The following is a 60948-nucleotide window of genomic DNA, read 5'->3' as shown; positions in this document are numbered from 1 at the left end:
TCAGTCGGTGGTTTTGGCTCTTTTAGAAACTAGTGAACCTTGGGCACAGCACTGGAGAAATAAATTGAGATGTGCTATATTTTAGATTATTTCAGAATCCAGACTTGATTCCTTGAGTGTGTTTTGGAAGGGAAGAACTTCGCACATGGAAAAACAAATGTGAAATTTAAAAAGGTTTCATCTTATGTGAGGCAGCTAAGGAACTCCAAATTCCCCCACCCTGCTGCCACCACCAAAGAAAAAAAGGCAGTCACATGTTTTGATTTGTTTTCTAGCGATGACCCTTGTCTTTGGAAGCCAAGACTTTCCAGCAAACAACAGTGTACCAGACTCTCCAAGGACACAAACCGACCAAAAAGCACCCAGCTATTCCAGCACAGCATAAGCAACCGTCTTCTGGGTCTGGAGAGAGAAGATGGAGGCTATGGTAAACTGACGCTGAGCCCGGAGGTATGACGGAAACAATGGAACCTCATCTGCTGGTCACAGGACACGCTCACTGACCCCCAAAGGGAGAAGGGTAACCAACATTTGTTTGCTTCTCAGAAGAGCATTCTCTGATGGAAGATTTATAGCTCTCCCTTCTTGCCCAAATACTTGGGAAAAAAAGGAGAGTAGCCTTTTGGGGGTAGAAAGACAGAGAACATCTTTCCTGACCCATATTGAGAAAACTCTGTTAATTCTGTCCTCTTGTATTGTTTTAAAATATTCATTAATCAAAAAAGAGAAAGGGAGCTAGATCGTCTTCCCCTTTCTCCACGGCACCCAGATGGTGCCTTGCACACAACAGGTGCTCAATGAATGTTTAAAAGGATTTTAAATAGGAAGCAAACTTGACAATAGTGATACTTTTATCCTCAGAGTGCTTTCCCAGACATTAACGACTTTATCCTCACAACACCCCTGTGAGGTAAGTAAGTAATACTCTTCTCATTTTACAGAAAGAGAGTTTGGCCCCAAGAGTGACTTCACTTAGGTCTGCAGAAGGATAGAGTCCTGGGTTTTTACTTCCAATGACATGATCTGTTCATGAGAGCATGCCTTTCCTTCCCATAGATGCTTTCTCTGACCCTTTACTGAAACAATAATGCTTAAATACGTCACTCCGTAAAATCAATTTCCTCCTTTTGAAAAGAATATGCCTTGGTATTTCTGCCCCAGAGTGCGTAGGAAGTAGCGATTAGATGGTGGCCGCCGTTTTCTTTCCACATACTTCTGGGAACCCTCTTCTTCTTTATCACTCTTCCTGCACATCTACTGAGTCATTTTGTTCTCTGTGGCTCCATGTGGCCGACTTCGAAGTCCTTGTTCATAAATGCCATACAGTTCGTCCGCCATCCATCCCGGTCAAAAGAGGAGTGCCGATGAGAATGGACGTCTCATTTATTCCTTCCTCTGGCTACCATCAGAAATGCTTGTGGAAAGAAATAATCCCAGCACGATTTGGCCTATCCACAGAACGATCAGATACAAAATCAAACAGAAGTCATTATTGAATTCCAAACTATGATCTGGTCCCTTGTGCTGTCAAAACAATAATATTAACTTTGGAGAGCAGAGTCAGAGCAGGTGGGAAAGGAGCTCTCGTCAGAGCTGCACAAAGAGCAGAGGAGGATTTGCAGCAGTACCTGGACCTTTAGGACAGGCTCAGGAGGTGCCTTTTTTTGTTTTCTGTTTTTTTTCGGGTGAGAATTTTTACATGAGAATACACCTGAACTCCCAGGAAAGGACCAGAGCCAGAGCCAGACTGACTGAGCTACAACTGGTGAAGCTTCTAGAATTTTCCTCTCCAAGAAGGTTCTCAGAGCCAACAGAAAATCAGTGTTACAGCTGGCCCTCCCAGGGTGCTGGTGTCGTTCTCCACTGCTCCCACCTGCCCTCACTCTGGTTTAGACCCTAAGAAGTATCATACATGGAGGTCCTTAGGATAGGTCTGCTTTCTTGCTCAAATGGTATCTTGATAGTTGAATTGATAATAGCCACCCCATAGTAAAAAGGAAAAAAAAAGAAAAAAAGGAAAGAAAAACTCAACTGAACGTTTCCAATTCAAATGATGAGGGAAAAAAATACCCGGATTTGGATAAAAACCATTAGTGATATATCCAGCAACCCCTGTTTGTCTCTGAATCTTTGCCTGCAGGCTCCACTCAAAGCACACCAGGGAATGATTAAAACCCAACATTGGGACCCACATTTTGCCTGAAGGGATTTAAAGAAACAACAACAATGAAGTTTTGTTTCTGTATTCTGCAGAGAGGCAAAGAGAAGGCCAGTCCGTTTGATGAGAGGAGCCTCAATGTTGAAAAAGATTGTAAGGAAGAACAAAAGCGAGAGCTATTTCCTAAAGAGCTTTCAACCACCTTAAAAACGATCTCCAAATACTCTCCAAATTCACCCATCCTCTTGTCTGCCCAAAGCTTAATGAATCTCAGTTTTCAAACTGATCCGTCCCTATATTCTCCAATACTTAGGAAAAATTAACATCAGGACATTTGGTTTTAGAACTACGAGGGGCCGGCTTGAGCCAGGGGACTGCCGGTTGCCTAACCGGAGTCCCACTGTGCTGGGTTCACAGTGCTGTGCAGTATCTACGAACTACGGGTATGTGAGACTTTTCCCTGTCCAGCCGTGCTGCTTGTCCTGGGAGCTTCCAGGTGGCCCTGCACCCAGAACACACACTACCTTTCTGTGGTTCCACTTCCCAAGTAACGAGGCCACCACTATTCCTTATATGATGCCTCCGCTACAGGCAATAATGACTGAATCCTCACAGCATCCCTGAGCAGGAAAGAAGCTGGCCTTCTTTCTCTCCACTTTACAGATGGAGAAACCAAGGCACCGAGAGGTGAAGTGAGTTATCCACGATCACAGTGGGGACCCTGAATCAGCCTGTGATATTTCCTGATCTTTCTGGGTCTAAAGATGAGCTTCTAGGAGGTCTACAGCTGACACAAATCTCCCAGCCCCACTCTAGCCCGAGGACCCCTGAGCTATGGTGAGGATGGAGAAATCGACCAAGGGAGTTCATCTACTAGGTGACCAGGTGTCTGTACCCACCATGTCAAATGGCCAAAGGCCGCTTCTAGAGAGATGTTTGCTGGGTGACCACTTGGCACTATATCCAAAGGAAATTATTCCTTTGTTCTCCTTGGTCTGAGGATGTATTTTAGGAGTAGACCCTCCTGGACGAGCATGAGTGAGCTGACTGACTTCAGTTTCCCGTGTGGAGTCTTGCGATTCGTGTTAGGGGTTGGCAAGGGCAGGCAGCTCCCATTGGGGCGTGCGTACTGTTCTGCATGGGATGGGGCACACCAGGGCAGGAGCCCCTGAGGTCCTGCCTGCTCATTTCCCATTTGGTCTATTCTTAGCCCTTGACACAAAGTGTTGGCTGTGTGCAGGGGGAACTCCCACGGCGTCCGTCTGCTGCCCTCAGGAGCTGCCATGAATAGGACTCCCAACCTTTGGCTCCAACACATACCAGCCTTGTCCTGCCAGCCACTACGCGGAAAGGTACAGAGGATAAGAAGGCACAGCTCCTTCCCAGGAGGAGGGGAAGAAGCAGATGGTGCCCGGGAGAGTCAAGTAAGGCAGACAGAAAGAGGCAGGCAGAGGAATAAAGCTGCAGGTAGATCAAGGCAGTGCCTTTGTCTTTTGATATTTGGCCAATAGCATAAGATGCAGTGTTTCAAGCAAGAAATGAAACCTTTAAAATAGCTCAGGATAGGTGAGAAAGAGGCTTAGGTTGCCACTGCAGGAAATGAGACTAAGCATCATCTTTTTCCCCCAGGGAGGCGCTTCGAAAAAGATCTCTGAGAAGGCAGGATGGCCTTTTCACAGGCTTTGCAACTGGGACAGGGAAACACTGATTTCAGATCCTCTGGGACAGTCCTCTTACGAGCTTATGGTTTTGTAGCCTGCGATAGGCTGACCACTGCAATTTCCATGTCCAGGAGGTCAAGCTGTGGATGAGAACGGAATGTGGCTTATCTGGATGGAACGTTTGTTTCTGTGCCGTGTGTATGACTGTAATGTTCGTACAGCAGTGGCCGGTGTTGGATGAAGGGATTTCATGCACGTCTGGGCTTTAAGAAAAGGAGCGGATGTTGACTTAGATTCACTTCCTATAGGACACCTGTGTGTGCTTCACGAGGAAGGCTGCCAGACAGAATCTAGTACTCGATCAATGTCTGAGAACGAAATGAGCAGAGCTGCTACGTCTAAGGCAGATGCAGGCCCTGGGGATGAGTCTGCCCTGTGCGTCCTCCCCTTTCCCCTCATGCGGAGGCTCTTCCCGGTCTCCCCTGAGCTCTTCGAGATTTCCCTGGCCATTTTCTGGTCTATACTGGGAATATCACTGGAATCAGGGGAAAGTCATTGCAATAAGCCATCTTCTCTTCCCACTCTCCAGATACAGACCCCCTTCCCCATGCCAAACCTGGTAGTGTTATTTTAATATTTTTGGTGAAGAAATAACAGATTTTAGTTTTTTGATGAAAAAATCAAATGAATGTGCACAAGGAGTGTGCCCTTCACGAAGACACCCCCCAGCCGCTGTCATCATACCTCAGAGGCCTCAAAAGGGCTCACTTTGAGTAAGAAGCCACTTTCCTTGGCAAAGACAAGGCCATCATGTGGGCCAAGCGAATGCTAGGGAACCGACCCCTCCTCCCCAGCTGAGAGCCAGCAGCGGGAGGGTGTGGAAGCTGTGTGTAGAAGACGCCCCAGCCCCCTTCAATTTAGGGCCTGACACCCTCTCCTCCAGCCCAAAGGCTCTGAGCGGGCACACTGTTGTTCTCCTCTTCCCTCTGTTCCTAGGTAACGGAGAAACAAAATTTTGCTACGGTCTGGGGCCATTAGGGCCTGGGGCTCCTTAGAGCTCTCCCAACCCCCAGGACCAAGGAGCAGAACAGAAGGGGAAAGAGGAAGTATGCCTCCAGCAGAGGGCCTGTCAACACCGTGAGGGGAGTCTCGGTGCATACAGTGAGGCCATGCCTGTTCAGAGGGCCTCTGGACAAGATCGGCACCGGAAACCCCTTCTTCTGCCCCTGTGACCGTATGGGAGGGGATAAAAGGAGAGGGAGAATGGGGGAAATGATGTCATTCGATGCTTTTTAAGAACCTATAGATTTTTCTTCCTGAGAATAAGGCTCCTATCGGGACAGGGTCTGATGTCTGTGGTCCACCCTCAGGACCACGGTCCAGACAGGTGTTTGTACTCTTTTAAACCACCCTGGGACTCAAAGGGGCTGTGGTTATTGAGGGGATGGGTTAGGCCTCTGGGTGTCTGGGGTGACTTTGTGCCTGGGGAGGTGGGGTTTGGGGGATCTGGGAGGGATGAAGGGGCCCCCCCGGGCCGTAAGAAAGTATTGTCTTTCTTGACTGAAGAGGGACATGCCGGCAGCATGTACCACCAACAGAGATGGAGCCTGCCCTCCACAGCACTCCCGGCCCCCTGCCTGCTGGGACAAGTCTGACCCCGCAGAACAAGGGGAAACTTCTGGAGACAGAGTGGAGGAATGTGTTGGAGAAATGAGAAACTCTGGGGGTGGGTAAGGTCATTGGGGCTCATCTGCTGAATTTAAGTCCTCTTAGCTCTGGTGTGGGATGTCACAGGCCTGTGACAGTGAGCTCAGGGGACACCGCCTTGATGCCGTCTGAGGGGACTGAGGTTTCACGCAGGGGCCCAGAGAAGAGGCAGACCTACTGAGCAAGGGAGGAAAAGAGCTTACAGAAACGATGCTAACAAAATCAGCCTGATTTTAGAGATGCCACCATCTTTGTTCTTCATTCTTTTCTGAGAATGAAAAGAAGGGCCAGATTTTCTGTGGGGGATTGTGGGCATATCTGATGGGGATGCAATAAGGAAAGTTAGTTTCCTATTTTATTCTCTAGCTCCTGGTACAGTATGCTTATCTCCTACCAGAACTAAATTTTGGAGCTTGTTAATTAGTTTTCATCAGGAATTTCTGGGCAAGAAGTGGGCCCAGAGAGTTGTTTTTTTTAAACATCTTAAGCATTCCCTTGGGGAGCAGCTGGGGCAGCATGAGCTGGTGCCTCAACGCCCTTAAGGGTTTGTCAGGGGTCAGGCAAATGCTGATTAACATGGGATTCCTGGGGTGGGCTGAGGCCACCACCTCTCATCGGGTAAGAGGACAGATGAAAACTTTAAGTTTCCCTCCTCCCTCCCACCCTCCCATGTTCTTTCCTTCTTTCTTGACTTTTGTTCCTTTTCCTGTCTCTTTGCAGAACCGGACTTCCCTGCTGCTGCTCATAGATGCGTATTTTCATCCTTAGGAAAGGCTGCGGCACGATGAAGGGAGTGGGGAATAGCATGTCAGGGGAGCAGGGCACCCTCCTGCCTGAGTCCTGTGGAGCCCAGTCCAATGCAGGTGGAAAGAAAGGCTTCCTGAAACATCCTGTGGTCTTCAACTCTGTTCCCAGTGGCTAAGGCTCCAGAGAGCCCTCCCTGAGTCACCCCGACTTTTGGCGCTCCAGGTCAACGGACGTCAGCAGTTTTCTCAGTTGCGTGTAAACACACGCATGCACACGCGTGCACACTGAATGTGTATTAGTAAAACAGAGGTGGCAAATTAAAGTCCGTGACTGCGTCGAAATGAAAAAGAGAAAGGAACTAAATCTAAGAACAAACAAGTCTGAGTGGCCGAGGTCCCAGAGGGATGCACAGGATGGACCCCACTCAAACGGCCTCACCTTCTCCAGCCTCTGCAGAGTAAGCCATGAGCTAATAAGCCCTTGGTAGGGAAGCAGAATAAAAAGGAAAAGCACCTCTGACCAGATTGGAACTCCCAATTAATCGCCAAGGGGCCCCAGCCCTCAGAGGGGTGGGGACAGGCCAGCAGGGCTGGTCCTCAGCAGGCCTGGGTGTGCTCTGTGCGGAGTGCTTCCTGGACATGCCCTCCTGCCCTCTGCCCTCCGTCCCGCTGCCAGGGAGAACCCGAGGGGACAGCCACGTCGGGGAGGGAGGGGGCAGGACGGCACTGCAAATTTAGTAATAATCAAGGAAATCAAAGGGGTCTGAACAGAGAAAGGAGAATCCAGTTTTACAACCCAACTGAAATTTAAAATTTGTGGGGTTTTCTGTTTTGCTTTGTTTGTTTTTTACAGGTTTAGATAAACGATGAAGGGAGGAAAGGAGAAACCTCTTTGAATAATATATATTTTTAAAAGAACCCCACAAACATAAAAAAAAAATTCCTCAGTTTTTGAACTTCTCTTAAGAGTAGCTCAAAGTGAGGTCTTGCACCCTAAACAGTTATATCTGGAATTAAGAAAAAAAATCGCCGCTACACACAACAAAGACTAACAGTATTTTTACTTAAAAATATTGTGTGTATATATAGAGACTTATATATATATACCTTTTTTGTGGAGATTTTTTTTCTTTTTGTGATTTTTTTCTTTTCCTTTTTTTTTTTTTTTTTTTTGTGCCCAAGTAGAGATAAGATGGGATTGAAACGATGCCCTAGAACAGAACATTCCTTACAAGGGCAATACTTTGAAAAATAACATTTAAAAAATGGTTGAACATACTCGCAACACCTCCAGAAATTCAACTTGGTACAATGAGGAAATAAATAATTGAATCAAATCTTCACCCCAATGACACGGTCTCTAAGACCCAGAGTATGCTGCTGGTGTGACTCTTGCCATCATAAAGGGGCTCAGGGTAAAGCAACATCCCCTCCCCCTGCTCCCCACTTCCCAGCCCCTTACACTCCACCTCAGCAATACCCAGAGTCTGTCATATATTGTTTTTTCTACATTTCTGGCAAGACCTTGCAGCAGACACACACACACACACACACACACACACACACACACACACATGTGTGCTCTGGGAGCACACACACACACACACACACACACACACACACACACGACACACACAGAATTTCCCACTCAACCCAGATGCACCGAGTGAGCTGAAGAACTTTCAGCCAACCACAATGGTGAAAGACAGAAGCACCAAACAGTCTTTGAAATGGGTCAGTTATTACAATTGAACTTATTTTTTATGTTCTAATTTTCCTCTTTGTGTTACTATTTTTAAAAAGCACAAACGAAAAATGAAGAATTCTTTCCAGATCAATTTAAGGCTTCCCACCAAATGGAAACAGAAGAGGCCTTACACAATATCACATGGGATAAATGTATACCTTTCACGGCCTTAAAATGACAGAACAAATCATTTTTGCCAGTCACTGATTAAGTATTGTGCCTTTAAATTGATGTCATTCTTTTTGCTACTATGCTGAGTTTTATTATTACTGATTCTCTTTGATTACATATATGGAAATCTCCTTTAATTTGCTTTAGAATTTCCTTTTCTCATCGAATTATTAGGGTGGTTTTTGTTTTGTTCTGTTTTGCTTTTTCACCAGGAAACAAATGTGATTCTTAATAGGTGAACGCTAAAATGGCACCTAATCAGCCTTCGAGGAGCTTTTCCAACCATCTGAATTTCAAATGGCCCTTTGGCTCCAAGAAGGGGCTGAGAAGTTGGGGGCAGGGACGGGAGAAGGGGGAGAGAAACCAAAAAGAGGGAGGGGTTTCTATGCTTTTGCTTTTGGTCAATTTGTTTTCTTCAATACAAATCATCAGATAGGAAGAATGATTGCTTTGTGTTTTATTGGTTGGTTGGTTTTTGTTCCGTTTCTAGATTGGTTTCATTTGATTGTTTAATTTTCCCTCTCCCAGTGCAAAAATCACCAGAGAGTTTTGCATGAGAAAACGTGACAGTACTTAATGAAACTCAGCACCTAAGGGCATAAGGCAGTTGAAGGTTTTGTTTGTTTGTTTGTTTGTGTTTGTTTTGTTTTGTTCTTTCAATCAGCACCAATCCCGTAAATGACCTACACTTGGTGTAAAGGTATAAAACTTTGTTTTTCTTTTGGAGTGGAGACAACTCCTTCTTCTCCACCGTATGAACCATAGTGTGGGATTTTTTTTTCAATACTGTTACTTATGTGTAAAAAACAAAAGAAAGGTTTTCTTTTTGTTTTTACTTACAAAACATAGAGAATATCTTTGTATACATACAGCGACTGGAAAGAAAGCTTATCTGAAGGGGTTGTGACTTATTTTCTTTTTGTTTTTTGTAGCATTGGTGGTGGTGGTGGTAGTGGTGGTGGTAGTTCTGTGTATTGAAGGAAGGGAGGAGTTATATTTCTTGCAAGCGGCGTTTACCGCAAACCAAACTTAAGGTCCCCTTCTCAACTTGGGTCAAGATGCTCTTAGAGTGAAGACTCATACTGTAGCAACTCGTAAAGGAGCGGTCCATCTCGATACCGAATGCCTACCGCGGCGGGGGTGACATACTGCAGAATGTTAATAGTCCTTCTCAATCTCCTGTCTACAAAATGAGCATCCCAAGCTGGGTATCTCTTTCTTGGCATGTCAATCTTAATGAGGGGCCCTTCTGGGAGGTAAGGACGCCCCAACGGGGTAGCGGGCCCCATGGGTCTCACTTGGAAAACGGGCAAGCAAGTGTCAGCCGTGAGATCCTCCTGTTGTTCCGTTACGGCTCTGGTAGGCGTGACCTGGGTCCCCCGGTACCCAGGGGTCTGAGGCGCCATGGGCTCAACATCGGGGGGCAAAGGGATGCCCCAGAGCAGCTCGGCACAACAGGAGCTGGCCAAGACCTTAACTCGCGGCCCCGTGGGATGCAGCACACCATAGTATAAGAGCATCAGTGCAATCCCAGCCACAAAGCTAATAAAGACACAACACAGTGCTGGCACCGCAAAGGAGTCAGTGGTCTCCGGGTCTCTGTAAAAATACCAAAGGAACGTCAAGGCAGCATTCTCGGTCAAGACTATCGTATAATATGCAAACATTCGATATCGAGTCCGCCCTTCCTTGACGTTAAACCAGCAGAAAATGTACACGATCCCTACCACCATGTTGAAGAGGATCTCCTCCCACTTGGACATGCAGAAGTCTGTTCCGCCATGGATAATCCAGAAGGCCATGGCACACCAGTGAACCACCACGAAGATCCCGAAGTAGAGCTGGAAGATGGAAGCAAAGAGGGCAAAAGAGAGAACTCTGGATGAGATGGTGAAGAGGCGCCAGAAGAGGTGGATGAGGGCCCCTCTGTAGCTCATACTCTTCTTGTCGTCCCTGGAGTCCCGCAGCAGCTTGTGATAGGAGGCTAGCACCCAAGCCAGGGACATCAGGGAAGTCACAGAGGAGACACCTGCCGGAAAGACACAAACCCACACAGTCAAAACCGTGGACCTCAACCGCCGGGCACAGCAGGGCTGCCAGCCGAGGAGACGCCCACACACACCACGATCTAAAGGAGGAGGGAGAAAGAAACACAAAATCAGGACCCGAACTTGGAGGCCATGGCTGCCCCCTAAGCTGACAGCTTGTGAAATCTAGCTTCAGTGTCAACGACCCAGTCCAGAACTTCTGGAGACCCGCGGCTCAAGAGTGAAGCTGAGGTTGGCGTGCCCTGCCAAGGGGCTGGAGAGCCAGGACCGCTGTGCTGGCTCATCACCTCTGCTGTGGGAGGGACCCCACGTGTTCTATTGTAAGAGATCATAAGCTCACGGCGGGGTCGGCGTCCTTGTCACTACCAGGCTGTGCTCTCAGAGCAGCCAGCAGACGGGATCACCGATTGTGAAGACCGAGAGCTTGCTAACGCCCCAAGTTGCACAACTGTTCTACTTTGAGAAGGCTTTGGAGTCACCCTTCCCCTTCTCGCCAGCTCGCTCAAGGCCAAGGAGCCCTTAAGGGGATCTTCTTCTATCTGGCATTTCCCCATCCACTCCCTAAGGCCACCCTGATCAAGGACCCGGGGATAGCCTGTGTTTCTCTGACTGCTTTCGCATTCGCTCTTGTCTCTCGTGGTCTCCCCACATTCCTTGTTGCCTTCTCCAATCAGCCACTGCTCAAGGTTCCCTGAGGCCTTGACTGGTGAGGCCCTGTCCTTCTCTGCTTCTGTCCTGCAATGAGCAGTGTAACTTGGGCTTTGGGGATGCCTTTCCCCTCCCTAGCCCGGTGAGCTCTCCAAGGCCTCTGCACATCATTACCTACATGTCTCCTCAACGAGCAAGTGAATGTGTCTGATCCCAACGGACGGTCGAGCAATTTTATTTATGACGCTGCCTATGTGATATTTGTAACTCAGTCAATCTAAACACAATAAACAGTGGCTGGAGTCTCTCCAAATCCACCCATGAGCAGGCAATCATGAAGTCAGGCATCGTCATACCATCTCCTCTGGAGCAAGACCCCCTTGCCCCTCTGCTCCTTCAAGCATTATCTCCACTCAGTCCGTCTAGTGCCTCTTTTGTTTTTCTTCTCTCCCCAGATTTCAGAATTAAATGCAGCTAAATTCAGCTGGAGCCCTGAATACTACCCCATGGGCCACCATCTCCTAATCAAAGTCCCCACCTTCACCCCAGAGCACGATTCCCCTACGGCGTTCTTCCAGGCTGACATCAAAGTGACCTGGTCGTTTTCTCTCCTAAGGCCAAAGGTCAGATCCAGGAGCCTCGTTCATCAAGAGACCCATGAAGCTGGCCCAGAGCTCCAGCCTTCTGTTGGTCTTTCCCCGGCCCCTCCTCACCTCTCCACTTGACCCTCAGTGAAGGATCAAAGTCCTCTGTCGCTCCCTCCCCCCCGCCCCATGCATTTGTCCTTCCCCACCCAGCCCACGCGGCACCTCCCTTCCGACATTTCAGGGAGATGCACCGGTTTGCAGCTTGCAGAACATTAGAGTCTGATGCCAAAAACCAGTGTGCTGGCAGTGCACAGAAAAAGCCTGGAAGGTTAACTGTGACAATGAGTATGTGTTGCGTTTGCAAGAATCACAGCCAATGTGGAAAATAAACAGGGAAGAAACAATCCCAATTTCTCCATAGAAGCCAATCTTGAAAACACCTGATGATTTTCCTCTCACGTTTCTGGAAAGTTCTGAACACAATACTTATGTGTGTGCTGCTTTGCCCTTTGTACACACAGGGCATTTCCACCAGCCTCTGCTGAAGCCATGTGGTCTCTTGCGACCATGTCACAGTGGCTATGCTAACCTTTCAGAGCCCCCTGTGTTCGTGTTCTTTTGAGGCTGGGGCAGGGAGGGGAATGGGTTCCCTTGGGAGTCACGCGATTTAGGCTGTAGGTTTCTGGACGGCAGGGAGCGTGCAGTCATCTTGATCGTCTGGGCCAGGCTTATTGCCAACACTGGAGCATCGTCGGAAAGCTTCTTTGCGGCATTACCCCTCTCCTGGTGAACCCAGTTCTTGATGCTGAAAGTGATACATCTCAGAGGTGCTACCGACCCTCAGTGATCAGGGGGATCTCTACAGCAGCTGAATGGAAAGAAGGCTTGATTTTTCTGTTTCTTCTAATAAAGCAAAAGGTATTACTTCCCCTGTTTGCAGAAAAGCACAAGCTCATGAAGTAAGAAGTTAGCTTTTGCCGAAGCGCGGTCTAATCCAGTCTAACTCTGAGTGTGCTCTTGAACAAACTTGGGGTGCAGAAGCAGGACAGCCCCTCTGCTGTCACCGTCCTGATTTCATTGTTCGGTGTGCTGTGATGGTAGCCCCATCCATGCCCAAAATGAGCAAAGAGGAATTCAAACGTCCACTGACCACATTGGTGAAGCGAAATTCAATCCTTCATCGTCAATCTATCTTCTGGGTCACCTACGCCACTTCCAGATCCATGCCTGTGGTTTCAGGGTATTGCAGAAATCACTCCCCTCTAAGCCGACGCACACACGGTCCACGGTCAGCACTTCTGGAAGTTCTCTCTAGGATGTGGCGTGAATGTTCCGCAAACGTCATAAGACATCACTGCTAAATTACAAGGGGGGCTCGGGAGACAGTCACATGGAGGACCGAGAGCTGACACTTGGCCGGGGGCCTGTGGGCTGGCTGATGTCCAGCCCCCGTCTTACCTCTCTGCCTCATCTGCTCCCGACATGGTGAAGTTGTAGATCGCCAAACGTTATATCCTCTGGAGCTTCACAGACCACCCACTTCAAACCCACATATCCAACAGGAAACAGAGGCTACCCCAGAGAAACTACACACCATGATTCACTGAGCATGTATCTTATTTAGAAGAACCCTGTGATGTAGGTACTTGTTATGGGCAATGTCCCCACCTCTCCCACCCCCAAATTCTTATGTTGAAGCCCTAACCCCCAGGACCTTACTATGTGACTGCATTTGGAGATAGGGCCTTTAAAGAGGCAATTAAGGTAACATGAGATCATTAGGGTGGCCCTAATCCACCCTAATGACTATTGTCCTTATGAGAAGAGATCATTTGGGCCCACAGAGATGCCTGGGATGTGCTCACAGAGGAAAGACCACGTGAGGACACAGCAAGAAGACGGCCGTTTGCAAGTCAAGGAGAGAAGCCTCAGGAGAAATCAACCCTGCCGACACGTGATCTTGGACTTCTAGCCTCCAGAGCTGTGACACAATAAATTTCTGGGTTTTTAGCCACCTAGTCTGTGATATTGGATACAGTGTTCCAATTCCATTTTTTTGATGAACAAGATATTTTTCAAAAATCATACTTCTATCAAGAAGTAGAATTGGAATTGAAACTCAGACTCCATGGCCTTGAAAGTAGCCCCTGTACTAAATGGACCCTCCAGATTTGGTCTTAGAAGGGATTGGGCCCTCTGGGTGTAAAGGGTTTGAATCTTTTGCCAAGAGTGGATGGGAGGTGTAGTACCTACAGGTATCTGAGAGAGGGCCCTGAGTATGGAGCTAAAAACCAAATCTGAATTCTCTTCCACTTTCCTCAGGAAAGTAACATTCAAGCCACAAAGAAAGAGATGACTCCAGCAGAATTAACTGAGATCACTTTCCCTCTGTTAAGTGATTAATCTTCAAAGGCCTGCAGCGTATATTATTACAGAGGGAGGAAGTGCAGGGTTTTCCTCCTGCAGTGGCTCACTTGGAAGATTTCTGTCTGGCCCGAGGTCAACCCAAAAGTCAATGCATTATCCTGGCCAAGACCCCAAGACCACAGCAACCGGCTGTGGAAGCAGCCTCGTGGCCCCCAGTGAAATTCTCAGACAGGCCTGGGCACATTTATGATTCCTCTCACTTACAGCTCCATCATTTTCTGCATTGCAAAGATCAGACTGGAAATTGTAAAACACTCCACGTTCGGCTGTGACGAGTTCTGGGCAGTGACCTTCACGGCTTGCTCTCTTTTCCTGCTGCAGACCAGGAAGGGGGGATTGCAGCTGGCCCACTGGGTGAACCAAGTTCAGCCCCACCATCTGGGAGGTCACTAAGCCAGAGCCTCGTGGGGCCCACTCCCTGAGAAAGGCTTGGGACAGGGGCGTTGGGGCTCTGATCACCAGACCCAGGGGCTAAGGTTTCCGGAAACAGGATGTCCACACCTTATGACCAACGGAGCAAGAGCATGAGGGGCTGCAGCCTGCAGTTGGAGGCCCTTGACCAAGGAGGGCCAGTCCTCTGGGAAGTCACCGTCACCACCAATTTGGTGGTGTCCCTGCAATACCCAAGGGTCACTGTCAGTTGAACTGTTGCCAGTTGGGGAGCAAAGCAAAAAATGAGTGTGGATGTCCCACCACGTGAGAAGCAGACAGAGTGACAGGGTGTCAGGGGGAAGGTCGGGACCCTAAAATCAGAGAGGGGTGGGGAGCAGATGAAGTGGAGGAACCAGGAGGAAAGGTGTGATGCCGTGGAAGGGACCAGGGTGGCAGGAGGGCCGTCATCAGGGTGAGGTAGGGAGGCTGCAGTCTGGCAAGAAGAAGCAGGGCCATGACCCGGATGGACCAGAGCAGAGCGGCACTGGGGGCCAGTGAATGGGAGCCAGAAAGGGGACTTGAGGAGAAACCAAATCGCGAGACAGTCTCGCCGGGGGAACGCTGCACGCGGGTTCAAGGAGCCTCTGAGAAGCTGCAGGAGCACCTGGATTGGCCCCAAGGCTGTTTGTGAGCCTGGGCGAGTGGGGTCCACTGCTGGACTTTGTTTCCCAGAGCAGGGGCGGTGAATGCCCGGCCCTGTCACCAGCTGCCCTGTTCTCCCTTCTGCCACAAAGAGCTCCCTTCTGGTCCCACTGCTAAATCACACACTGGAAAACACTCGAGGAGGAGGGACTGGATGGGGCGCTGAGCAGAGCAGAGCAGGCGCAGAAGAGTCAGCCGTGCAGACTCCTAGCTCCCAGCTCCCTCCTATCAGCGTGTCTCCGTGGGCAAGCGCCGCCAGCTTACAAAGAACAGCCCCCTGGACCCTGCACCCTCTGCCGTGAGATCACACCTCTCCCGTCTCTTCTGCAACCTTCTCGAGGATCACCTCCTTGCTCCCTTAACTCTCCCACCTCCCTTCACTCCTGACCCCCGAGTCACAACCGAGAGCTCTCGGTGAGGTTGACGACCAATTCCTAAGGGTGGCATTCAGAGGACTGGGTCCATGCATCTCCCCCTGACTCTGCCATCTGTCATTTGGATTTACTCTGCCTTTCACACTTGACCATTAGCTAGTCCCCAGTTATGGCATCCTTTCCCTGCTGGGCTGTTATCCTCGTTTTACAGGTGAGGAGACTGAATCTGAATTTAAGAGATGTGGATGTGGCCACACTCCCGTTGTGACTCACCTGATTTATATGGCATTGTACCCCCATGGGCGGGTCCCCCAGAGATTCCCCAAACCAAGAAACAGGCTCAAGTTGCTATTTGTCTATCCACACGTCAAGGTCAACATCTGCCTCTCTCAGCCCTCACCTCCTCCCTCCTTTTACCACTGAAGCTAAGGTTTGGGGGAACTCCACCACCTGCTCGTCTAATTTCCACTGTCTATTTTCTCCAGATTGAGCTCCTATTAGACGGGCAATTCTTCTCTTTCCACCCATCAAACTTCACTCATCTTCCTACATTTTAAAAAAGCCCAGTCTGTGCTTAGAAATGCTCTCAGAAAAAAGATAAGGCATTTGTGGGCACAGCTCTCTAAGCATCACTGCCTGTCTCCTGTACTAACCTCCACCCAGGAGACACAGCAAGGGAGTGATGATACAAAGGTACTTTCCTACCCGGGCCACCAGGGAAAGGAAACCAGCCTCAAGGATGCCATCTGTGAACCAGGCTCAGAGACATCAAGTAACTTGGCCAAGGTTACACAGGAGTAAGCAAGAGTGCGACCACCGACCCCTGGGATTATCTCACTCCTCACTCACGGTCTGTGTGCTGGGGCCAGTCATCCTGGCTTCCGAGATCCAGTTGTCAAGTTGGCAGGAATTTTGTGGGCTGGCTGATGTCATGTGAGAGGCCTGAAATAGGTGTGGTGGGAATATTTACACCACAGAAATTGGCAAATGCTACAAATTAGGGTTCCTTCCAACCCTGCTAAGAACTGGTTGTTAAGCATTTACCAGCACACCCCTTACACTTGCTGAACATTGTTGCCGATTAGAGGAGCCTCATAATGTTCTCCTCCACATTCCTACTCCACACTTCTAAGCAAGTCAGACGCACTGCCTGGCGATCAGTCAGAATTATATTCTGTGAGTCTGATGTGGCAGCAACAAAGAAATCAATCTCTTTTTTCAACTTACACTGAAAATACATCCACAGTAAATAATTTAAGGTCTAACAGTTTTCTTTGAGCTATAGACTTTTGCAAGCACTGACATATTCATTTTAGTCCCATTTGGAGAGAGTGTGATCCCCACGTGAGGTTACCACATGGGGTCACCTTAAGACACTCCTGACATTTCCAGACTGACCTTTAGGAAGGGTCATAATAAAAGATAGCATCCATCCCTGTGGATGTAACCCTCAGGACAGACACACCGGTGGCTGAGGCAACCTGAAAAAGCCCAAGGCCAGTCAGGGTGGCGTGGTGTAAACATAGGAAGGAAGGGAGGATTGGAATAATTCAGGAGAGCTGACATCTGAGAAATTATACCTTAACATGCTCCTTAACGTCAGGGAGATGGTCCACGGGGGACAGAATTCAAATCGGGCCACCACAGCAGTAGTCTCCGTTACAGAGCATTGTCTTACCATGGTTTCTGTGACAGATCTCTTCATTGACTCTGAATTCAGGCTCATTATGTCACCTGCTAATCTCTAATAAGTTTCCATAACAATAAAAGCCCCTCTACTGAACAGCTACCTTGGCCCAGACTCTATGCCGTGACACCCATTAACCGGATCATTCTTCCCTATAAATGTATCTGAGGCTGATTTTAAGATGCAGAAATGAAGGCTCACAGTCTAAGCCGCTTTTCCAGATCAAGTAGTTAAGAAATCACAGAACTGGGATTTGAACACAGGCTACCTAACTCCCAAACTCAGATTCTCTTTTGAATCACTGGAAGGGCATGTCTTCCCATCCCCATTCATAAGTGAAGGAATTAGCATTCAGGTTTATACATCAATTTCTTATCAATTTGGTAATCGAGCCCCTCTGATCATCTCTGTGAGCACCGGTGGCCAATCTGTAGGCCTGCAAAGCCGAGGACCCACCCTGGAGGCCCCTCCCTGAGCCTGCCCGTAAGTGCAGAGGTGGTGACACCTCTTTTTCATCTCTCTTGCCCAGATTGTTGGGAGGACCTCCTAGTGGGTTTCCCTGCATCTGCCCTCGTCCCGACAGGCCACTCGCAATTCCACCTAAGTGACTAAGCTGAGGTACGTCTCTCCTCGTGGCCTCCCAGGCATGGCGGCCTGTCAACGGTGCCTGACTTTCAACCTTTTCCCAGGGAGGCTATGCCTTCCCGCCCTGCTGAACTCAGCTGTGCCCGTGACCTGTCCCAGCCACTGGCACATGAGCAGAAGCATGTGTGTGTCACATCCAGGAGGAAGGACATGCTCCCTCACCCGCGCCGCAGTGACCTGTGATAGATGCGCAACAGCAAGAAATGAACTGAAGTTGTTTGAAGCCAGGGCAATGGTTCTGGCCTCTAAACCCGGCACGGCCAGCCTCTCCTGCTGACACACCGCTTCGCTCAGGGTTAATGCCGTGGCCTTATACGGCCTGTAGGGCCCCTCGCGACACTGCCTGGAGTTACAAGTGTATGCCATGGAGTCCCCACCCACGCCCTTCACCACCTGCCTTCTCCGATGGCCTCAAACCTAAGTCCCTCTCATGGCACCAGACCTTCATCCTGGGCCCTACATGAGACGGCCCCTTCCTGCTCCAGGGTCGCCTCACGCCAGCCCCTCGCTCCCCCTCTGTCCCACGTGGTCCAGGCACAGTCCCGCCTCAGGGCATGTGCGCTGGCTGTGTCCTCCACCTTGGGGGCCCTTCCCCAGGTCCCCAAGTGTCACCTCACTAAGGCCTTTACCAGAGCTCGGCCTCTCAGCCAGGCCATCGCTGGCCAGCACACTGAAAACTGCAACCCCCCAATGCCTCCCCCACCTTCCAGGCTTCATTTCCCACCTTGGCATCTCCCACCACCTCCATACACTTTCTCTCTTACTCATTCCCCTTTTCCTTAAGTTCGTAGGTACCGTGATGCATGTGAGCCCCCAAGGGCAGTGCAGCAATTGGTCAGGTCCTTCTGAAACTATGTGCAAAACCGTGTGGGTATTTTTCTCACGAGACAGTCCACAGCTGTCCTGATTCTCAAAGGGGCCCATAGGGAAAGGGGTCTGTGACCCACCAGCCATCTCCCTTCCCGCTATTTTCCCCCGGGGAAAGGGGAATTCCCCGGGAGCCTTCATTTATGCCTGTGTCCTTTAGAAGAAAACCTTGAGGGTAGAAGACGGAGATGAAGAGGAATAACATTCAGTGAATGTTCCCAATGCATCAGGCATTATGCCAGATACTTCGCCTAAGTTATTTCGTTTCATCCTGACAATAATCCCCTGAAGTGTCTACTGGTGTCCCATTTTATAGGAGAGGAGACCAAGGCGCAGAGAGGTAAAAGGATCTGTCTAGTTACTGCACGAAGCATGTCCTTTTATTCTGATGGTTTGCCTTGTGGGGTCTTGTGGATCCTGGAAGGACCGCCCCTCCCAGGTTTAGCAAATTCCTCAAAATAGCAAACCACAGAAGCAGGAAACATCTAGAATAAACAACCTAACCTTGCACCTCAAGCAATTAGAGAAAGAAGAACAAAAAAACCCCAAAGCTAGCAGAAGGAAAGAAATCATAAAAATCAGATCAGAAATAAATGAAAAAGAAATGAAGGAAACAATAGCAAAGATCAATAAAACTAAAAGCTGGTTCTTTGAGAAGATAAACAAAATAGATAAACCACTAGCCAGACTCATCAAGAAAAAAAGGGAGAAGACTCAAATCAATAGAATTAGAAATGAAAAAGGAGAGGTAACAACTGACACTGCAGAAATAAAAGAGATCATGAGAGATTACTACAAGCAACTCTATGCCAATAAAATGGACAATCTGGAAGAAATGGACAAATTCTTAGAAATGCACAACCTGCCAAGACTGAATCAGGAAGAAATAGAAAATATGAACAGACCAATCACAAGCACTGAAATTGAAACTGTGATTAAAAATCTTCCAACAAAGAAAAGCCCAGGACCAGATGGCTTCACAGGCGAATTCTATCAAACATTTAGAGAAGAGCTAACACCAGCCTTCTCAAACTCTTCCAAAATATAGCAGAGGGAGGAACACTCCCAAACTCCTTCTACGAGGCCACCATCACCTTGATACCAAAACCAGACAAGGATGTCACAAAGAAAGAAAACTACAGGCCAATATCACTGATGAACATAGATGCAAAAATCCTCAACAAAATACTAGCAAACAGAATCCAACAGCACATTAAAAGGATCATACACCATGATCAAGTGGGGTTTATTCCAGGAATGCAAGGATTCTTCAATATACGCAAATCTATCAATGTGATAAACCATATTAACAAATTGAAGAAGAAAAACCATATGATCATCTCAATAGATGCAGAGAAAGCTTTTGACAAAATTCAACACCCATTTATGATAAAAACCCTGCAGAAAGTAGGCATAGAGGGAACTTTCCTCAACATAATAAAGGCCATATATGACAAGCCCACAGCAAACATCATCCTCAATGGTGAAAAACTGAAAGCATTTCCACTAAGATCAGGAACAAGACGAGGTTGCCCACTCTCACCACTCTTATTCAACATAGTTTTGGAAGTTTTAGCCACAGCAATTAGAGAAGAAAAGGAAATAAAAGGAATCCAAATCGGAAAAGAAGAAGTAAAGCTGTCACTGTTTGCAGATGACATGATCCTATACATAGAGAATCCTAAAGATGCTACCAGAAAACTACTAGAGCTAATCAATGAATTTGGTAAAGTGGCAGGATACAAAATTAATGCACAGAAATCTCTGGCATTCCTATATACTAATGATGAAAAATCTGAAAGTGAAATCAAGAAAACACTCCCATTTACCATTGCAACAAAAAGAATAAAATATCTAGGAATAAACCAACCTAAGGAGACAAAAGATCTGTATGCAGAAAATTATAAGACACTGATGAAAGAAATTAAAGATGATACAAATAGATGGAGAGATATACCATGTTCTTGGATTGGAAGAATCAACATTGTGAAAATGACTCTACTACCCAAAGCAATCTATAGATTCAATGCAATCCCTATCAAACTACCACTGGCATTTTTCACAGAACTAGAACAAAAAATTTTGCAATTTGTATGGAAACACAAAAGACCCCGAATAGCCAAAGCAATCTTGAGAACAAAAAAAGGAACTGGAGGAATCAGGCTCCCTGACTTCAGACTATACTACAAAGCTACAGTTATCAAGACAGTATGGTACTGGCACAAAAACAGAAAGATAGATCAATGGAACAGGATAGAAAGCCCAGAGATAAACCCATGCACATATGGACACCTTATCTTTGATAAAGGTGACAGGAATGTACAGTGGAGAAAGGACAGCCTCTTCAATAAGTGGTGCTGGGAAAACTGGACAGGTACATGTAAAAGTATGAGATTAGATCACTCCCTAACACCATACACAAAAATAAGCTCAAAATGGATTAAAGACCTAAATATAAGGCCAGAAACTATCAAACTCTTAGAGGAAAACATAGGCAGAACACTCTATGACATAAATCACAGCAAGATCCTTTCTGACCCACCTCCTAGAGTAATGGAAATAAAAACAAAAATAAACAAATGGGACCTAATGAAACTTCAAAGCTTTTGCACAGCAAAGGAAACCATAAACAAGACCAAAAGACAACCCTCAGAATGGGAGAAAATATTTGCAAATGAAGTAACCGACAAAGGATTAATCTCCAAAATTTACAAGCAGCTCATGCAGCTCAATAACAAAAAAACAAACAACCCAATCCAAAAATGGGCAGAAGACCTAAATAGACATTTCTCCAAAGAAGATATACAGAGTGCCAACAAACACATGAAAGAATGCTCAACATCACTAATCATTAGAGAAATGCAAATCAAAACTACAATGAGATATCATCTCACACCAGTCAGAATGGCCATCATCAAAAAATCTAGAAACAATAAATGCTGGAGAGGGTGTGGAGAAAAGGGAACCCTCTTGCACTGTTGGTGGGAATGTAAATTGATACAGCCACTGTGGAGAACAGTATGGAGGTTCCTTAAAAAGGTACAAATAGAACTACCATATGACCCAGCAATCCCACTACTGGGCATATACCCTGAGAAAACCATAATTCAAAAAGAGTCATGTACCAAAATGTTCATTGCAGCTCTATTCACAATAGCCCAGAGATGGAAACAACCTAAGTGTCCATCATCGGATGAATGGATAAAGAAGATGTGGCACATATATACAATGGAATATTACTCAGCCATAAAAAGAGACGAAATTGAGCTATTTGTAATGAGGTGGATAGACCTAGAGTCTGTCATACAGAGTGAAGTAAGTCAGAAAGAGAGAGACAAATACCGTATGCTAACACATATATCTGGAATTTAAGAAAAAAAAATGTCATGAAAAACCTAGGGGTGAAACAGGAATAAAGACACAGACTTACTGGAGAATGGACTTGAGGATATGGGGAGGGGGAAGGGTAAACGGTGACAAAGCGATAAAGAGGCATGGACATATATACACTACCAAACGTAAGGTAGATAGCTAGTGGGAAGCAGCCGCATAGCACAGGGAGATCAGCTCGGTGCTTTGTGACCGCCTGGAAGGGTGGGATAGGGAGGGTGGGAGGGAGGGAGACGCAAGCGGGAAGAGATATGGGAATATATGTATATATATAACTGATTCATTTTGTTGTGAAACTGAAACTAACATACCATTGTAAAGCAATTATACTCCAATAAAGATGTTAAAAAAAAAAAAATAGCAAACCACAAGTGCTTTTCATATGCAAACCAACCAGTCCAGAACGCACACCTCTTCTATTGGGCTCTGACACTCTGGGCCACTATCCCCCTGTCCTAATCACCCCAGGGCCAGGTACCAGACAACTAGGGACAGCGCTGTGCCCCAGAGCCTCCTGAAATTATTCAGACTAGCCTATGCTAAGCCTGCTTCCCCTGCCTCACTCATTCCTTCCCTGGGAAACCACAATAAAGGCTCTTGCCCACATTTTCCCCTCACTCCCTCTGCCTGCGGATGGACACTGGTGCTTCCCCAGGTGGCCCCCCACCCCACGGTGTGGCATGCCCTCTCCTCTTGGGATCTCTGAGTAACAAGCGATCTTTTCAATGGCAGTTGTCTCCTGATCTGTTGCCCTTGAGACGCCTAAATAACAACAAAACCTGTCTTTTAAAACAGTTACAACATTAGCAAACTGTTGGAGAGGGAGCTTCAAACCCCGTATCTCCAGCTCCAAAGTCCCCCATGGCCTGGGGTTACAAGGCTAAAGCCTCCAGGAATTCCCTTGTCCCATGGGCTCAAATCCAAGCCTCCACTCATGGGGCCCAAGACCTCTGTGTCTGCTCCCAGGCCCGTGGTCAGGACCTGGTGATATTAACGCACTCACAGAGGCAGGAGAGCACCGTGGTTCTGAGTGTGTGCTCTGGAACCAGGCTAGATTCTGCCACCCTGCTGTCAAGTGATGCTGGCATCACGCCTGTCTGCTCACCTGTAAAAGGGCAACAATAACTGGATGCTCTTCTTGACGTTACCGTAAGGATCAAAAGACAAATGGCTACGCAAGGGCTACGCTCAGTGCCTGGCCCTTGGCAAAGTATGATGCCCACATATGAGCGGCTGTGAGTAGAGACACGGACCCCCCTACGCACGCTATGTTGTCTCAGGCCCCTCGGCCCTTGCTCGTGTCATCCCTCTCCCCTTTCCTGCTCATCCTCCAGGGCTGAGGTCGGCACCATCTCCTCCTGGGACCCCCTTCTGACTCCCCATGAAGGCACGGTACCACCTCTGCACCCTCCACATCAGCCTATGCATTCCTCTTCGACGGCCACTATTTTATAGTCACGTTTTCTGCTGAATGTTGGTATTTCTCCCTTAACTGTGACTTCCCTGAGGATAGCACTAACATTTATTCTTGAGGGTAGAAAAACTGGCTTATCCATTCCGGTAATCCCCATGCCTGGTGCAGAGTTGTCACCCAACAAATGTGTCACCTGCACAGATACACTTTCCCAAGCAAAGTCACAAAAGGAACCCCCAGATAACCACGGTGTTGATGCCATGTCTTGTAAACAGCTAGCTTCACTAGCTTAGTTAAAGAAAGCCACCTTCCCCGCTCTATCAGTGTCCTATGGCTGCTGTAACGAATTATCGCCAACTTAGTGGCTTGAAACAGCACAGACTTATTATCTGACAGTTCGGAAGTCAGAGTCTGAAATGGGTTTCATTGGTCCCAATCCGAGGTGTCTGTAGAGGCTCCAGGAGAAAATCTGCTTCCTTGCCTTTTGCAGCACCCACAGCTGCATTCCCTGCATCCCCTGGCTCACGGCCCCTTCCCTCCTCTTCAAAGCCAGCAGCATAGCATCTTCAACTCTTCCATTTGTCACATCGCCTTCTGTCCCTCTGATCCTCTGTCTCCTTCTTATGAGGACCCCTCTGATTATATCAGACACAACTGGATAACCCAGAATAAGCTCCCATCTCAAAATCCTTAAGTCAATCACACCTGCATAGTCCCTTTTGCATAAAGTGCCACGTATAGGCTCAGGGGATTAGGAAGTGGACATCCTGAGGGGCCATGTTCAGCTGACACCACCCACAATCACCCATTTAATAGCAGGGCAAAGGTCCTCAATGGGAATGTTACGTTCCCCCATTGCCCCCCACCCCCAGGACATCTGGCAGACTTTCTTGGTTGTCACAGCTCGGGGTGAGGGTGCTGTGGGCATCTAGTGGGTAGGAACCAGGGATATTGCTAAATATTCTGCAGAGCACAGGATAGCTCCCCAATACACAAGCAAAGAATGATTTGGCCCCAGATATACTAGTGCTGAGAATGAGAAACCCTGTGATGGGGTTCCTGTTCCTATTTCCTCAATGTTCTTAAGTTACAAACAAACTGTGAACCTGCATGTGTCAAGCAGCTGGAGATTCAGGCTTTCTAGAGTTCCTCCTGAGAACTGCTCAATATCCTGAAAGAGGCCCCTGGGGCGCAGACCAGTGACCTTGGGAGAGGTCATGAGAACAGCCTCTCTGCGGTCTGATACCTGGACAAGGAGTCTCTTCTGAGCAGCTGACCACGAGCTGACGGTCACTCTGGGAACATGGGGGAAGGCAACAGCTCCCCTCTCAAGGAGCTTCAAGGTCAAACACTGGTATTTAAAGGACCGGGCAGGAGGAAAGCTAAATCCAGCCCTCTGATTCGGTTGCCTCTTCTTTCTAAGATGCTGTCAGAGCTATCGAAATACCATCTTCACAGCCAACTAGGTAAAGGCAAACTTTACAGAGTCTAGAACAAATGTCAGCCACTCAGCTGGTCTGGCACAAGCCTCGCGGATGCCCGGATCCTGGTGGGCCTGAAGCACCCTGTGAAGAAATCCGTCTGCTATCCCTGGAAAGTTCCAGCAAATCCACCCTCATTGAGGAGCAAACAGCCAACCAGTCTCAATGCCCTGATGCTCCCGGACTGACTGCATTTCAACAGAGGCCGTGAGATGCCCTGGAAAGCATGGGCTTTGGTACAAGCAGACTGAGCCTTAGTTTATTGTTTGTGACCCATGCGCACAAACATGGATTTGGAATATTCAATGTATATTTGATATATGTACATCTTTGATGTATTTACATACTATACTATATATTTATATATCTATATATAGTGTATATATATATAGAGAGAGAGACAGAGACAGAGAATGTGTATAGTACAATGTACATACGTGGTGAATATATAGAGTGTACATATACAGTATCCTACGGCAATAAAGGTGTGCCTACATGTCCTATTCCCCCGTACACACGTGTATAGACTCAATTATATTTGAAATGGTATTATTCATGGGTTACTCGTTATTGCCTGTCTCCACTAAGATGTAGGCCCCCGAAGGGCAGAGACCCGCCTGCCTGGCTCACCTCTGTTCCCCCAGAGGCTAGCACAGGGCCAGGCGTGCTCAGTGCAGATGTGTTTCAGGGAGCCTGTGTGATGTATTATCGTTGACTGTCAGACTTACCTATAACATTTTTTTTGTGTGTGTGGTACGCGGGCCTCTCACTGTTGCGGCCTCTCCCGTTGCGGAGCACAGGCTCCGGACGCGCAGGCTCAGCGGCCATGGCACAGGGGCCTAGCCGCTCCACGGCATGTGGGATCCTCCCGGACTGGGGCACGAACCCGCATCCCCTGCATCGGCAGGCGGCCTCTCAACCACTGCCCCGCCAGGGAAGCCCATACCTATACTATTTTGACAAAGGCCTAACCTAACTGATTTTCTCACGCAATCATGCCCTCCCAAGAGAGAAGCAGGCCTGCAGCCGGGGGCAAGAGCATCTCCAGCTCAATCTCACCTTGCAGGTTCCTGGGATTCCAGGTTTGTAAGTGGGGGGAGATGAGGGTCCTGCTGGGATTCTAAGCTACAATGATGTAATTTAATCTAAACCCCAAAGTCATTCCCTCACCCGAGACACAAAGTAACCGCATGTGTAACCCTTACCCCTAGTCCCCAGGTGGCTTCCCCTCTAATCTCACAGGGTCCCCACCCATCCCCTCTGAGTAGATTACGGCAGGTACGATTATTCCCAACTTAAAAAGGAGAAACCGAGGCTCAGAGAGGTTAAGTGATGTGTCAGAGATCCCAGCCAAATTAACGGGCAAGGGGGGTGGCTAGAAGCTGGCGCCCACAGCTGGAGTTCCCACCTTTTCTCCTGTCACATCCCCCCTCCTCCCCCGTGAACTGCTCCTCCAGCCAACCAGCTCTGCGTCTCCCTGACAGGTCACCGCACGATCTGACCACCGCAAGAGAAATCCTTGGAGGAGAAGGGCTTGGGCCAAGGGCAGGGGCACCGCCCACTTCTGCACCAGGGACTGAAGGGTGGGGAGGAGGGAGAAGCAGGAGAAATGGGGGGGACAGAGGCGCGAGACTGGCCATCGCAGGCTGACTTCGCTGCTGCTGCTGCGCCCTCAGCACTGTGCTGGGCTAGAACCAGCACTCTCCACGGTCCTGGCCTGGTTACAGGAGGAACGGCCCCTGGAGCCCTGGAAGGGACTGTGTCGGGAGGCTGCGGAGGGCTCTCAGACCGCTGTTGAGCTCCACGGCAGCTCAGGCGAGCAGCCTGGCGAAGGGAGCAGAGCTGCCAAGCAGGTGACGTCGCCCAGCCAGAGCCTCGCTGAGCAGGGCAGCAAAGCGGGCCTCGGATGGGTGATTGCCAGGGGGCCCCCTTTGTGACACAGACAAATGTATTTCACTTGCTCCTGACAAAACCCCTCTGAGGCAGGAGTTACGATGCGTGGTTTACAAACGAGAACCCCGAGGCTCAAAGAGGTTAAGGGCCTTATGGGACTGATGCAGCTTCTAAGTGCAAATCAGAGTGTGAAGCCAGGTCCACACCTGTTACCACTCAAAACAGGAGGCAGCACCTTTTCTTCTAGGCGACAGTCTCAGGAGACTACCGGAGGGACAAGCAGAGAAGGCCTCAAGGTACTTGGTTATTACTGGGGCAGGGTGGGGGGGTGAAGGGAATGATGGGGTCCCCAAGAACAGCAGGAGATGGGGATGAGCTCCACGCAGTCACAGGTGGGCAGGTAGTACAGCGGGCAGGCTCCTGAACCCCAGGGTCTGGCAGCCTGGGGCACGTGGGGTCTGAACACATAAGAGGGCCTGGAATTGAGAGAGGACTCAGCTCTCCGCTGGTCAGCGTCAGACCCAAACGTCACTCCAGGTTGGCCAGGGAGTGACTGCCTCACCCCTAGGACTCCTCTTGTTGTCCTGACCCACCTAACACCTCCAATTGTGTCTAGAATGGAAAGGATCCCTTTTTTATTTTTACAGATGAAGAAGGTGAGGCTCAGACAGGAAGGAGAACAGCTTCCAGGGACTCCCCCATTTCCTTCTCAGGGTCTCTTCCATTCCACCCACTCCCCAGGAGTGAGAGATGTGTGACACAGGAAGACATCATTCATGAAATCTGTAGGCCTTCTTTCCTTGGAAATCTTAAGAAATAGAAAAGATCTTTTGAAGATCACTTAATTGCCGTCTTTCCTGGAGCTGGGAGTTCCCACGAGACCTTGAGTTTGCGATTGCCTCTAATGTGAATGTCTAGCCTAATAATTAAACATTGCTCCTGTCCGATTCTTGCTCAGATTCCCCCACTTTTCTCTTCCTTACAGTCACAGCCTGCCAGACTGAAAGGACTTCAGGAGTCCCTCCTGCCCTTACTCATATTACTCAGGCTCAGAGATGAGATGGGAGAGATTTTCCCAGCATCCCTTGCCACGTTCTAGCACAGTGGACTCAGGACCCAGGGCTCCTTCAGCTGCCCGCCTCCCTATGCAGGAAAGTTGCGGGGTGGGAGACAGGAGAGCAAATCTAAGAAGGGTGACGTGTCTCTGTGGGGCAATGAAACTGTTCTGAGATTGGTCGTGGTGACGGTGACAACTCCGCGGATACGCTAACAGCCATTGAATCGTACACTTCAAGTGGGTGAATTTTACGGTATGTAAAGTGTATCTCAATAAAGCAGTTTAAAATGTTTTAACAAAGCAGAAGAGGAAGAGATGCTCTGCTGGCAGGACCCCCGGGGCAGGGCTGAGCCCAGGCACGACACACCCACCTTCCCAGCCTCCTGGCTGCTCCCCAAACACTGGAGTCACTTTCTTAGCCCAAGGCCTTGCCCTTGGCTGTCCCCTCCTCTGGTACACTCACCTCCAGAGATCTGTGGGCTGGCTCCCTCCCTCCTTCATATCTTTGCTCAGAGGTCCCCTTCCTGCCACCCCATTGAAGACTGGGAGACCTTCCTGCAACACTGTTGAAGGCTGACACGGCTCTGCTGCCCCGCCCCTCTCTCTTCCCAGCTTTAGAGCTCTGCTGAGTACCTACCATTTTCTAATAGCTGTTTTGTTCGTTGTCTGTCTCTCCCTACAAGAAATGCAAGCTCCACGAGAGCAGGGCTTTCTGTCTGTTTTGTTTATTGCTCGTATCTGTCCCCAGTGCCTAGAACCATGCTTGGTGCATAGGAGGTACTTAATAAACAGTTACTGACTAAGTGGCCCCGTTACAGTTACGGCTCAGGCTTCTGAACTGGCAGCACTCGGCGCCTCCCCCGAGAAGCCCCACTGGCTTTGTCCCAACGTTTCATGCACAAACATTTTCAGGTGGCCGATGGTTATTTCATCTGTGTTAACTGTAGTGAAACTGATTTAGCCTGCCTTTCTCAAACGTTTTCTGCTGCTTTAAGAACGCTCCCTCATACGTACATACTGCCTTTTCTTTTACACTTAAAATTTGTTAAGAGGGTAGATCTTACATGTGTTCTTATCGCAGTTTAAAAAAAAGAACTCTCCTCTCTTTTTGATGCACCAAAAGTGATGTCTCTGTTTAATATCCTTGCAAACTCTGTTTAGAAGTGTGAGGTTTTAATGTTCTGTCTGACAAGAAGCCACTGGGAGCTGAAGCAGAACTGGGAGCTGGAGTTGGCTGTTCAGGGCACCCTGTGTGTAGACGCCAAGCGGGTATCTGATGGGCAAGAAGGAGGGGCAGCTTCTCAGAAGGAGACAGAAACAGAGCTGGGGAGAGTTCGTACCCCGGGGAAACGAGAGAGGCCGAGTCTGTGTTCTGGGGGGAGAAGGAAGGCGTGTCCCTCTTCACTGCAGTTACAGGTGAAGATGCAAGACAGCCAGGGGAAGGGCATGAACAGGGAAGCGCACATCTTCTCCTTTATCTATCCTGGAGGCTAAGACCGAGAAATGGCACGAGCAGCCTGGAGCTGAGATCCGAGGCTGGAAGATCGTGGTACCAACCTGGTCTGCAACCCCAGAGCATCTCTCAGAGCTAGCGGCTCCAGCTCAGCACGGGGCGGGGGTGAGGGCCAGGGGGAGTCAGGGAGAAGGGGGCTACTCCACCAGGATTAAGTCAGGCGGTGGCTCACACAATAGGGGATCGGGGGCACCGAAACCCCCCATAACTCTGCTCAAGGTGATTCATTATCTGATGGTGTTTGATGCAGTGAAATGGTTGTTTCAATAACAAAGTTTACTCCTTGGTAATGAGGAAAGTTGAGTAGGAAATTCCCAGGTCTGGTATAGAACACAGATCTGTGGTCATGGGCCACACAACCAGACCACCCTCACTTTCTGGGTGGCAGCTTCACCTAAGTGTAACCAAAATCCTAAATGATCAAGGAGCCAACTTTTGTGTCCCAGATTTGGAGGGTAACAGCTAATGTCCATATGAGCGGGACTGGAGAGACAGGACAGCATTTTTCACATTACAGAAAAGAACTCTCCCAAGGGGAGAAACATGGACGTCTTTCACTGTGGGGAGGGGAAGGCAGGGAGGGCCGTTTAACCAAGCCCACAGCCGAGAAGCAGACCCTGGCCTTCGCTCCCCTGAGAACCGGAACCTGGAAGCCTAGCCCTCACGCAGAATGGAAACCTCATCCGGAGAGGAAGCCCGGAGAGGGAGCTGAGTGGGATGACTTTCGTCCTCACTCGGGAAAGGAGGAAGAGCTCCTGGGGTGGCAGCTGAAGAAAAAGGTACAGACGGGAGCAGAGAAACTGGACGAACACCTGCCTCTCTGCAGCACTCTCTTGCTGGAGAAAGGAGCAAATGTGAAGCTAAGGTACACGCCACTGGTGGGCTTCTGATGTAAGCGGAGCTGACAAGTGACGTTAAGAAAGAAGGAAACTATTAGGGAGGTTAACACCAAAGGGACGGAAAGACAAGAGGCCTATTTGTATCTCAGAGCTCAACGTTTGTTTAAAAGAAAACCAATGCTTAAGGGCTTGGTGTTTAAGAACACCTACCGAAGGGTAGGTATCTTTGCAAACCCATTCCTGACACAGCATCTTGCCTACAGCAGAGCAGGTGCCTGACAAGTGGGGTCGTGAGGCCACGGGCGAGTGGTCATCAGAGCCCTGAAAGGAGGATAACTCCTCACGGTGAGCTCAACCCCAAAAGGCAGGCTCAGGTGCCGTGTGGGTGTCGCCAGTGGCGCTCGCCAGCCCTGCCAATGTTCACGTGGGAGGGTCAGAAAACCCAAAAAGCCAGGAAAGGTGACAGAGCTACGAACTCTTGACCCAGTCCCCGTAGAGGGGATTTCTAACAGCATACCCTGTTAGAAACCCCCAGCCCTCCTTCTATCACTGCCTGCACCAGGCCTGCTAAGTCTTGTTGATTTCCGCTCCAGAGCAGCCCTCCAGCCAGTGCACTTGGCTTCCACCCCCAAACACTCCAACCCCACCGTTTCACCCCTGGACCTCCACCGCTGCCTCTAACCGGCGTTCCTGGCTCAGCTCTTGTTTTCCTCCCTGCACAGCAGGAGAGGGAATCTTCTTTAAAAGACTTCCTACATAACCCTCCCCGCGGCACTTGGTATAAACCCAAGCTGCCTTCCCCTCCATCCTCCGCACATCACTCTCCTTCCCCACACCGCCAACCTCCAGCTATGCTGAGTCCTTTCATTTTCTAGAGCAAGCCAGGCGTTTCCTATCTCAGGGCCTCTACGCATGCCGTCCCCTCTGCCTGGAAGGCTGTATCTGCTTCTCCCATAGCTGGCTCCTCAGTGTTTCTGCTCAGCCGAAATGTCAACTCTCTGGAGAGCCTTCCTCTGACATTCCTGCTCAGATAAGCTCTCTCCACACTCCACCCCGTGTACTGTGGTCTTGGCACCCTGATTGTTTGCTTAAGGCACTTCCCACAGCGTGCTAGCTGTCTAGCTGTTTCTGTTATGTCTCCCAAGAGAGAATGGAAGATTCATGAGGGCCCGGACCACATCTGTTCCCTGTTACCCTCAGCACGTAGTACGGCTCCTGACTTAATGCATCTTGTTGAACGGCAGACTGTATCAAGTGCCCATAATACGCCAGCCAAGGTGCTGTAGAGGGGTACGTGCAGCTCGTTAGACCTTCACCACCACCCAAAAGCAGTTATTATGCCCACTTTACAGATGAAGAAGCCCAGTTAGGAAATTAACGTGCCCCGTGTCGTAAAGCCAATAAATGGTGGAGGTGGAATTTATACGCAGCTCTGTCGGGCTTTTCTCACTATTCAGGACTGTTTTCCAAACTCTGTCACAGCCTAGAAGCCTCGTGAAGCTTTCAGCAGACAAAAGACTCACTACTAGTGTAAGTGGCATATCAGATAACATGCCCCTTTTATATCTTTATTTAAACTTTCAAGACACCAGATTTAAGGAAGACCCCACTGAAGTACCCAAATGACTCTAGCATAAGATTTCCATGATTTATTATTACTGTTACTATTGGGTTAGCCAAAAAGTTCATTCGGGTTTTTACGTAAGATTCCTTAAGGTGTTACGGAAAAACCCAAACGAACTTTTTGGCTAACCCAATGTTATATTTTGACTCGAGTCTGGTTTTGTGGGTAAATTGGATACAAATCCATCTTGCAGGCCAAATACTGTACTGCTAACCCAGTGATAAAAGAGGAATAAAAGGTGGATAGCTGGCAAAAGTGGAAGAGGTTGGCATTGGACAAGATCCATGGAAAACTCACCTATTACAGCAATAGTGATCTTTCTAGCCATCTACTAGCATTACTAGCCATCTACTAGCCATTTCTAGCCATCTACTAGCATTACATCTACTAGCATTACAGGTGTCACCAAAAGCCCACCAAACAAGGCCAGTTAGCCATGATCTCACTAGTAACTCATGGTCCAATTCAGAAAGTGTATCTGCGGTAAGAGCTCGACCATCACCAACCACAAAATGACCAGATGCGGCCCGAGGCCCTCGACATTCATCACGTCAAAAATGCTCAGAACAACCCTCTGTGGTAGGTACCAATATTATCCCCATTTCAGAAACGAGAAAACTGAGGAACAGAAAGGCTCGGTCACTTGCTGAAGGTCACACAGCTGTCCAGCAGCAGGCGGAGTCACCCCATCTTTCCAGGCCACGGTCCTCTAAGAACTCACAGAGTCCACATCGCCAACACGTCCCTTCCAAGTTCACAGACTTTCTCTCCTCTCCTCCAATATCTACTATTTAAAATGGTTTTCTTTAAAGGGCATACATTTCATGCAGCTTTTTATGGGAAAAGAGAGGGAAGGCATCTACCACCATAACACAAGGGTCCAGTGATGAGCAGATATTCTAGAAGTTAAGAAAGAGGAACATGGGACTTCTCTGGCTCCAGTGGTTAAGACTCCGTGCTTCCACTGCAGCGGGCACGGGTTCAATCCCTGGTCGGGGAACTAAGATCTCACATGCCGCACGATGTGCCCCCCAGATAAATAAATAAATTAAAGGGTTGAAATTTTTTAAAAAAGGAAAAAGGAACATGCCAAGAGCTTACAGTCTATGCTCCATGACAGTGACGGCCGGTTTCCTTCCTTCCCATCACCCCAGCCAGCCCTGCAGACCCTCATCCTGGGGACTCACAACCCAACAGCAAAGATTGCCACTGACCTCTATCAGGCCCAGCAGTCCCCAAATGTATTTAACTGTGCAAGTCTATTTCAAGAAATAACTATTCCACTCACCAAACACGTGGGGAAGTGCTCCCCCAACCTCTGAGCCACTGCCATGAAAAGACGGGCATGTGGGCAGAAGAGCCAGGGAGTGCTTCCCCAGGCCAAAGTAGCCTGGCTCTTGTCACTCCCAGGCTCCTGCTGACAAAGGCTCGCCCAGCGGCCCCTTAGCCTTTGCTGACATGGGCCGCCTGGGCTCCCATGTCAGGAGGACCCCTAGGAAGCAACATCGGCTGCCCCTCGAGTTTCCTCTCTGGGGACTTCACATCCAGCCTCTCTGCATTTCTAACCTGAGCAGTGATCATAGAAAGAGTGGGCTCAGCAAGGCAGCTGGGGCAGCATGACCCACGGGGCGGAAGATGGGGGATCACCTAGGATTGTGCCCGTGCCGCTTCCCTGGCAATGTGAAACACACCCCCTTAGATGCCTGCAGAGCTGGGTAACAAAGTGTTCTACGTGCCGAATATCATTGCATTCCCCCAAAATTAGGTACGGTTGTCATCTCCCCCGTTATACCAAAGAGGCATAGCGGTTCAGTGAAAGCCCAGAGCTTGGGGCCACGTGGGGCAAGGGGGTGTCCCGCTGGAGAGCACCCCCTACAGGTGCTCATTCATGAACTTGGTGGGACCCAGGGCCCGCTGGAGCAGCTGGGGAGCTGTGGGCCCAGAGGTGAGGACCCAGGAGGCCAGCAGGCCCCACTGGCCAGGGAGAGGTGGGCATGGCGAACAGACCCTCTGCCCCAGCTGCCTTGCTACTCCAGATCACACATGCTCGAGCCCTCTCGAGTCAGGAACCTCTGGGCTGAGTCCCTGCAGCAACAGCCCTGCTTGATTATTCCTCACGACGGGAAGCTCTCTACTTCCTGAGACAGTCTTTCCATCCCTGGACGGCTCCTGCTGTTTGAAACGTCTCCCACATGTAGAATCGATAACGGTCTCCCTGCAGCTCCCTCCAGACCCTCTGGAGCATCATCCTTCCCTGACATCCCTTCAAATGGTGAAATTCACATAGCTCAAGTCCTCCCCAGGCAAAACGTCCCCAGGGCCCCCCAAGTGTTGTGATCTCCAGCCCCTCGTCACCCTAGACCTTCTCCCCTGCTGGGGCTCCAGCCCTGCTGAAATGGGCTCTGACACGACAATGACACTTGCAGGCTGGTCTGACCTGGGGTCTGCCCTGACATTGGCGACCTGGGGTGAGACTCCACCTTTACCAGAGGAGGCCAATGTGGAAAGTCAGGTGGGCAGTCAGGTGGCCCCCAGAGGCTTCCCGCTGCTGTAGAGACCAGTGTCCAGACCGGGCCCTGGGCGCTCCGAGACCATCTGGGGCCACAGTGGCCAGGAGTGGGGAGGTGCGGCCAGTGGGCGGGGCACGCTGGGCTCTGGACCCCCATCCGCATCTACCTAGAACAGAGCTACTCGAGCCTGTTTTATAAGTGGGGCTGCTACATTTTATACATGGGTCTACAGCAGGAGCACCACAGCTTACAAACGTCTAACACTGCTAATGCCTCTCGGCTAAGGCATCTTCCCCATAGCCCGCATGTGTGCAAACACCGTGGCTCAGGCCAGCGCCAAGATAAGGGGCCTCTCCCCCCCCAGGACTGGGAGACTAGGGCTCTCCGCCCTGCTGCTCCAGGGACACGGAGACCCGGCTCTCCTCTGCTCACATGACGGCGGGGCAGGCTCGCACGCAGGGGCGCAGAAGTCCTGTGCGGGGGAGTGAGGACTCGGGGTCAGGGCGACGCCCCCAGCCCCGGGGAGGGGGAGGGGACTCACAGGGCAGCGTCTCGGCGCGGCTCTTCTGGATCATTATGCAGAGCTGTAGCACCAGTTGGGGGGCGCTTTCCAGGAAGGTCTCCAGGAGGCGCAGCATGTTAACGTCTGCATATTCGTACATCATAGCCCAGTAGAAGCGTCGCTGGTGTTCCTTCTGCCGCTGGCTCTGAATCCCCAGGTACATGGTGCGGATATACCTGCCGAGAGACGGGACAGAACACAGAGAGCATGGGTCGGCGTGGGAGCTGTGGGAGGGTCAGGCCGTCCCCACAGACTAGCATCCCCTCCTTGGCGCTGAGGTTTTCCGGGTGCTTGGACCAGCTCCAGGGGTTCTGCCGGACCACAGACGGGGTGCTGAGGCTTCGGGGTGGGGTGGGGTGGGGGCAGGCCAGGGAACGGGTCCCAGGCAAGTTGTCCCCTCCCTGGCCTCACTTTGCTCATCTGTAAAATAAGAAATGGAAGAGTGGGACCAGGTGATCTCACAGGCCTGCCAGGGAAGCACCACAGGTGAGCTCAGGGAGCAGGTGGGCTGGCCGAAGTTCCGGGTCCCAGGGGGAACCTTCCTGCAGGGTTTTCACGTCTCTGGAGGAGGAGGGAAGGGAATTAGCATTTATGAAGCTCCTACTAAGTATCATTGGCTGGCTGGCGACTGCATGTTGCCTGGGTCCCAGGCGACAGGCAGGTGTAGTTCCCACGTAGGACAGACAGGCGGGACTCACTTGCCCAGGCTCCAGACCCGATGGCGGAGCAACCAGGAGGCGGCCCCAGGCTGCTGGACACCAAAGCTCGTGCGTGCCCCGCTCTACACTAGGGACGGCCTGCAATGGAGCCTCTATCCAGGTATAGCCCAAGACTCAGTCACACAAACCACTGAGCCCACTCCACCCAGGAGGGACAAGGGGCAAAGGGAGCAGGTGCAGGCAGAGGGCACGGGCTCTGGGTTCAAATCCCGGCTCTGTCATCTGCTCACTGTGGGACCTTGGACTAATTACCCAACTCTGTGTCCTTGTTACTCTTCTTTCACACAGCAGAATCACAGCATCACACGGCTGGCGGGAAGATTAGGGAGATAATCCGCGTGCTGGGCACGTATCCAGGTCCACGTGAGAAAGCCCCCAGGCCTGCCTCACTGTCACCTAAACTTCGGAAGCTTGTCTCCTAGCCACAGTCAAGGGGAGGATGGAAGGTAGCGTCCAAGCCAGCCAGCCGTCTCTGGGGCCAGGCCAGGCCCAGAGGAGCCGGCAGCGCCGGGACAAAAGCAGGGTTCAGAAGGCACACTTTGAGGGCCTAGTTAGGATCAAGAATACGCATATAAACTGAGGCCACAGACAACAGGACAGAGCCACACTTGCGTCCCTGGCCGCCCCCTGGGAATGTATATCATTGTGTCTTTTAAACGGCCGAGCCGGAATCACAGAGGTTGAGAGCATGGTCGACCCCCCTACAGAGTCCCCACTGTCCTCAAGCACCGTCAGGGGCCTACTTGGGGCTGCTGGACGGTCCCTTCTCTCTGTCCCCATCACCACCGCCAGCCTGGTCCCCGCCACCACCATCTCTCCTGGATCGAAGCAGAAGCCTCCTAACTGGTCTCCCAGGGTCCACTCTTGCCCCAGAACAACCCATTCTTTGCACAGCAGCCAAGGTGCTTTGTGAAAATCACAAATGCAATCACGTCACCACCTTCTTTCAACACGCCCGTGGCTTCCCGTCACGTTCAGAATAAAATCCGAGCCCCTCCCTCGGCTCATGGGGTCCTGCCCGCCCCTCCTGTCCCACCGCCCGGTCTCTCTCCCCGCGCCCCCTTCTCATGTCTTCTCTGTCTCTCACGGACACCTGAGTTTGTTTGTGTTCACGCCATCTCCTGGCTGTGGATGCAGAAGGAAGACTCCTGCCCCCAGTGCTCAGACTCCTGCAGGGCAGCACTGTCACAACACGGCGAAGGCAGCTCATGCCCACGTTTACACCGGATTCCTGAGAGGCTCACAGGCAGGGGCTCTATACCCCCCACCCCCTGGGAGCAAAGGGAGAAGTGGGTGTTGCCCAAGAACCTTGCATCGACGTTAGTGAAGCCCATGCTTTAGAGGCAAAGACGCAAAAACATACATTTGTAAAATAATTTAAAACTGTAATTGATGCCCTCTCCAGGTCCAAAACAGTGGGCCTCCCTCCTGTGCGCTAAGCGTGTACTGGACCCACAGAGGAACGAGTGGGCCCCCAGAGTGGGCATCGGGACACAAAGCAGCCCACCTGAACCATCGGTGTGACCTGAACCACACGTGCTGGTGACGGCGAGCGCATCCGACACCTGACGAACACCTGATGGCTGCTTCTCTAGATTCCTGAGAGCCTTTAAGGGACTGGATCTCTGAAAAGACCCACCCAGGAGGCTGGGACGGACACCTTATTTTCTGCACATACACTCCCTGGAGTGAGCGGAGAACAACCCTGCAGAAATCTAAGGGGAGGGAGGCACTGCAGCGGGGACGGTGTCGGGGCCAGCGTGGAGAGGCCGGGGCGCCAGCCTCGCCAGGCACTGCAGGCCAGGCATCTTCCGGAGGCCCCGCCGTGCCCTGTGGGGCAGGTCTGGTTGTCATCATTTAACACCTGGGGAAACTGAGGCTCTGAAGTGAAAGGGCCCTGAATTCTGTTCCGTTCCATGTTCTGTCATTTATTGGCTGCGCCACTTCCCACAAGTCATTGCCTCTCTCTGAGCCTCCATCTGTAAGTTCCCAAAATCAAAGGACCAGGGGAGGGGCTAGGAAAGGGGCAGGAAGGTTGTTGTACCTGACCCGTAAAGCTATGGGGTCACTGAGAGACAGAGACAGAGAGACACAGAGAGACAGAGACACAGGGACAGAGAGAGACAGAGAGGCACACAGAGAGACAGAGACAGAGAGACACAGAGACAGACACACAGAGAGAGAGAGACAGAGACACACAGGGAGACACAGAGACAGAGAGGCACACAGACAGAGACAGAGAGACACACAGAGAGACAGAGACAGAGAGACACAGAGACAGAGACAGAGAGACACAGAGACAGACACACAGAGAGACAGAGACAGAGACACACAGGGAGACACAGAGACAGAGAGATACAGAGAGACACAGAGACAGAGAGGCACACAGAGAGACAGAGACAGAGAGACAGAGACAGAGAGACACAGAGAGACACAGAGACGGAGAGACACAGAGACAGAGGCACACAGAGAGACAGAGAGACAGAAACAGAGAGACAGAGACAGAGACACACAGAGAGACAGAGAGACACAGAGACAGAGAGACACAGAGACAGAGACACAGAGACAGACACACAGAGAGACAAAGACAGAGAGACAGAGACACACAGGGAGACACAGAGACAGAGAGACACAGAGAGACAGAGAGACACAGAGACAGAGAGGCACAGAGACAGAGACAGAGAGACACACAGAGAGACAGAAACAGAGAGACAGAGAGACAGAGCGGCACACAGAGAGACAGAGACAGAGAGACACATGGAGACACAGAGACAGAGAGACACAGAGAGACACAGAGATGGAGAGACACAGAGACAGAGGCACACAGAGAGACAGAGACAGAGAGACACAGAGACAGAGAGACAGAGAGGCACACAGAGAGACAGAGACAGAGAGACACAGAGACAGAGAGACAGAGAGGCACACAGAGAGACAGAGAGACACAGAGACAGAGACAGAGAGACACAGAGACAGAGACACAGAGACACACAGAGAGACAGAGACAGGGAGACACAGAGACAGAGAGACACAGAGAGACACAGAGACAGAGAGACACAGAGACAGGGAGGCACAGAGACAGAGACAGACATACAGAGAGACAAAAACAGAGAGACACAGAGACAGAGAGACAGAGAGGCACACAGAGAGACAGAAACAGAGAGACACACAGAGAGACAGAGAGACAGAGAGACACATGGAGAGACAGAGACAGAGAGATACAGAGAGAGACAGAGACAGAGAGACACACAGAGACAGAGAGACACACATAGAGACATAGAGCGATACAGAGACAGAGAGACACAGAGAGACAGAGACAGAGAGATAGGGAGAGACAGAAACAGAAAGACAGAGGAACAGAGAGAAAGAAAGAGACAAAGTCGGAGACAAGGACAGAGAGAAACAGAGATGGAGAGACAGAGAGGGAGACAGAGACAGACACACAGAGAGAAGAGACAGAGAGACAGACAGAGCTCTGCAGGAGAGAATGGAAAGAGAAAGAGACAAAGGAGAGGGAAGCTACATCAGAATTTGGGGCCAGAAAGAGAAGACCGACTAGATGAGGTGGCAGTAGGAAGAGCCTGGGTGGGAGGTTGGCCCTAAGGACCTGTGGTCACAAGTAGTTGGGAGGCGCTGGGAAGTCCGACTCTGAATCTAGGGCAGAGGGGAGGGTCAGATTAGTCAGATTGGATGATGGCCCGGGAGGCAGAGCAGTGGGGGACGAGGCGCACAGGTGAAGGTGATGAAGCAGGGCTTCGGGTCCAGAGCCTCCACACCAGCACCCAGAACCGCCCTGTGGCCGGCGGAGCCTTGGTGCCATGGGTCTCCCAGGTCAGCTGTGGTCTCTGTGCTCCAAACCTCAGCTCTGCCCAAATGCGGCACCTGCAACGCACAGTACTGTGGGCCACAGACTCCCACAGGGGCCAGACCACAAATCTATATTCTCTCAGGGGTGCACTCGGACCACAGCCTCTACCTCTCCTAGACTCAGAAGGTGGCTCAAGGTGGAGGAATGATTATGTAGCAGAGCCAAGCCTATGCTTCCAGGTCCCAGGCCACGGTAACAGCGACACTCAGGTTCACCTAGTTCTGCCCTACCAGGGCAGAGGGAGCAACTCGATCCGCCCCGCCATCCCCATGTTCCCCGAGCCACAAGCCCCTCTGCCCATCTTGGCCAGTGCAGTGGAAGACAACGAGCCCAGAAATGCTGGTTCAACCGTAACACCTGCCAGAGAAACCAAGCTTGCATTTCCTCTGTGAGAACATCCCCAAATATGGGAGTAGATGAGGGTGGGAGTGGACAAAGCCAGAGCCTCTCCCCACCGATGAGCAAACAGATGCTAGGAGCCCAGAGTGCACTGGGATCGAGTCCAAGACCCAAACTGGAAATCCTGCCTCGCAGGGACACCAGCTCACACAGTCACCCACCGTGGAGGAGGAGCTAAATCAGAGTCCAGTTCAAAATTCCCTATCAAGGGCCTTCGGCCTATTCCACCCCCTCTGGCTCCTGCACCCCTCTCTTCTATCCTTAAGTCCTTGGGTTCCCAGTAGACCTTGTAAAGTCCACAGTGGGTCTAGGTGATCTCTCCGCCCGCCCAGCCAGCGGCCTCCTGCTAAGCCTTCAGCCCCTGTGCAAAGACAGCCTTGGCCCGTGGCCACAAGGTGGCGCCAGACCCTAAGCCACGCAGGAAGGCTGCTCCGCGCACTGATCTCATCCCCAGCTAGCGGCCCCCTAAGGCCTGCACCTTCCGACGCGATGGCAGCGTTGGGGTGCAGGGGGCAGCAGGCGAGGCCTGGGGGCAGGCCCAGGTGTGACGAGTCCCCATGGGAAAGCCCGGCATCTGCAGGCGACACACGGTGGGTTGCTGCTCCCTTACCTTCTCCCCTTCCCTGGCAGGTTCCAGAAAGCTCACCTTCCCCGGGAAAGGTAGTGCGGGAGAGAAGACACGCAACTCTCCTCCTCCTGAATTGCTTCCGCCTGGATTTTGTGTAGCCTCCTGTCACACCATTCTCTCCTAAGAATCATGAAACGCACGGATCTAAAAGCAGGGGTACAGCGTGTCCCCATGGAGTGAGGACTCAGGAAAGCTGGCCCTGGCCTATGGTCTGCAGGGCTGCACGACCTTGGGCGAGTCACCCCCGAGGCCGGGCCTGCTGGATTCATCCAAAACAGAGGGCGGACGGGAGGACCTCTAAGCTTCTGCCTACCTTTCGTTAACTCCATCCTTCTGTGGCTTCTTAGAGCCTTAAGGATGGCCTAGCATCTTTACAGATAATACCCCTGTTTATGTGGCACTCATATATATGTACCGGGCACTGTTCTGAGCATTTTGTACTTATTAGCTCATTTAATCCTTCCAACAAATGTATGGGGTAGATGCACTATTACCCTCACTTCAACATATGGTAAACTGAAGCACTGAGGTTAAGAAATGTGCTTCAGTTTACCCAGCTAAGTAAGGGGTTGAGGAGGGCTTCAAGCCCAGCAGTCTGCTTTGGGGCCAGTGCTTTTCAACTCCTACCCACACGCCCCCTCAGAGGTAGACCAGTTGTCCCTTCTCTTTTAAACTTGGTGCAACTTGCTCCCTTCACTACAGTGGAAAATCACTGTTTGCCCCCAACACCTGGGCTCTCTTCCAGGTCTGTCACTGGCTGTGTTGCCTTGGGGAACATCTCCTACCCTCAGGGAGCCTCAGTGTCCTCATCTATACAATGCCTGGCCCAGAGCAGGACCCTAGGACAGGCTGAGCAAATAGATGCCCCCCCCCCCAAAGGGGCTCTCCTCCTGTCTTTCCTTCGGTCCACTCTATTCTCCTTCCAAGTCTGTATCCTCCCCTTACTTTGTAAACCATGGAACTGTTTAAAGTTCCTTATACCTCCAGGAGAACTCTCTATAGTTTTTTGAGCACATTTTCACTTTTATAGCAGCTCTGTGAAGGAGACACATTTGTCATCTTTTTCCCGTTGGTTCATCTGAGACTCAGAGAGGATAAGTGATTTCCCCAAAGTCACACAGTCAGTCATGGTTCAGGCGAATCAGAGGTCTTGCCCAAATCGTGTTACCCCATTGGGAGTCAGCTATAGCTCTGCCTAAATCTAAGGGAAATGAGTGATTTCTGCAAAAGCAGGAGGCTGAATAATTTCACCTGTCTGGACCTATAGGCCCCTGAAGCAGCATTTTGAAATCTCCGATTGTGGACAGCAACTCATCCTCAAAGCCCCAAACAGGACTGAGTCTAGGTTTTGTGGGGCCTGAAGCTTAGAGAATTTGCTTTAAGAAAAAAAGTAGTCTACCAAACATTTAAAGTAGAACTAGCCCGATTCTACACACTTTTTTCCCCAAAAAAAATAAAAGAGGAAAGAACACTTCTCTGTTCGCTTTATGAGGTCAGCATTACTCTATCAAAGCCAGACACATACAAGAAAATAAAACTACAGATAATATCCCTTATAAACATAGGTGCAAATATCTTCAACAAAATACTAGCAAAACAAATCCAGTGATATACAGAAAGAATGATATTCCATAGCCAACTGGAGTTTATCTTGGAAATGTAAGGCTGATTCTATATTCAGAAATCAATAAATGTAATCAATGATATTAACAAGAAAAACCACATATCACATTAACTGATGCAGAAAGAAAGCATCTGACAGAATTCAACATCCATTCTGTTTTTAAACTCTCAGCAAACTAGAAATAGAAAAGAACTTCCTTAACCTGACATAGATGAAGGATAGCTATAAAAATTAACAGGGAATTCCCTGGTGGTCCAGTGGTTAGGACTCCGCGCTTCCACCGCAGGGGGTGTGGGTTTGATCCCTGGGCAGGGAACTAAGATCCTGCATGCCATGCAGTGAGGCCAAAAGAAAAAAAAAAATTAACAGTTAATATCACACTTAATGATAAAAAGACTGAATTCTTTCCTCTTGAGATCAGGAATAAGGCAAAAATGTCTAAGCTCACCCCTCCTATTCAACATCATACTAGAAGTCCCAGTCAGTACAATAAATCAGGAAAAAGAAAGTATATACAAACTGCAAGGAACGAAATAAAACTGTCCCTATTTGTAAATGACATGATTGTCTAGATAGAAAATCCCAAGAAATATACACAAAAAGCTCCTAGAACTAATTGGCAAGTTAAGCAAAGTCTCATGATACAAGGTCAGCATATAAAAATTAAATATATTTCTGTAGACTACTAATGAACAATTGGAAATTGAAATTTAAAAACATACCTACCACTTAAATTAGCTCCCTTAAGGGGACAGGAGGGGCAAGATAGGTGAAGGGGATTAAGAGCCCCTTGCATCACAAGGACGCAACGCTCAGCACAGGGAATACTGTCAATACTTTATAATTACTCTGTTCAGAGTATAATCTATAAAGATATCAAATTACCCTTCTATATACCTGAAACGAATATAATGTTGTAAGTCAACTATGCTTCAATTTTAAAAATACCTCTATATTTTTGTTGTATTTCAATATAAGCAGCCACACCTCCAGGGGCATTGGACCCTTATCCTGGGTGGGCGTGGAACACACTCTCACAGCCACACACACACCACCTACATGAACACTCCACACAAACACCACACAGACACACATGCACCAACCACCACGCACACGAACACACTGCACACGTCCAGGGCTCCACCTGTAGAGACACCTGTAGCCCATGATCACATCCCTGTGTCAACATGATCCAACCCCAGATCCCTGAGGGGGTAGGTCCCTGCCTGCCCCGACCATTCGCTGTCATCACAGCAGGCACAGAGGAAAGCCAAACGCGCATCACTTCCTGGTAGCTGGGAACCCACCCTAGAGAGGACGGGGCACTGCAGCTACCAGTCAGACAGCATCCTGCCCCCGACATCAAGGACAGAGCTGGGCCAGCTGCCACCGAAGCACCCAAGGGTTCACTGACATCTGAACGTGCGCAGCCCCCAGCCCTGTTCACACTTGTCCCGCTTCACCTCCACCTGTGCCTGATTGATTCGGGAATCCTGACTTGTGGTCGCAGCAAAGGCACTGAGGGCTACTGTGATGTTGTGTGATCTGCACTCTCATCTGGTCCATCTTTTGAGGGGTGGAGGAGCTCCCCCCTTGTGTCCATTCCATTGCTGACCACATCCCAGGGATCTAGGGCCAGGTGGCCATGCAGTAGCTGTAGAAGAAAGTGGCCCAAAAGGGGGGTGGGGGAGGTTTCAGGGTCCCGGGCTACATGGGGCTTGTGCAGGAACCTTGTCAGTCTGGGGCTTGTCACCCGCTGAGGACTGCTGAGCTGGGTCACCAGGCGTTAACGGGGGCTCCAAGGCTGCTATGTCAAAAAGGCTGTGCTCCCACCTGCATGACATAGATTCTGTGCCCAGGTAGGAACCCCCGCGGCTGTTCCCTGTGGTCCCAGGTCAGGATAGAGAAAAGTCCTTCAAGCTCTTCCAGACCATCACAGATCTCAGGGGCACCAGCATCCGAGCTGTCGCAGACAGGATCAGGGTTCAGCTTGCAAGCATCTGCCAGGTTATTATCATCGCCATTCCCATGTTACAGATGAGGAAATCAAGGCTAACCTGGACTCAGTAACCTGGGTGGCTCCCTATTGGCTGTGCAGCCAGGCCAGTCTCCTGCCTTCCCCCGCCCCACACCTGCCCCCGACCCCTGGCCACACGTGATGGCCCTCCCATCCCAGACCTTCCCAGCATGTGCCCATCTCTGTGTCTTTGCTTCTGTTGTTTCCACGCCCAAGCAGCCACCCCTGGGCCAGGCCCAGCTCTCCCCACGTGCCTTACCCCATGCCTACGTCCAAGTATTTCCCTCCCATCCTCCCCTTATACTGGGTCCTCAGTATAGTAATAGCTTCCATTTACTGGGTTCTCCCTACAAACCAGACACAGTGTAAACTCTCTACATGTATTAAGTCATTTAACATGAGAACCTTACAGTCATGTACAGATGAAGAAACTGAAGCACCTGAGGACGCCACTACCGAGACTCGTACCAGGCTGCTGGACTCCAGAGAGGGTGCTTCTAACCCAGAACACTATATTCTCCTGTTCCTTATCTTTCTCTCATTCCCTCTCTCCTCAGTTCACTTACTTCTTTCCACAATTCTATGAATTAGATTATTAGCCCCATTTTACACATCAGAAAACTGAGGCTCAGAGGGGTTAAATGGCATGCCAAGTTGGAAAGCCAAATTTCAGCCTCGATTTGTTTGGCTGTGCTACACGCCTGTTTTCCACCCCTAGAAGCCCCTCCCCTCCCCTGTTACAGCTCTCCTCGCAGCCCACGCTGTACTGGAGTCACTTACGTACAGAGATGCATCTCCAGCCAGATCTTAACCCCCAGGAGGGACGTCTGTACAGCCGCTGCCCCCAGCCCACCATAGTAAACATCAAATCAGAGGCGCTAAGGTGAATTTGTCCCCTACTCTGACAGTCTCATTTGACCAAAGAGATGCCTGCAACACTACCTTCAAATACGTAAAATACATGTTCCCTGAGGCAGACGACCCGAATGGGTGCAAGGAGCACAATTAAATCAGGAAGGATTTGGGTTGGAGACAAGAGATAACTTACCAACCAGCCTGACGGGATAAGTTACAACGAGGCAGGGTTTTTGCCCCTCTCTGGACAGTTTCAGAGAGAAGCAAAGCTACGGGGCTGTCAGATGGCAGAGGTTCGCAACTCACGGAGCACAGGGGCTGCAAGTGTCCTCTCAATTTATCGTAGGCGCGGCGCGGTGTACCCAGTGTCCGCTTGGGCACACACATGTGTGTGTTCATACACAAGTCCTAGCCGAGGACCCCCTCAAACCACCCAAATGCAGGTCTGGGTGGCTCAAGGGGCCCCCAAGCTGGCACAGCAGGAACAGTGCACCAATGCAGCCCTGGCTGTGGGCCATGGGCTCTTTCTGAGTCTGAGAATGGACTCTGCAACCTTCCACTGCCAGGCTGGCCCGGAAGCCCCTCTGATTCCCCACCTCACACTCCCGCCCACCCCCCCAACTCCAGCTGAGATGCCTTCAGCGTGTAGGAAAGAATGGAGGGGCCAGCTGCCAGCTCAGCCCCCGAGAGCAGCACATCAAATCGGAGCTATTTTTAGCCCTTCTCTCCAGCATCTGACATCAGCTGAGCAGTGGTGGCCGGCTTGGGGCACGCATCCGAGAAAGCAGGCGTGAAATGGCATTGCTTTGCCGGGCCCAGGGGAGATAGCAGAGAAAAGCTTCAGGGAAGGGAGGTGGCTGCAGTGGGTACCACCGGCAGTCTTCCTGGATGTAGGGTCTTGGTGGCAAGGTGGCCTAAGCATCCCTCAACACCCCAGGGCTCAGCACAGCAGAACGTGGGTGGAAACTTCCCCACCAGCCTCATTTTCCCACCGGCACAGTGGGGCCTGGGCTACTGCTCCTTCTCTGAGACTCTGTAAGAAACTTGATTTAAAAAATCAAAACACCTTTGCAAACCTACATGTTGGAGAAATGCTTTTTGTTCCCCCTTATAAACTCCCAGAAAGACAGAGACCAACACGTTTTGGGGGTTTTTTGCTTGTTTTTTCTTTTTTTTTTTTCTGGCTGTGTTGGGTCTGTTGCTGAGTGCGGGCTTTCCTCTAGTTGCGGGAGCGGGGGCTACTCTTCGTTGCGGTGCACGGGCTTCTCATTGCAGTGGCTTCTCTTGTTGCGGAGCACGGGCTCTAGGCACGCGGGCTTCAGTAGTTGTGGCACATGGGCTCAGTAGTTGTGGCTCATGGACTCCAGAGCGCAGGCTCAGCGGCCATGGCTCACGGGCTAAGTTGCTCCGCGGCATGTGGGATCTTCCCGGACCAGGGCTCGAACCCGTGTCCCCTGCATTGGCAGGCGGATTCTTAACCACTGAGCCACCAGGGAAGCCCAAGACCAAAGTTTTGAGGTTTGGGTTTATCTTTGCATACCTGGTGCATGGCACACTGTCAGACACTCGGTGGGCACTTGGTGTTTGTCTCATGAATGCATGAAGCGACTGGGCAGGCTGCTAGTAAAATCCTTGCGCTCTAGGAAGTTCATAGTCCAACCTTGTGGGGCAGGTGTAAGGAAAGCCCCCCTCTTCTCAAAGCTCAGGTCAGCCTGGATCCTCCGGGAGCAGCAGTGGCAGAACCTGGGGCCCTCTCTCCTGTTCTTCTTCCCCCCACCCCTAAGTTGTCTTCAAGCCTCCCTCTCTGGCCAGCTGAGTCCCCAGTCCTGGATGAATACGTGACTGCATTCCTCTCTCCAGCTGGCACAGACTCTTTCCAACCAAGAGAGCAAGCCCATCACTGGCGCCGCCCTTGTGCTTTTCTGCTTGGAGTTGGAACCACTGCAGTGCCCACCGTGGGAAAGCCCGTTTCACCTTCCCCCAGATTAGAACTGAAGACTCTGACAACGGCCCAGCCCGTGCTGCTCTGCCTGCATCCTGGTGCAACGGATTTGCTCGATCCGAGGCAGCCGGTCCGCACCCAGCTGCCTGAGCAGTTTGGGAGGAGGTCGGCTCCACCCAAAAAAAGGACACATTAGTGTGTGTTCAAAGTACCTCACAACCAAGGCAAAAATCGTATATTAACGCATATGTGTGGAATCTAGCAAAATGGTATAGATGATCTTATTTGTAAAGCAGAAACAGAGACACAGATGTAGAGAACAAATGTATGGATACCAAGGGGGAAGGGAGGTGGGAGGAACTGGGAGATCGGGATTGACACATACACACTATTGATGCTATGTATAAAATAGACAACTAATGAGAACATACTGTATGGCACGGGGAGCTCTACTTAATGCACTGTGGAGACCTAAACGGGAAGGAAATCCAAAGAAGACACATACGTACGTATACGTATAGCTGATTCATCTTGCTGTACAGTAGAAACTAACACAACATTGTAAAGCAACTAGACTCCAAAAAAAATTAATTTAAAAATTGAAAAGAAAAACAAGACAAAGTACCTCATGACCTTGACGGGGATCCAGTGGCCCACAGTAAAGTCACGTGCACCTCGGTTGGAGCTCTGAATCACGCGATCAACATATAAACATGAGCCTGCCCCAGGGCAGCGGCCCTGAGGAACCCTGGGCACTTGGCAGGAGGCCACGCCCATGCCTTTGTCATAAGCCTCTCGTGCAGGGTGTGGCTAACATGTCCCAGCGCCCCTTTTCTAGCCCATACTGGGTCTGCGGCAAACGAATTTATCTGAAACGTTCAAGGAGGTGTTCTGGTTTCCTGATACTACCTCTTGGGGCTTATTCTCCTTGTGGGCCGTCTTGTCCTTTCATGTGCCCTGAACTTGTCCCTTTCAGACTCTCAGGAGGGCTTCACTGCTGCAATCCAGCCCCCTCCCAGACGTACACCCCTGTTGCACGCCAGGCACTGCGCCAGGCACGGGGACCCAGCCCGAGTCCCCGTGTCCTTCCTCTGCATCATGCTGCCTCTCTGACCCACGGGAGATACAATCTCTGCACCAGTGTCGGGCACGGTTAGTGGTTTAGGCTCCGGAAACTGCCTTCCAGCTGTGAACGCTGCCCTTGGAGGGTGAGGGATGGGTCGAGGAGGAAGCCATGGGACCACTCACTGATGGGTTTGACCCTGGCTTCAAGGCTCTTCTACTGTGTCCTGCTGCCACCATGTCCTGGCTCTGTGGCCTTGGGGACGTTCCTCCCCCGTGTTTCCTTCTCAGTGAAATGAGCAGGTAAGACCAGATGAACTCTCAGGCCCTGGCACTACCTTGACCTCACAGGCCTCGTAGGGCCTGGTCTGCTTCCCAGAGATCTTTCCAGATCAGTGGTCACCCTGGAGGACCTGGGCCATCTCCTCTTGGGCACCCCCCCCCAAACCCCCCTGCAGGTTGCTCTCCTGCATGGGAGAGGCTCAGGGCTGCCCGGGAGAGCAGCCTCTGCCCCTCCAAGCCCACTTCTGTATTCAGGTCCCCATCCCCACTCTGGGAAGCCAGACAACATCACGTGTGCTGCTTCCTGGAGATTTTCAGGGAAGCAGGCTAGAAATAGGAATAGAAGGTGACATTTAGTCGAGTTTGCACTGCACCAGGAGTGAGGCCAGTGACGTTTCCACATCTTAGAGCCCATCTCCAGGTGATGCCCAAGCCCAGCTCGCTTACCAACGCCCTGGGCAGTCCAGCCTCCCCGGGAGGCCGCCAAAGTCAGACACGAGAGAGGGCACCCAGGCCAGAGTTCGCTGTGTGAGCCTCACACTCGTGCTGCTCTCTCCGCGACAGTGTCCCAGTGAGCTGCTGGGGACACAGGGGATGTAGGAAGAGCACTGGGCTGAGAGGACGCCTGGCAGCCAGGGCTGCCTCTGCAGGTGACTGGCTTTAGAGCCTGGCAAGGGGCTTTGTCCCCCTTACCCGACCCCAGCCTCCCCATCCGTAAAGAGCTGAACGATCATTTCTAACTTCTTTCCGGATCTCCACGTCCAAGGGGGCAGCCGTGCAGACTCTCCCTAACTGCTCCACGGCCTGCAGGGGGCCGGGCCCATCTTGGTGACGGCTGCAGTGCCTGGGACGAGGCCACAGAGCCGGGGCAACACCTCATACATGTAGGTAGGCTGAGAGCTGGCCGTTTCCACCTGGGCTGGGGGCGGGTGGGCTGGGAGGCAGCGTCTGGCCTTGAGCTCAGATCACCTGCTGCGGGGCGGGGGGGGGGGGGTCCTTTCTGGGTCCGTCCCACCAGATCCCCTGCTTTCAGGCAGTGGCACTACCTCTCAGGCCCACACCAGACGGGGCTTAAGAAGAATAATAAACAATACAATGACTCTCTGGTTTCTCTCCCTGTTTGTGTACACTCGCCGCTCCCTCCGACACACCTGCACTGACCTTTCCTCGTCACCTTCTTAAGGTTCCAGCCAGGGGTGGTCTGGAGTCTCCCCTGCAGTCAGGGCAGAAGGCGGTGGCCCCCAGCAGCACAGGGCACAGGCTGTAAGTGCGGGGGGCCAGCCCTGGGCCCAGTCCCCTCCCTGCGGCTCTGACCTCTTGCTCTTGTGGCCGGGAGGGCATGTCGTTCATGGAACAGTCACCTGACAGGAGTTCAGGAGGCCTCCCACGTGCTGGACACAGAGCCAGGTGCAATCGGGCCCCAAAGGAGCTCCCATCCAGCAGGGAGACAGGCAAGGGCACCTAAGGCTAAGTGGAACGATGCTACTGAACACGGCGCATCTATTGTTCCCCCACTTTGCAGATGAAGAAACTGAAACACATGGGCATAAATAACTCATCCAACGACACAGAGTCAAGGGCCAGAGGCTACGGACTGTACCCTGAAGCAGGAGGGGCTCTGAGCACAGAAGAGGAGCTCCTAACCCAATGTGGGCGAGTGAGGAAGGTTCCAGGAGGAAGTGAAGTCTGGGCGGAACCTCAGCTACCAAAGGGACCAATTCTACAGCCACAAGCCCCTTTCCCAGTGTCGCCTGCCTTGACCCAGGGCGCACGGGCTGAGCTCACGGTTCCTCCACCATGGCCCTCTCCTGGATCTTCCTAATGAGAGATAACCCATGGGGCTGAAATTGGGAGCCTTCTGAGGTCACGAGCTGGGTTGTTCTCACCTTGCCATCCTCCCTAGCCCATGGATGGATGGATGGACGGACGGACGGACAGACGGTAGGATGGATGGGGAGGGGGTGGCTGGGACCAGAGGAGGCCAACGCTGAGAGAGAGGAATGGCTTCTGAGCAGGGGAGGGTGGGATTCCGCTGCCTCCTGCAGGCGGTCTCGGCCTGGCCAGTGGGTAGTATGGGGGCTTCTCTTTGCTCTCAGTCCCCAGACCCTCTAGGCCCTGCTAACAGGGTGCCCCTGAAGCCAGTGTGGCACAGGGCACCCTCTCAGCCCAGTCTCAGATGCCCCAGCCCCCAGGGGCTCCCGAGGCCAGGACGCAGCAAGCGCCCCTCCTAGGAGCCTGTGAGAGTAGAGCATCCTCCCTGGGCCAGCAGCCCCAGGCAGGGCAGAGGGTGGCTACAACAGGGCCCAGGGGCCCAGGCCTTTTCTGTCATCCCCACTGACCAGGCCTGAGATGGCCAGAATCACATCAACATCTTAAGCACCAATCGCGTCAATCCATGAAATGGGGATAAGGGTCTCTTGTGGCTTCGCTTTTGATTTCCTACAGGTGCAAATGAAGAAAGTGATAAGTCCGTACAAGTCTCGGTCTAAGAATATGTAACAAGACTATAAAGCCTGGCCTCAGACACAGAATGCTTAATTATTCATTAATTCATACCTCAGCACATCCTGAACAGAATTTGAGATGCAAGAGCACATGATACAGCTGAACGGCACCACAGACCCTTCGCTCGCAGGCCAAACCATTCCCCTCCCAAGGTTGCCCGTGAGTAATTGTTGGACATTTTCTACGAGGCAGGCAGTTTGCTAGAAGTTTCTCGTGGGCCACCTTACACAACCCTCATAGCTAGCTGCCCCATCAGGCAGGTACTATTATTGTGCTATTCTATACATGAGCAATCTGAGGTTGACCCAGAGATGGTATGTTACCTGCCCAAGGTAACACAGCAAGGATGGAAGAGCTGGGATTCAGCCCCAGAACCCAAGCAGCATGCTCTACTGTCTCCCTGTGATGGTGTCTTCAAAACCGCCACGAGCTACCCAACCAGAGTCCACCAGCTTCCCCAGGGACAGCTACCCTGCGCAGTCCCTTGTACCAGGTACTCGGGAAGCCTGGAGAACACGGCATCTCAGGCCCCAGCCCTTGAACTCATGTTCCAGGTGGAGGCAGACAATAAACAAAGGAGCAAATAATTATGTAACATCATCCCCGGGGTGGTAAGTGCCTGGCGCGAACAAAGCCCAGGGATAGAGACGGCGGAATGCGCGTGGGTGCGTGTGCGCAGGCGTGGAGCCAGGGGCCCAGCCATGCGGAAGGAACAGATGGTCCACAACTCCGAGACGGGAACGGGCTTGGGCAGGGGCTGCGGGAACGCGGCGGGTCTGCAGGCTGGGCAGGCACGCGGGGAGACAGGATGACCTGGGGCTCATCACCGAGGAACGTGGTTTTAGTGCCCAATAACAGTAGTAGCTTCTTGTGTATTACACATCGTACTGTTCCCTTCTGATCTTTGTGCCCCGGTCTCTCCACCTCCTTACACAAGTCCCTCGACCTCTCAGGACCCCAGTGTCCTCACCTGTAAAATGAGAAGCCTGGCCACGTGGCCTTTACCGCCCCTCCTCTCACTCCATATCTACTGGCCATCAGTGGGCATCTGGGACCAGAACTGACCTTCCCTGGGGACATGCAGCCCGACCTGTGCTCCCTGCTCGGGTGACGTCCTCAGGGAGGAGGCTGTCGAGCGCCTCCTGGGCAGGGGACCCCGATGGACATCTGCACGTGCTGGGATGTCCGGGAGCCCTGTGCCCTTCCACGGTCCACTGTTGCTTGGTCCAGCGTGAAATGGGCCGTGCATGGTAGGGGGCCTTGGTGGGGAGCTGACTGGAGGGACAAGGTTTCCTCCTTACCAAACTGAGCTGGGTGTGGGGAGCCTGAGCCCAGGGAGGGGGTCAGAGCGAGGAGTGGGCCTCCAGCCCCTAAGAAACTGGGATCAGCTTCAGCATGAATTGGAACTGGGACTGGGTGGCTGGGAAGGAGAAGGGCCAGAAGTACAGGTGTGTCTTTCTCCTCTGGGCTCAGCACAGGTCCCCAGCATGGCCTCTCACTGCCTCTGTGAGCCCGTCTCAGGCCTTTCCAGAGCTCCCACCCCATGCCTCAGCCCCACCTGCCTCCAGGCCAGCCCAACACCGCTACCTAATTGCAGAACACTTCCATCACCCCAGAAATTCCAGACCCAATATCACTCACTCCCCACCCCTCATACCACAGCAGCTGGCAGGCACTAGTCTACTTTCTGTCTCTATGGATTTGCCTACCCAGGGCATTTCCTATACATCGAATCATGTAATATGTGTCCCTCGGTGTCTGGCTTCTCTCACGTAGCACACTGTTTTCAAGGTCCATCCACACTGTAGCATGTGTCAGTACTCTAGTCCTCTCTATTACTGAATAATATTCCATTACATGGATATACTACCCTTTGTTTATCCATTTATTGGTTGATGGACATTTGGGTTGTTTCCACTTTTTGGTTATTATGAACAATGCTACTGTGAACATTCATGTACAACTGTTTGTGTGGACATGTGTTTTCAGTTCTCTTGGGTACAGAACTAGGAGTGGAATTGCTGGGTCATATAGTAACTCTAGGTTTAACTTTTTGCGGAACTGCCAGACAATTTTCCAGAGTGGCTGCACCATTTTACATTCCCACCAGCAATGCAGGAGGGCTCTAATTTCTCCATATCCTTGCCACCATTTGTTATTAGCTGTCTTTAATTTTAGTCATCCTCGTGGGTGTGAAGTGGTATCTTGTGATTTTCACTTGAATTTCCCTAATGACTAATGATGTTGAGTATCTTTTCATATGCTTATTGGCCATTTGTATATCTTCTTTGGCAAAATGTTCATTCAGACCTTTTGTCCTTTATTAATTGGCTTATTCATCTCTTCATTACTGATTTGTAAAAGTTCTCTATGTAATCTGGAGACTAGTCCCTTATCAGATATATGATTTGCAAATATCTTCTCCCATTCTGTAGCTTGTCTTTTCACTTTCTTGACGATGTCCTCTGAAGCACAAAAGTTTTTAATTTTGATGAAGTCCAATTTGTCTGTTTTTCCTTTTGTCGCTTGTGCTTTTGGTGTCACGTCTAAGAAGGTTTTGCCTAACCCTAGGCCATGAAGATTTATTTCTGTGTTTTCTTCTGAGAGTATTATAGTTATAGCTCTTATGTTTAGGCCGATGATCCACTGAAGTTGGTCTTTATGTAAGATGTAAAGTAAGGCCCAAGTTCATTCTTTTGCTTGTAGAGAGCTGGCTGTCCCAGCACCATTTGCTGAAAAGAATATTCTCTCCGCATTTAACTGTCTTGGAACCCTTGACAAATATCAACTGCACATAAATGTAAGGATTTATTTCTGGACAATTCTGTTCCATTGACCTACATGTCTGCCTTTATGACAGCACCACTATTTTGTTTACTATAGCTTTGTAGTAAGGTTGGAAAACAGGAAGTTTAATTACTCCAGCTTTGTCATTCTTTTTCAAGATTGTCTCTCTCACTCTCTCTCTGCCTTCTAACATTTACTGAGTGGACACCTATGTCAGATGCAGGTCTAAGTGCCTTGTGTGTATTAATTCACTTAACGTGACCTGTGAGATAGGTTCTACCATAGTCCCACTTTACAGATGAAGAAACTGAGGCACAAGGAAGTCAGATAACTTGCCTAAGGTCACACAAGTGGTAGGTGGCAGAGCTGGGAGGGGAACCCGAGCTGTGTGGCTCCTGTTTCCCTGACAGACACCCAGAGAGATGCCAGACATGGAGTGAGCTAGTCTGGGGCTCCCCTTATATAGAGAAGGAACTGGGGTTCAAAGAGGCTTGTCCAAGGTTCAGTGTGACAGAGGCAGGATGAGCTCCTGGTCTCTGCCCCCGCTGGCCACCTCCTCTTTCCATGCAGCCCTGCATGTTCATTTCAATGTGGATGACTTGTCAAAATGCTGGGAGGGACACAGTGGCCGTGCAGTGATTCCCTTGGCCCCTGGGCAAGAGGGTGGGGCCATGATGCTGGGCCCAGCCCTCCACAGATCCATGGTCCTTCTCACAGCGAAAGGGGCCCGGGACGGGGACTGCATGGGGTCACTGTGCCCATCACTTTGCAACTAGTACCATCCCTGGGCCAGCAGCTATAAGCTCCAGGAGCTTAGTGGCCCCGTCTCCCATGCTTGTGACCCTGCAGCAGCCAGCCCAGACCCTGGCAGGGACCCAGCAGCTCTGGCTGATGCTGGCTGAACGGGGTGACCAGGTCGGTGCTACAGGCCCCCCATTTGGGTGCTAGTCTCTCGCAGCTGTCAGTCAGCAGCTTTCACTGGATTCGCACTGCCTGGACCTTACGAGTGCTGGGTGAGACCTCCCTGCCCCTCCTGGCCCTGCAGAGGGTCCCACTGGGCAGAGCCCGGCACTGATGCCACAGCTGTCTGAGAACGACAGGCCCACCAGGCCAGCAAGGTCGGGCTGGGGTGGCTGAGACTCCCCTGTCCCGTCCCCCCTGCAGTCCCAGAGAGGAAGTGGGCTCCTGACTCCTGAGCCACCTGCCCCAGCACCTCCCTCCTGGCCATCCCAAGACACCCTCCTCAACACGTCCAGGGCCAAACCCTTCCTCACTCCCTTGTTCACGCTCTGTGGCCTCCTGGGTTGCCCTTCTCCCTTTCACTCCTCATTATTCAATACCCAGCCCCAACATCCCTTCTGGGAATTGTCCGATTCCTCCCCTCCCCTCCGCTCCCCTGGGGAGTGTGTGGCACCCTCTCTGTTCCCCTCCCGTCCCGGCACCTGTCACCGTGGCACTCAGCACGCTCTATCGTACTTGTAATTTTGTGTTGCTTGTTTTGCTTTTCCTTTGCCTCTTTCATGAGAACGTGAGCTCCTAGAGCAAGGACTGGGCCACACGGGGCCAGGCTCGCAGCTGGTGCTCAGTTACTTTCTGTGCGTGAATGAATGAATGAGTCTTGATTAAATCAATGGATGGATCAGCAGTGGACCGCCCCCGGGAAAGCACTGGAAAAGTCACCCCGTTGTTCAAGCGGGTCTCTCGCAGCTCGTTGGATCACTGCTGCCCAAGTTCCCCACTGATGCAGCTTAGCAAGGCTCCTGGAACCCCTGCGGGAGCCCCCAGGGGCCAGCTGGGAGCCCACCTCCTCATTCCCGGCCCACCACCCCCCCTTAACCCAGAGTCGGGACTCGTGTTCTTCAAATTCCTTTTGTCACAGAAGAGAAAAAATGATCAAGCTAATTCACACTAAGATGACAGTGGCTTAAGGTACTATCCCTCCAAACAAGGGAGAGAAACGTTTCAAATAAAAGGAATGATGGCTCCTGGCGTCCCAAAGGGTTCCCGTCGTCGCAGCATGGGCCATGTCCCCCGCCCCCCCAATCCTTCCTTCTACGCGAAGAATGGCCCTGCCTCGCTCCAAAGCCACCTTTCTGTAGAGAAGAGTCCATCTGACCAGCCACAAAAATTCGTCCTTGAACCCAAAAGACACGTGTTTCCCCCAAGCAGACAGAGCAACCAGTGTACGCAGCGCATCATACTGTCCCGTTTCCTTTGTGTCTGTGACACAGGCAAGGTGGGCTTCATCATTCCCCTGCTACAGATGAGAACACCGAGGCCGTGAGGTTGCCTCACTGACTCTCACCTACCAAGACCTGAGGTCAGGCACAGCAGCCCAGGCTGGTCTTCTGGCGTCTCCAAGATCACCCTCCGTAGCCACGTGGCTCCCTGCTCCTGCTACCTCCCCGCAGCTCCATCCATCATCATCATCACCCTGGAGTACTGTCACCCTGTTTACAGGGAAGTCACTCCCAGAAATGTCTGCCTAGGACTCTGTTATGAGCTAAACTGTGTATGTTGAAGTCCTAACCCCTCCGACTGTGAGTATATTTGCAGATAAGATCTTTAAAGAGGAAATTAAGGTAAAATGAGGCCATAGGAGTGGACCTTAATCCAATGTGACAGGTGTCCTTGTAAGAAGAGGAGATTAGGACACAGGTAACACACAGACTAAGGGGTGACCATGTGAGGACACAGCAAGGAGGCGGCTGTCAGGGACTGAGCTGTGTCCTCCCACCCCCGGTTCATATGTCGAAGCCCTCACCCCCACTGCATCTGAAGGCAGGGCAATGAAGGAGGTGGTTAAGGTTCAGTGAGGTCCCTAACCTGATGGGACTGGAGTCCTTATAAGAAGAGGAGGAGACACCAGCGATCTCGCCCTCTGTGCTCACCCGGACCAGACGGAGGGCCGCCTGAGGACACGGGGAGCAGGCGGCCATTCACGAGCCAGGAAGAGAGGCTTCAGCAGAAACCAGCCCTGCTGGCACCTGATCTCAGGCTTCCAGCCTCTGGAACGATGAGAAGATAAGTTCTTGTTGTTTAAGTCCCCGGTCTGTGGCACTTTGTCATGAAGTCCTGGCAAACTAATGGAGTCCTAGGACCGTCCATAGAGAAGGGGCATCTCTGTTTCTTCCTTCAGCTGACGCTTTCTGGGTGAGTGCCGGCCCTGTGGTCGTCTGGCAAGGAGGTGGGTGGGTGCAGAGTGTGGGTGAAGGGGCTCTGAACTCAAGGGTTCAAATTCCGGTCCCCTTCCTGCTGTTAAGACAGTCATTCCTTTGACTTAAGCCAAAGGAGGTAGCATATCCCATCTCGCTTTGCAAGAATAACAGAAAGTTAGAGGCAGAAGGGGCAGAAATCCAACCAATTCCTTTACAGACAAAGAAAACTGAGGCTCCAGGAGAAGAGCCTGGCTGTGATGCAGCCCAGGTCTCCTGGCGCCTGGCCTGCATTTCTCTGCCGTCTTCTGCCTCCTCTCACGGGTCCTCTTCTGGGGTCAGGCGCTATGGGGGGGAAGGGGGCGGGCAGGAGAGCTGGCTACCATGTTACTCTCACAATTTGCCTCCGCTGGAAAGGAAAGCTGCAGAACCTTCCTCTGGGGCCTGGGGGACAGATCACCCCCCTCAACCCAGTGGTCACTGGCTTGCCTTCACTCCCCTTTACTTTCTGCACCACCCACCTGGCTGGGTGGCAGCTTGTCACGCCTCTAGCCCTGACTTGGGGTCCATCTTCTCGGCCCTGGGGCGCCAGCTCCACCCTTTCTACGAGGCAGGAGCAAGCCTGCCCCACACTCGAAGGAGACATCTCCCAAGGGGCAGAGAGCTCACCTGAGGGCAGGAGGGACACTCAGGCACAGTGATGCGCACACACCACTGGAAGGACAGCTCTTCCCACCTTGGCGCCAAGAGGCCAGGCAAGCCCCAGGGGGTGAGGGGTCCTCAGCCAGGCAGGGGGCTTCCCAGGAGAAAGCAGCAGGGGCCAAAGAAAGGGGCCACGGCCAAAATCCGCCGCAAAGTGGCCGCTGCCCCCTCTGCATCTCCCGCACCACCTCCACCCCACTGGCGGGTGGGGAGAGAGACTGGACCAGAATTTCCAATTAAACTGCCTTCAGCTTCTTGGGTACAGGTGAGGCCTCTCTCACAGCTGCGTCCCCATGGGAAGGAAGACCCCATTCCCTCCAGACAGGTCCTTCCACTCAGCTGGGCATCGCAGGCCTGAAGGGAGCTTCCAGAAGCAGACCCGAGGTCCCCTGCGTGTCCCCTACCCCACTCACTCCCCCTTGGCAGTGACAGGCTCCCAGCGACTGAGGGATTAAGTGTTAACGTCTGGCGGCCTCCCAGGAGACAGACAGGCAGGCCCTGGGGTACCGATGCTGCAGTCACTGACGGGAAGAAGAGATGAGACGGGCGGCTGGACAGATGGAGACTCCACCTGCCGAGGCCCACTCTCCCTCCGTGGCGTGTTTCCATCCCTCCCTGGCGTCCAGTCCCACTGCCAGGGTAGGATGGGGCTCGCCAAGGGGGACCTTCACCCCAACCCAGGGCAGGCCTCTCCTTCCCTCCTCCGAACCAGCCAAATTGGAGACTGAGGAAATCCATTCAGATCAGAATTGGTCATGTTTGGTCCAGAAACTTGAACTAAACCACATGAAGAGCCGACAAGTATACCTAATCTCAGAATGAACCCCACTATATTGTTCTTTTTTTAAGCTGATTTTTTAACTGCTAAAAAAAAGTTATTATAGTTAGATTCGTAATTAAACACAGACGTTTCCTATATGTACTAGACCAAGACAAGTGGAAGAAATCATGGTGATTTGTAAAGTCTGTTGGTCCAGGGATGTGCTGTGTGACCTTGGGTAAGTCACTCGCCCTTTCTGGGCCTCAGTTTCCCTCATTTGCGTCAGGCTAGAAGATCTAAATGGCTCTTAGCCCTGCTTATCTAACCCCTGAATCTCAAAATAGTCTCCAATTGGACTCTGCACTGCCCTTCCATGAGATTCAGTTCCCCTGCCTGGATGATAACCAAGGCAAGTCGTCTGGAAAAGGAATGTTCTATACGTGCCATCTGTGAGGAGCCTGGGAAACGGGACCGAACCCTGGGACTCGGGGAGCCTGCTGACTCTTTGGAGCCGGCACTAATGTAATTATGTGATTAGGACGTTCATCTTGGTTTTCACTGCGCTTCACGTGGTTACATCAAAAGTGACAATGAGCTGCCTGGTGGGTGACACCATTCTCCCAGAAGGGCCCACGGAGAGTTATTCTGGGCGGGGGTCATCCCAAGACACGAATATCCATTGGCAGGACGGGCAGTTTCGGAGACGTCTGTCACCTGGGAAGGGGCGTGCCCGCTGCTGTCAGGGGTGAGAGTCGCAGAAGCAGGGGTGGGAAGAGCTGAGGCCACTCCCACCTCCGTTCTCCATTTCCAGATGGAGAAGCAGGCCGGTCACTAGCTGACAAAGGCGGTACCGTTTCAGCTGCAATTTCTCATCTTTGCACGGGCTGACTCACTCCTTCGTCTCTATCCCACAAGGCACGAGGCGCGCAGCTGAGAAAGTAACACCAAGTCTGAGAGTCCCTGGAGACGGGACACAGGGGAGGCGTCAGGAATGATGACTGTGCTGTGGGCATCCTGCCCTGAGGGCTGGGCAGCCAGGCCTGGAAGCAGCACCTGCTTTGGGAAACGGGTCCCTCCTTCTGTGCAAAAGACACGTCTATGCTTCAACGGGAAAACATTAAGCCCGAGAAGGGGCCCCAAACTTCCCGGAGGCCGGAGGACACTCCTCTCCAGGGCTCCTGCTGCCAGAAGTGGGGTGCTGATGCCCTGAGTTCTGACCACCTCGCCTGCTCACCCTGGGCTCCACTTGCTCTGGGGCTCCTGCACGTGGACGCACGCAGGGATAAGGACAGTCCACGTGGCTTTCCCCACCCTCCAGGATGGCTGAAGGGTTCCTCCGGTGCCTCTCCTCTCACCCCTCTGCAGTGAGCTTGGCATGGAGACTGCAGAAATGACAGAGGAACTGGGCTCCCTCTGCTGCCCCCTGTCCCCTGTGACCCCGGAGGGCAGGGAGCAATGGATCGACATTATAGGGAGACCGGTCTTGCCCACCGTCTCCGTCAGCTGGGACTGCTCTAACCAAATACCATAGACTGCGGTCGCGGGGAGCACTTAAACAACAGACAGACATCATTTCTCACATTCTGGAGGCTGGGAAGTCCAAGATCAAGGTGCCAGCAGGCTCAGGTCTTGGCGAGGGCTCCCCTCCTGGCTTGCAGATGGCGACCTTCTCACTGTGTCCTCACACGGTGGAGAAACAGAGCTCCGGTCTCCTCCTCTTCTTATAAGGACACAATCCCGTCACAGGGGCCCCACCCTCATGGTCTCACTTAAACCTCATTACCTCCCAAATCAGGATGCCATTGCCTTAGGAGTTAGTGCTTCGACACATGACTTTTGCGGGGGGACACAAGCCTTCAGTCCGTACCACCCAGTTCAGAGAAGACAGGAGGAAGAAACAGAAGAGTCAACCGTCTACGGAGCTGGATACCCCGTGTTCCAGGGGCAGGAATGGGTGGGAGGTCCTTCTCAGGGTCCCTTCCAAACAAATGGCTGGAGCCATGAGGGGTGAAGGGAGAGAATTCAAGGTGTCCCCCGCTCTCAGGTGCGACCCTGCCCTTGCACAGCCCCAAGAGTGACGGCCTCCTTACTTTGTGCCCTGGCGCCCCGCTCACCTCACGCCGTCTGGGCCCTGTCTTCAACCTGCCCGAGGTCCAGGCTGCCTCCTGATGGGGAGTGCACACAGATCTCTTCCCAGGGAGGTGGGTCCAGGTATAGTTTCCAGGATGTCAAGGGAAGCCTCAAACCCATTAACCCATGACTATCACGCAGTATTAGAGGCATACCCTTGACAGCCCAGTCCCGGGGAAAGGATTCACATGCTCCCAAAGGCAGGAGAGAAGCAGATTAGAGTGTGAGCTGAGGCCTTTCCTCTGATCAGGGAGTAACCCTGCACCTCTGCTGGAGGGGAAGGGAAAGAAATCTTGTGAATTTCCACCATGGGACTGCCACTGAGGCATGATTATCTGATTTGATCCCCAAAATAGTCCAGCGAGGGAGGGTTGTTCTCCATTTACAGATAAGGAAGCCGAGGCTCAGAGGTGTCAAAGGATGTGTCCAAGGTCACAGAGAATCAGAATTTCGGGTCTGACATCAAAGCCGCGTCACGTCCCAAGGCCTGAATTTTCACTCACTCTCACTCCCTCAACCATTTAACCACTCACACCTTCAACAAATAGTATTTAAGAGCCTGATACACAGCAGGAATTGCTCTAGGCGCTTGGGATACAGCTGGCATCAAGAGAACAAAACTAGGGCCATGTGACAGGGAACGCCTGGGCGTGCCCAGGTTGGACTGACCAATAAGAAGGTCTCTC

The 60948-nt window shown here is 51.3% G+C and overlaps 1 protein-coding gene across 1 annotated transcript; it reads right to left on the bottom strand.

Moving 5' to 3' along the window:
- Positions 1-8258: 8258 nt before the first annotated feature.
- Positions 8259-35006, bottom strand: LOC101288658 (XK-related protein 6). Its single transcript, XM_004270719.4, has 2 exons — positions 34810-35006; positions 8259-10219 (listed from the first exon to the last, which is right to left on the bottom strand). Exons 1-2 carry the CDS (start codon positions 34991-34993, stop codon positions 9255-9257), a joined length of 1149 nt encoding a protein of 382 aa, XP_004270767.2. The 5' UTR covers positions 34994-35006; the 3' UTR covers positions 8259-9254.
- Positions 35007-60948: the final 25942 nt, after the last annotated feature.

This window comes from Orcinus orca, chromosome 6 (assembly GCF_937001465.1).
Source record: "Orcinus orca chromosome 6, mOrcOrc1.1, whole genome shotgun sequence".
In the NCBI taxonomy this organism is placed as follows: domain Eukaryota; kingdom Metazoa; phylum Chordata; class Mammalia; order Artiodactyla; family Delphinidae; genus Orcinus; species Orcinus orca.
This window is presented reverse-complemented; position numbering and strand designations above follow the sequence as displayed.

What these genes read in the sequence shown, in the direction of transcription:
- LOC101288658 (XM_004270719.4), bottom strand. Translation starts at nt 34,993, where the DNA reads ATGTACCTGGGGATTCAGAGCCAGCGGCAGAAGGAACACCAGCGACGC. An exon ending in CCGCGCCGAGACGCTGCCCT is followed by an intron (nt 10,220 to 34,809) that starts GTGAGTCCCCTC and finishes TCTTTCCGGCAG; the next exon opens with GTGTCTCCTCTGTGACTTCC.